The 72,089-nt window shown below is 40.2% G+C and overlaps 2 protein-coding genes across 4 annotated transcripts; both read right to left on the bottom strand.

Annotated features, from left to right (window-relative positions):
* Positions 1-26,387: 26,387 nt before the first annotated feature.
* LOC122656142 lies at positions 26,388-28,137 on the bottom strand. 3 transcript variants are annotated; one of them, XM_043850595.1, is made up of 5 exons: positions 28,115-28,137; positions 27,991-28,082; positions 27,230-27,355; positions 26,967-27,140; positions 26,388-26,551 (listed from the first exon to the last, which is right to left on the bottom strand). In XM_043850595.1, exons 2-5 carry the CDS (start codon positions 28,066-28,068, stop codon positions 26,456-26,458), a joined length of 474 nt encoding a protein of 157 aa, XP_043706530.1. In that variant the 5' UTR covers positions 28,069-28,082; positions 28,115-28,137; the 3' UTR covers positions 26,388-26,455. The 3 variants fall into 3 exon arrangements, with proteins under 3 accessions (XP_043706530.1, XP_043706529.1, XP_043706531.1); XM_043850594.1 differs by lacking the exon at positions 28,115-28,137 and having other exon boundaries at positions 27,991-28,094; XM_043850596.1 differs by lacking the exon at positions 28,115-28,137 and having other exon boundaries at positions 26,967-27,137.
* Positions 28,138-37,991: 9,854 nt separating this feature from the next.
* Positions 37,992-56,227, bottom strand: LOC122654006 (BTB/POZ domain-containing protein At3g56230). Its single transcript, XM_043847980.1, has 3 exons — positions 55,977-56,227; positions 55,693-55,866; positions 37,992-38,482 (listed from the first exon to the last, which is right to left on the bottom strand). Exons 1-3 carry the CDS (start codon positions 56,154-56,156, stop codon positions 38,021-38,023), a joined length of 816 nt encoding a protein of 271 aa, XP_043703915.1. The 5' UTR covers positions 56,157-56,227; the 3' UTR covers positions 37,992-38,020.
* Between the last annotated feature and the right edge of the window lie 15,862 nt (positions 56,228-72,089).

Below are 72,089 nucleotides of genomic sequence, written 5' to 3'. Positions count from 1 at the left end.
CTCTATTTTTTTTGTTAACATCGGTTTATTTTTTTGTTTCTGGGAATGAATCGGGACGAAAAAGTTACTGTCAGATTAATAATAACTCATGCATGGCAATAAGGGCCTGCATGATAACATTTTTGTTTCTCTATTTCTTTTGTTAACATCGGTTTATTTTTTTGTTTCTGGGAATGAATTGGGACGAAAAAGTTATTGGGAAATAGAAAAAAAAAACCTTTGGGAATGAATCGGGACAAAAAAATTACTGGGAAATAGAAAAAAAAAAAAAAAAAAGCTCCAATTTTTTGTTTTTTGACACAAAAACCCCGTAGAGGGGGAGACGGTTTATTCTTCCTCAACGGGGGAAAAAAATCTGGTTACAATAGACGCGAGAGACTCAGGATATGAGTTCTCCCACCAACCAAACTCAGGAAAACAAACAGCCCATTTAGCAATATTATGGGCACAAAAATTACACTTTCTTGGAATAAAGAAAAACTCACAACAGTGGATGCCTTGTTGAAGATGCCTAATATCTTGGACAACAGACGAGATCGACAAATTTGGCAGTCGATCAGAATGAACAATATCCTCAATTAATACCTGGCAATTTGAGAACAATGCGACCTTGTGATAGCCTTTTGACTTACCCAATACAAGACCAAGTCTCAAGGCAAGGGCCTCACCCACCAAAGCAGGAGCTGGGGCCAAATGATTTGAAGCTACCCAACAGATTTTTTTAGCTTCATTGATAGCAATGCACCCTATTCCCATTGCTTTTGGATTACTTGATAATCCCGCAGCAGTGAAGATAGAGATACAACGGGAAGGATGAATGAAAGAAGGCTCAACCAAATTACCTGTGATGTCTGGAGACACAATAGTCTGGTGATGTTGGATTTCCATGAAATAGAGAGAAAGCTCCAATTTGAAGCTTCTTTGTCCCAGAAATAGAAGGAAGAAATAAGGGGAGGGGGAGTTGCTCTTTAATGAGCACATGGTTAATTTGATGGGCAAAGCAGTAATTTCATATTCAAAAAAAAAAAACCACCTCCAATGCAAAAGGACATCTTCATCTCAGGAAGCGTGCCTTTAAAGCCTTCTCTGTCCATTTCAATGCTCGTAGTCCCCCTTTTGCTCGTTCTTTGAAACCTATGCTACTATTACCATATCCGTGATCTGGATCACCTAGATCCATCTTTCCTAAACCCATTTTTACCCCATACGCCTATATTTTTCCCATAAATCCCATCAATCCCATGTGACGACATTATTTTGTCTGAGAAACTAGCATTTAGTTCTCAAAACTCTCATGACGCCGTTACTCTGCCCGAAATCCGAGTAGCGAAAGCCCTATTTACAGCTGTTACTTTGCTCAAAATCAGAGTGACCCGAAGACTACCCTAGCTGCTACTCTATCTATCTAGATACAGGCAAGATAATCATCCGTCTCCACCAGAGCCTACATCTCATATTTTCAGCATTCGTCGGTTCTGCGTGCAGTATACATTGTCCTTTTCCTTTTATTTGGGCACAATGTAGATAATCAAAGTAATCTATTTTAGTGTACATAATAATTTAGGAATAACATGATTACTTTTGTTTCGTAATTATTGCATTCTATTTTTAGCCTTGCATGTTGGGTATAAGACTTATCATTCTGCAAAATATTCGACAACTAGCATCTAGTGGAAAGATCAGTATAATCGGGCGAGGTGGGGTGCAGACACCTTCCCATTCTCATAACCTGACTACTTACCCAGACCCTCTAACTAGACCATATAGAATCAAGTAGCCCTTTCCATTCCTGAGGGATTGGGCTACCACTTATTGGGTCCTAGGCCCAAACTCTAGGTGGTGACTCCTATTTCTTTAATGTATATGAAGTATGACCCTGTTTCCCCATTCTCAACAATAAATCTAAATAATGAATCCATTATCAACCATAAGGGTCGCAAAGGGACCACCTCTCGGAGACGAAGGACCTCTTTTCCCCCAGAGTAAGACCGCGGTACCCACAATGTCGACTCTGCTAGGGCCATGAAGTAATGGTCAAGCTTTCAACACTAGATGCTGCCGTTGAATGTAAGAATTATGATAATCTTCATGCATTGCATGTGTAATAACATTTTTGGTTAACCCATTTTTGTTGTATTATGGTTGTACTAACTATACCATGCATAATGTTCAAATTTAAATCAAATGACGATGGTACTCCATGTTGTGCCTCTACCACCGGGGAGGTGGGGCACATCATACTACGTACTCTGAGGTCAGATGATAGCCACTTCCTACACCACTTTCATGCACACACACGACATGGAAACTCTTAACTCTGTGGTTAGTTGTTGAACCCTATGTGTAGTCATGGGTAATTCACGGTGAAGCTACACCCTTTGATATTTACTTTACGGGTTTAGAATCACTGAGAAGGGTGATCACTAGTGTGTTGTGGGGTATGCTTAATGCTTAGAAAGAGAACTAGGTTGACTACTTTGAGATCGTGTGATTACTCTCCAGGTATATCAAAGGAACCACATGCCTGTATATACGGGTGATATTTATATCAGTTCTGTTAAGGATGACCTTTTGTGTCCTATAAGCCTACCTATTACATGCATCATGTAGGAAACTAGACCATATATAATTAGGATGCACCACAAACTTTGTAGAGAGTTAAAGAAAGATTCTCAGTGTTTTGCTCTTCCTAATGTAATGTGCCTATTAAATGAAAAGCTTTGTTTGTCCCTTCATGAAATGATGTGTCTATCTAGCACAGTGTATCAAAAAATGTAAAGCTCGGATTGTCCCTCGAAAAAGGGTACATTATCTAGAATAGCATGTCAATAAAAGAGCCCAAATTATCCTGCGAGAGATGGCACTTTACGTTAGTGTAGGGTTGACCACTGGGTAACTCTTGATTAAGCAATTATATTTGTTCTCATGCTGTGATTCATGTTTAACCCAAGAACCATCAAACGACGAAAGATTCATGGAATGATTACACCAATCATTTTGCGACTATCGGCCTCTGTGATTAGAAGGACATTTCCTACCTAGACATGGATCTCGATGATTCCATGATACGAGATGATAAAACCATACCGTCAATTGCCTGAGTAAGATGGAATTGAAAGGTTAATGATGGATCATCATGAACTAACCTTGTTTGTATATACTTGTGTGTATATGTATTATCAAAAAAAAGAAGGAAGATATTGTATATAATAGCTTTTTCGGGGTCTTAAAATAAGTTTTATTGATTACGCAATCAAAAAGGCTTCCCATTACCTGCATGGGCCCGTCATGCCAACCGGTTAGCCCAGTTCAGTCTACTCCGATCTCCACCCTTTCCACATATCCAAGGTTCTAGAATCTCTTTTTCTCCACTCAACCCACCAAGGTAAAGTCCAGTCAAGTTGTCATTTGACATAGACACCATGGATCTGTCAGATATTGATCCCCCGGAAGAATTGTGGGGTCAAGGAATGGATCAACTATAGAATGAGATGACAGAAATGAAGCAGTTGGTAACACAAATGCTACAAGCAATACATGGTCAGTCTTGAGTAGACACAACACCTACCTTTGGAAAACCTAGGATGGCCCCAAAAGCATCAAGGGCACCACCTAGGCTTCTTATAGAAGAAGAGGAAGACTCTATAGTCAGTGCATCTCAGGATTATCCTGAAATTGAGAGGGAACGAAAGATGAGGGAGAAAGTTGAGAAACTCAAAGTTCCAATGAAGGACGGGCCCATTGAGAAGCTTGAAGATGACCTAGTGTTCTTCCCAGAAGGAAAGATACCTAAATACTTCAACTGGAAGCTTGACAAGTTTAATGGGACTAGAGATCCTAAAGCACACCTCAAAATTTTTGCCACTTTGGCCAAGACCTGGAATCTTGCGGAGAACCAGATGGGTCAGACTTTTCTTTACTCACTAGTCGGGTCAGCTTTGCGAAGACTAACACAACTATACCAGACAAAACTTAGACGTGGTCGATATTGTGAAGGTTTCACTATGCAATATTCATACAATACTAAAGTGGATATTACCTGACGAGAGTTAGAGACCCCGAGGCAAGAGGCAAACGAAGGATTTTCTAACTTCATTATGAGGTTCAGAGAAAAGGTAGCAAAGATGTGGAATCGCCCAACTGAGTCAGAATAAGTGGATATGATTCTCAAAAACCTATATGGGGAGTACCATGACCGTCTCTACTGTCATCATATCAAGAATTTTGAAGTACTTGTGGCTATAGGCAAACGTATTGAAGATAAATTGTTCAAGGAGTAACAAGCCCAGAGTACCTTTAAAGAAGCTACCAGATCCTGTTCAGAAAGGGCTACCAAAGGAGGGAGCGGAAGGAATTAAGATGTGAATGCAATAGAGTCTAGCTAACAGGAGGGAATGCAAATTATTATAGCTTTGTCTCCTCCACTTGTGATTCAAGCTAGCCCTCCAGAACAACAACTTTCCAACAAATGGGTTTTCGACTTTGGGGTTTATGACACCAACTCTTCTTTCATTAAGTTGAAGAAAGAAGGGATGATAAGCACTATGCTACCTCATTATGTTGACATGGAAAACATACCACTATGGTATAAGCCAGATCTGTATTACCATTACCATGATCAAAAAGGTCACCAGACTGACAAGTGTATAGACCTCAAACATGCAATGCAAGACCTAATAGATGCGGGGAAGATCGAGCTCATGACCAGACAACAGCCCAATGTGACAACAATCTTCTTGCCAACACACAGGGTGAATATGTTGCAAGATGAAGCCCACAAGGAGATTCTACCTCCTTAATTAGGCCTGTGGGTCAAAAGAGAAAATTGATGAATGCTCAAATCTATAGAGCTACTCTCGTCGCTCGGATAGAGAAAAGCAAGAAGAAGGAGAAAAAAGGGCTCGATTCACCATTCTACCATCCCAGGTTACCCAACACTATATGGGTGGACTATGATGAAGGAAGCCAAAATATTCTTATTGGTCAAAGGGAGAAATCAAGGACGACAGAGTCTTACCCACCCGAGTCCTCAACATGATCTGTAAATATGTTGGAAGAGGAACAACCGAGTTTTGTTCAAAACTCATTAATTTGACCAGTCTTAATACCTCTGAAGAAATTAAAGAAGGTCTAGAGGGATAAAGCACGACTTATGTGGCTGGTGGACCTCCCCATTGAGGTAAGGGTTCATATTGGAGGAGGATTGGCCAATTGAGCTCATCATCAATGGCGCAAACCCGAAAGTGGTAGAAACCAGGAGCGGGAAAGGCTTTAAGTCGAAGAACTTGGTGGTTGAGAAGTCGACCACGCCAGTGAAGGAACGAGGCTAAAGCAACATTCCCATAGGCCTTGAGAACCAAGTATTGTGGCAGTTAAAGAAAGTAAAAGCTAACATATCCATCTGGGGGTTGTTAATGGCTTCCCCTGCACCATAGTGAAGGGATTTTGAAGTCTCTCGCCTAAGTACATGTAGATATGGACCCAATGCAATTATCACACATAGTGGGGGACACCTACGTAGTTCAGTCGCTCATGTTCTTAGAATTGGATTTTCCACCAGAAGGAATAAAGCATACCTGAGCCTTACATGTTACCATTGAATGCAACAAGAATCAGGTTCTCTAGGTTTTGATTGATAAAGGATCAACTTTGAATGTGCTACTTCTGAAAGCTATAACTGCATTGGGCTTGACCTAACCTAGTTGAAACCCTCTAACCAAACTATCAGGGCATATGATAATTCCAAGAGAGAGGTTCTTAGAATACTCACAGTAGACTTCCAGTTGGGACCCTCCAATTTCACTGCAGATTTACAGATAATCGATATTTTGGTTTCCTTCAACATGTTGTTAGGGCACCTGTGGCTGCACCACGAGGGAACCATAGCTTCTACCTTGCATTAGAAGCTCATGTTTATAAATGGAAACAATGTCATTACAATCTTTGGAAACTCCAAATTTGTTAACACCTTGGCAAATATAGAAGAAGGAAAAATCCAGGGACAACAAGTGCAGTTGGGCGGTTTTGATTTAGGAAACGTCTGCATGATTCACACCAAGGGAGAACAAATCATACCAGAGCGCTACTCAGGAGAGTGGAATGTGGTTGTGCTCAAGATGATGAGGGATATGAATTACTTCCCAAGCCTCGGTTTAGGGAAGAACCAATAGGGTATTCCCCAACTACTTGATTTCTCGAGCAATAAAGGTACCTCTGGAGTAGGGTACCAAGAGCAAAATTACAAGAGGACAATGTCCAAACAAGGTTTATAGCCCCAATACATGACACTGAATGGTTACTTCGTCAAAGAGGGAGAGGATTTCCCTACTATGGGAATATTGAACCGTGGTTTGAGAAAGCTGTGGAACAAATTAGGCTTGGGTTTGAGATTTTCTTCCAAGATGAAATTGACTGGGCTACACTCGAGCTAGGATAGATCCAACTCTATCTAGATGATGACTAAATCAACATCGGCAATATGTTCGAGATAGTTGTGGTCTTAACCAATGAGAGAGAGAGAGAGGGTCCAATGCCATAGTTGCTAATCGGCCCTGCCAATGAGCCTCCATTGAATTGGACAAGCAATGTCCTAAATTTTTATTCGGAGTCGGCGAATGTAACCAGTACCGAGTTTGTTAGCAATTCTATTTTCCCATGTTTGATAGTGTTGCGGTGAATTCTGACTCGGCCTTGATTCGACGGTTCAGGTCATTCCAGAATGGTCCTACACAGGCAAAACCACAAAAAGACAGAGAAGTGTCGGCCTGAGCCGGTTAGGACACTCCAATGCCTAAGTCAGAGCGTGCAATAGATAATTCTTAAGCTAAAGAGCTTTAATCTTAAAAAGTTCCTCTATACCTTAGCTTAGCATGGCTATTTATAGCTTTAAGTTACTGTACTGTACCCGATCTCTACCCGTTTATAGACGTTAGCTTCGGCTCCCTAGAGTCTTGTGTGGCAGTCTCCTTAACTGACACGTGTACGAGCTAGGGTCATGCATATTGTGTGGGTATAGATGCATGTGAAGTGCGTGACTTTATCTTGACCGGAGCCAAGGTTTGCAGTTTAAGATTATTTATCGGCGTTAATGAACTTTCCCGATGTCACATACTGACCCGAGCTTTAATGGGACCAAATCAGGTCCGATTAGTTCTTCCACGTGTCGGTCGTTGATTAGCTTTTCGTCATTCTTGGTCATCAGAGGCCCCCCACTCTTATTGGATGTACTCATCTGATAAGAGTAGGTCAGGTATTGCAACTTCGTCAGACCCGTGCTGATGGTATCGATACTATAAGGCTCATTAAATGCCGTATGTACCGTGTCAGTTATTCGGCACGGAACGCATGACGTGTCTCTTTGGGGCCTGACGCCTGTCGTCTGTCATCATTAGCCTCGGGCAGATGAACCGTTGTTCATTCCTGGCCGTTCGATCCTTGATTCTTGGCCATCGGATCTTTGGCTTTTCCCGCCCTTTTTTACTATAAATAGGCACCTTTGTTTTCATCATTTTTTGTCAACTTGGTCTTCGTGTGCTTATGCTCGGGTTTTCCTTACAATTCCTTGAGCGGTACAACCCTGACTCCTTCGGTCTCTCTTTTCAGTGTTAACAGTAAGTATGTCGTCCAATAGTGATTACCGACCTATTCCTGTTTAAGGGGATGTTAAGGGTTTTAGTGAGGATAGTGATCCGGAGGGTACATCCTCGGAAGATCTCTATGACTCGAGCGAGAACGAAGAGGTAACGTCCTGAATAATTTGGGACTCCCGGATGAGATTATTACCACTTCCCCCTGACCGTCATCGGGCAGAAACCTCGGGCAATGTTGAGAATGCTCATAACCCCGTGTTGGAAGGTTGTCCTGATCCTGAGGAAGGACAGGGATCGGTGGATCTCGATAACGAAGATTCTTCCGATCCCGATGATGCGAAGATGGCTGAGGTAGCATTCATGGTGCCTCAATAGCGGGTCTCTCAGAAGGTTGAGGATTACGCGTGCACCTATTCTGATGCCGCCGTCGCTGCCCTTAGGACGAAATACTATATCCCTCCTGAGGTAGTCACTCGTTGGCCAAATCGGCATGAGAGGGTGAACTCACCCCGTCCTTCTGAGGTTTGCCTCCACATGGATGCCCTTAAGGCCGGCCTCAGATTTCCCATCCATCCTGTTATTGTAGACGTTCTGGACCACTAGGGCTTGGCACCGGGTCAGGTCATGCCAAACTCCTGGAAGATAATTTTTGGTTTTTTTGTTTATTTGTCGGTTCGCGAACGCGTACCAACACTTCCCCTCTTTGCCTACTTCTACTGTTTGAAGAAATACAACGATGGTTGGTACTATTTCACTCATCGGGATCTGAGTGAAACATGGAAGCAGTTCAAAATTTTCACCGAAGTCCCGCCGTCCAACAAGTTTTGGAAAGGGAAATTTGTCTTCGTCGTTATCCCTGACAACCCATTAAGATCGGGGTGGCCAAAAATTGATCTTCGTGTTGGAAATCGGTTGGTTGGTCTGACCCAAGAGGAGCAAGAGTCGGTGAAAGCCACTCTCTTGGGCCCCAAGCTCGATGTGCGAAACCTTCATTCTAAAGTCTTCCTCGTCAGATGGGGTTTTAGTTCGGGTCAGTCCGACCGTCCTTTCTTACTTTGTCAACGTGTTTTTTTTTTATTCAGCTAGTGTACTTATGTTATCTCCATTTGTGTCCAGTGAAGCTTGATCCTTGCCGCCTTGCCGCCATGGCAAAAAAAAAAAAACCAGCCAAGGAGGCCAACAAAGCTGCCGAAGGTACTCTGAAGATCCGTCCTGAACAGACCGCTGGATCGGGTATTCAAAAGCAGAAGGGAAAGGATAGAGAGAGAGAGAGAGAGAGAGAGAACGAAATAAAGACAAATCCAAAGAACTGGTTGTGGTGAAGGGGTCAGGTCATACCCCTTCCCCAAGAAAAAATAAGAGAAAAGTAGGCGATGCAAGTCTTCCCGATGGTCGGGAGGGAAAGAAAAAGATAGAAGAAGGGAGCTAGTCACTCCCCCTTAGCCCAGATGATGTACCGGTTACAGATCGGCTCATCCAACAACGTCCAGATGTCTTCAACCCTCACTGGGTTCTCAGTCCCAGAGACTCGGCCATCGTCGATTGCGCGGAGGCTCGGGAACTATTAGTGAAAGGTCGCCTGCCCAAGGATGTGGCCTCCGTGAAATAGCTTGCTCATGGACGCTTCGTGGATGTTGCTTACAAGGAGCTTGCTAAGGTAACATCGTTTCGTGTGTGGTGGATGCTCTCTTCTTTCTTTTTATTTGTTTTATAATATTCCCGACCTTTCTCTTAGGGACTTATCTACTTTGTTGATGCGGTGAAACGGGTCGAGCACTTGATGGAGGCCAACCGCCAACTCACACATGAACTGAAGAATGAAAAGTCTTTTATTGCTGATAAGGTTCGGATGAATGACTTTAAATGCAAAATTTTTGCTAGCCAGTGGTACAGAAACAGCTTTAAAAAGAGTATCAGAAGTCCCCCCGATACCAAAACAGGGTTAACACTTGGTCTAAATTTCAAAATATTTTTGGAATAAAACATGGATCAAAACTTGAAACATTGGATAATTCTCATAAATATGAGTCCAACGGTATATTGCACACAAAAATCCAATGTTCGGGCGCGAAACGACACCCAAAATAGTGAAACTGGGTATCTTCGGGCAAAAAAAGAGGATATGTGGACCGTAATTTTAGGTCCTAAAAGATAATTTTTGGGTCCATTTAACTAAATATGTAAAAAAAAATATCTAAAAATATCCTAATTTTGAACTGATAAATACCCCTCCCCTATTGATTTAGGATCAGATTTTTAAGGTTCATAATCCAAATTTCTTGCCTCCAGATTTCTTTTTTGAGAGCTTTTTGCTTGTTTAGTGTTTATCTCGATGACTCAATGTCCATTTACTTTGCGGATAGTCCCTCGATATGCCCCTCGATGTCCTAAAATCCATAAAAATGGGAATTCTCCTGACTTGTTCTAGAAGTGCTTGCGTTATCCACTTCTAAACCGAACCCTTTTTAGGAGGTATAGTCCTTCAAGAGAGAGAAATATTTAATCCCCCTCCACTTATGCCGGGGTTCTGCTCGAAAGTGTAAGAACAACCTTACTCATCTAGAGTCAACCCAACTCAAGAATAAGAGAAAACAATTAATAAAAAGAAATAGAAAAGAAATGTTACCTAGGCAAGAAGTGTGCCAACTTACTTCTTGCAATGCAAATGAAGATATGCAAACATGAGTGTAACGATGCTTGACCTTTTTGGAGCTTCTTCTTGGAAGTTATACTTCATTAAGGCAAGGCCTTTGAGCAAGGAAGTTAACCTAAGATGACGAAGAATCTTCTTGACTTCAATGATGGCACATAGAGCTTTGCTTTGACTTTTTCACCTCACAATAAAGTATTCTTTTGGACTGTAGTGATGGTGAAAAGGTCTGACACATTTGGTATTTATACGCATAATTTAATGCTAAAAAATCATGTGTCAAAATATCTCTAACGGCTATAAAAAGGCTAGTTTTTGGGTCTACCGGTCGACCGCTAAGTTTTGCCTGTCAATCGTTGAATATGACCATTGGATATAATAGAGTTGTTGGGACATAAATTTGTCCAGGCGATTGATTTCCGGTTGACCGGTTGATCGACCATTGGTCAATGGACGACCAGTTGAAACCGGTTAGCTTCTGTTTCCAGCGGTAAAAAATGCACTGTGTGCCGATCGACCACTTGCCAGTTTTGGTCTTTTTGGCAATCTGTCTCTGATATACTTTTTCCTAACCTTTATCCATCCTATGTCCAAAGTTTCTAAGGTCTATAAAACACATGCTATGGTCTCTAAGTATGTATGCATGAATGATATATATTTTTTTTTCGTTAAACTCAGGATGCATGCTACTAACTATTACATACTCTTTAGCCTTGGGTCTTCAAATCTTCAATCTTCTCTTTCTTGTCTTCTTTGAACTAAGGTTGGCAGTTCCCATTTTTCTTTTGTTTGCTTTTGATTCTTCTTTGCTTTTTTCTTTTTGCTTTCAATGCTTCTTTGAGCTTTCTGTGAGATGTTAGTATACTTGTTTGTTCATTTTTGACATATATTTGTTATCATCAAAACTTATACAGAGGGATTAGGTAGATATGTATTTTCCAACAGGTTCTAGGCCCATAAAAACCTAGGTAGCAACTCTCGACACCCGACACCCATAAAGTGTCGTTGACCGCATTGAACCTTAATGGTGGTGATGTTGCTACTTCTATCTAAGCACCAAGAAGGTCTTACACCACTGCAATTTGGGGGCTGCCCTCCCAAACATTGAAGATCTGTTGGAACCAATCCATATTGGTAACAGTATCAGGATTGTGATCCCACACTATGAGGAGAATGGCCTTAAGGAGCGAGGGTCCATGGTTCCCTTAGGGAAGGGTTATTTCAATTTTCATCAGAAGCAAATATGTTGATGATATGGCGTAGAAGCCTTATTCATTTTAGAGGTCACTTCATTCGTTTTCAATGATGGAAGCTGGACTTCAACATTCATGAACAATAGGTCATTACAAAGCTTGTATGGATCAAATTTTTGTACCTCCCTTTAGAATATTGGTATGAAAGTATCCTGTTATCTATGGCCAAGGTAGTGGGCAGACTGGTGGCCTTGGATTGTCAGACTTGTCTTTCCTTAGTGGGGGGGTTTGCAAGAGCATTGGTGGGGATACCGATCTCAGGTCCCATATTGAAGGAAATATAGGTTGAGAGAGCTCAACCAGGGTCTTCGGAGCCATATATTTTCAAGCAAATGGTGGTCTATGAAGATTCTTTTGTGCACTATGGTTTCTGAAACAAGGCAAGGCATTATATCTTTAGTTGTAGAGACAAGAAGATGGCAAAGGCTAAAGAAAGGTTTGAAGTAGCAGCCACAGAAGTTCCTGGGGCTATCTTCGTGGAGGAGAGCAATGTAGAAGGTCCAACAATGGCAGGTAATGAAGAGTCCCATCCTAGACAGGCTTCTTCGATTTTTGGAATCAATTTAAAATCCAAGTATTTTACAAACTCTTACCTTGTGGGAGAATGTACCGGCTGATGAAGTTAGGGAAGAGTCCCACTCTAGAAAGGCTTTTACAAGAAAGGATAGCAAGAATATTTTGAAGATTGAACAACATGGAGGTGGAATAAGGGGAGTAGTAGTTGAGTCTAATAAGGGATCCCATTCCACGTCTCACCCAAATCCCTTGTTTTAGGTGGATGAGGAATCTCAAGATGTTGAAATTTCAGCTTGTCCAGCACATGTTGATGTGGAGGATGGCCTTCAAAGTGGTGAACTTATTACTGGATTCTGTGGGTCGGCCTCTAGAAGTGGGACTGGATCAGCTTCTAGGTCTGAAATTGGAGCGGATGCTGATCCAGAATCTAGAGATGGGTCATCTGAAGGTAAGTCTAAAAATGAAAACGATGGGAGGAGAATTGTAGTGATGATGTAAACCACTCGTCACATGGTAGCTCGGTTAACTTGGCAGTAAATAGAAATCAAGTGCAGTCAAACGAGTTGATTGACGTAGGTCCTCATCAAAGACAAAATGGTGCATCTCATGGGGCTGCCAGGGCTCCCAACTCCCAGGGGCGAGGTGGTATAGGTGTAGCGGTGTGTGCTGGTATTGTTCTGATGGGGGCTAGCTCTTCTCGGCCAAAAAGAAACCCTATGAAAACCAATGATAGGAAAGGGTTGGAGGTGGAATCTTTGGAGAAGACAATGGTGGAGATAGGAAATGGATTGGAACTTTATTCAGAGGTGGGTGAGGTTGATGCGTGGACATTTAAAAGAGAATAAGGGGAGTTGGTGAGCTCGGAAAACATCGAAACATCAAGCATGGTGTAGTAGGTCAGCCTAAATCATGAAGACCCATTTCTGGAATATTAGAGGAGTTGTGAAGGCCTCTGGTAGAAGGGCATTAAATTGTCTTTTGAAGGAGCACTCGCCGGATTTGGTGTGCTTGGCTGAGCCTAAATTGGAGGTTAGTAAGTTTTCGTCTCTGTTTATCAATAAAATAGGTTATGTAGCAGAGGTAATCACAAATGCTGAAGTTATAAGATACCTAACATTTAGGTTATCTGGAAGCTCCACTTGCAGCGTCCTAAGGTTGTATCGTCTTTTGAGCAACAAATTTCAATAAATGTAAGCTGGTTGGGACAAAGTTTGTAGGTGTCGGTAATTCATGTTAGTTGCTTTCGAGCTAAGACAAGTGAGCTATGGTTGGAACTTGCAGCAATCCCTCAAAACCCATTTCCCTGGACGGTAGTAGGTGATTTCAATGCCACATTGGCGTCTAGTGAGTAAAGAGGGCCTAGTAGATTTAACTTGGGTTTGGTAGCAGAATTTCAGAAGATGGTTGAATCTTGCTTCTTGATTGGTTTGCCAACACGGAAGAATATTTACTTGGTCAAACAATAGAAGACATGGCAATGTGGTCGCCCTTCTCAAATTTTTCTCCTCTCAGGTTCTTTGCCCGGTCAGGTTTGTAGGTTCCTCTTATAAGGAGGGCGGAAATGACGCCCTCACCCCACCCAGGTAGTGTGTTCGGGCAAAGGGTGAGGTCATCATTTCCGATCCCCTGTGAGAGGAACCTACGAACCTGACCAAGCAAGGAACCTGAGAGGAGTTAAGTTCTCGATAGGAGCCTTTATAATGATCCTTGGTATTCTATCTTTCAAGGAAGTGTGCAACAAGTCCTTCAGTGGATTGTCTCATATTATGCCCCTCTTTTGATTCAATCTGATTGCATCCCAAAGCCAAAAAATAGTCCATTTAGATTACATAAGTTCTGGATGCAGCACTCTAAGTTCCTGCACGTGGTATCATAATCGTGGCATGTTGAGGTGAGGGGTAATCCTATGTATTGTTTATTTCAAAAAACTAATACATGTTAAACCACTTCTCCGCTCTTGGGCGAGATTGGTGTTTCCAAACTTTGATGTAGCTCTTGAGGAAGCAAGGGAGAACTTGGAGCCTATTAATGAAAGGATTGAGAGGGAGGGCATGAATGATTTGATTTTTAGCCATGAAGCTGATGTGAAGGCATTAGAAAATCATGAGAAGTTGTGAGTGGAAAAGAAAATTTTCCATATCTCGACTAAAATAAAGAGACGGAAAAATACCATCAAATCACTCAAAAAGGAGGATGGTTCGGTTATATTTGATCAGGTCCAAATTGCTTCTCATGTAGTGAGTTTTTATGAAGAACTTCACAAAGCTTCTCCCTCAATATCTCATAATGAGATTCTTTCTTGTATTCCGAAGGAGATTGATGAGGTGGATATCTTAGGATTAGAGGCCTTACCCTCTAATGATGAAATTAAGAATGCAGTTTGGGATTTAGATCCGGGTAGTTCCTTGGGTCCGGATGGATATTTAGGTTCCTTTTCAGATATTGTCGGGAAACTGTGGCTGAAGACATTTGTAAGGAAATTAAATGTTTCTTCTCTTTTGGAAATCCAAGAGGGGTAAATAATTGTTTCACCACTTCGATTTCCAAGGTGGAAGGTGCGCGATCTCTAGACAAGTTCAGACCAATTTGCATAGGTAACTTCTTCTATAACACTATTTCCAAGGTGTTGGTGATGAGATCGGCTATATAACTTCCAAGACTGGTATCTGAGGAGTAGGACGCTTTTCAAAAGGGCAAGATAATTTCAGAGAATTGGATGTTTCTTGGTTACAACCCTTCTCATCATGGGTATCGGTGTCTTGACCTTGCTGCCAATCGTACCTACATCGGGTGGAGATGTTTTTCCATTTGCTTCCAAATTAACCCCAATATTCCTCCTCCGCTTAACCCACCTTCCATTCCATGGGTCTCAGTTCCTACTCGGTCCTCTCTCGCCTCTCTTCCCCCGGCCTAGTTTGGTACCGTCTTCCTCACCATGCCCTTTACCATCGCCTCCTACTCCCCCTCGAACCTCCTCTCTACTTGTTAGGTCCTCCTCACCCATACCCATGGCATCCCCTATTACTTCTCCCTTCTCGTTGTCCATCCCCTATGCACTCGGCCATCAATTAGCAGGATCTCCATCACCACCACCTCGTCCTAGTCGCCTTCATAGAATGCAACTACACCCTCACCCTAATCCTCATGCCTTAACAGCCACTACTCCCATGACAAAAGCCAAGTGTTTCAATCAAGACAACCGAGTTCCAGAATGGTGGCAGGTCATGGCAGAGGAGTTTAATGCATTGGTCAGAAATGGCACTTGGCCTCTAGTGCCTAAATATATTTGATTCTATGAACTTAATTGGGTGCAAGTGGGTCTATCGAATCAAGCGCAAGGTCGACAGTTCCTTAGAGTGCTAGAAGGCTTGTTTGGTTTCCAAAGGGTTCCACCAACAACCTGGGGTTTGTTACACTGAGACGTTCAGCCCTGTTCTTAACCCAAACCATTCACTCCATCCTCTCCATTGTGGTCTCTCGGGTTGGAAAGTCTGACAACTTGATGTACATAACACCTTCTTTCATGGCGTTCTTTTAGAAGAGGTTTGTATGTCCCAACTTCTAGGTTTTAAGGACCATAATCATCCCCATCATGTCTACAGGCTCCACTATTCTGTTTATGGTTTGAAACTGGCTCTTTGTGCTTGGTTCCATTACTTATCACAGTTCTTGATCCACCTGGGGGTTTCATGCATCTCCAATGTACCCATCCTTGTTTATTCACAACACTAGCAATCTCTCACTCATGTCCTGGTATATGTTAATGACATCCTGGTCACCCAACTGTTCTCCTTCACAGATTCAAAAGCTACTTGATCGGCTTTCCAATGAGTTTTCCATTAAGAATTTGGGGGACCTACATTTCTTCTTGGGGATTGAAGTTGTCTCTCATTCTAAGGGCCTTCTCCGTACCCAATCGAGGTATATCTCTGTCCTTCTCAATCGTGCAGGTATGGCTGATTGTAAACCAATCCTCACCCCCATGGCTACGACTAAGAAATCATCTGATTCAGGGGGGTGTCTTGTTGGCTGATCCCACCCAGTATTGGTCCATTGTGGATGCCCTGTAGTATATAACCCCATTCAGCCTGATGTCTCCTTTGCTATCAACAAGGCTTGTTGTAAGGTTCAATGTGGGCACGCGGACGCTTTGCGGGTATCGAGAGCACCTTCTTGAGGGTTGGTCCCCATTAGCGACTCAATGTAAAACATGATGGGGGGTACGAGATACACAATTTTAAAGTAAAAGGAGTCACCACCTAGGTTTTTATGGGCCTAAAACCCTGTATAGATAGCCCAAGTCCCGGTTAAAGGACAGAGCTACAATTGATTCCATATGATCTGGCCAAAGTATGGGTAAGAGCTCATGTTACAGAGATGGAATGTTTTATGCACCCCACTCTACTGGGATGAGTCGGTCTTTCCATTAGATGCTAAGATTCAAATATATTTTTTTGGTAGAAAGATTCAAATATTCGCTCGTAAAATATCTTATACCAACATGCAAGGCTAATATTTATACATGCGATCATGATATAAGTTCCAGGCTTTGTTGAGGAAATTCTGGCAAAATCCCGACTTATCAGGCACACTTTGTTGAGGAAATTCGGGCAGAACCTCAGCTAGAGGGGGATTGACTATTTCTCTCTCTCTCTTGAAGGACTATACCTCTTAAAAAGGTTGGACTTAGAAGCAAATCATGCACGCACTTCTAGGCTAAATCAGGTAGGTTCCCATTCTTACGGATTTGGGAAATCGAGGGGCTTATAGAAGGACTATCCGCAAGAGAAAGGGACATTGGGGCATCGAGATAACAGTAAAACAAGTGAAAAACTCTCAAAAACTGGCTTTGGGGCAAAGGAATTCGGATTTGAACTTCAAAAATCTGAAGCTAAATCAATAGGAGGGGGTATTTATAGAAATTTAAATGGACCCAAAAATGGGTTCCACAGTTCCGTGGAACCATAATATGATCCTGGATCCTCTTTTTTTGGCTCGAAAATGCTTTGTTTCATTGTTTTGGACACCGTGTCATGCCCGGACATCGGATGTTTTCATGCAATATATCGTTGGACTAGTCTTTTCAAGCACTATTCAATGGTCCAGCTGGTGGTCCATGTTTTGGTCTAAAAATATTTTGAAATTTTGAACAAGTGTTAACACTATTTTGTTGTCAGGGGACTTCTGACAACCTTTTTAAAGATGTTTCTGCACCACTGGCTAACGTCAAGTATTTGCACTTAAAGTCATTTATCTCAACCTTATCAGGATCACGATGGGGGTAAAGTAGGTGGTTGTGGGGGTGAGTCCTTCTTGAGAGAGGTACTACGTCAATCCACGTCCTGTTGTCGTCATTGCCAAGGATGACAAAATTCAACGTCTACACCTGTCAGTTCATGCATGCCCCTACTGATGTTCACTGGATGCTTGTCAAACGCATTTTTCGTTTCCTACAACACACTAAGACTCATGAACTTCTACTTGAAAGGTTTTCCACTTGCACTCTTCAGGAGTTTTCTAATGTGAACTGGGCTAATAGTAGTGATGATCGCAAATTGATAGGGGTTTATGCCATCTTCTTAGGTTTGAATCTAATTTCTTCGATCTCGAACAAATGATGCACTGTTGCCCAATCCTTGATAGAATCCGAGTAATCTTTGGCCGATACCTCGACCAAGTTGGTTTAGCTGGAATCTGCTGCAACCACAGGGTAGTGAAAGGATTGGCCAGGGGGAAGGGGAAGATTACACACCACAAAGAAGAAAAGAGCCCGTAGGTTCTTCAAGACTCCAATGGGGATCAAGCAAATATCATTCAAATCCATCCTCCTTATTACATTCTACTAATATATAGAGATCTCATTCAATCCCATGCTCACTAATAATGGAAAGCATAATGGAAAATGTAATCAAGTTTATTTAGGTATGTGAATATCCTAAAGATAATGCTTCAATTCACTAGCCACGTTTGGCTCTAATCCTCTCTGACCGCCTCAACACCTTTGGGTGGTTGAGATGGCTTTCCATATCAGCGTCCATACCTTCTACTGCCCCACGGCTGGCATCATTCCCTCCCGGATTAGAAGAATTCAGCCTCAAATTGGATACACAGTCGTCCGACAAGTCACCAAGGTAGGAGTGAAGTGGCGCACATTGAATACATCATGAGTGTGGATGTGAGATGGAAGCTTAACACGGTAGGCATTGGGATTTATACGCTCGATCACCTGTAGAGTGCCCACCTTGCGATCGTTGAGCTTGTGATACAATCTGGCTGGCCAAATGTTGTTGCACCTCATCATGGATAAGTTGCAGTTGTGAAACAATGTCTGTGACCATCGTGAGAGGTGTCCCAGGGAAAGGGATTGGAGCTAAATCAAGGGCGGTCGTGGGCTGCCGACCGTAGATGACCATGAAAGGGCTGTAACCTTTGGAACGGTTCACAGAGCAATTGTAGGTGAACTCACCCTTTGATAGATGACTTTCCCAAGAGCGAGGATGATCACCAATGAGACTGTGTAGTAGATTTCCCAACGAACAGTTCACCACCTTAGTCTGGCCGTCCGTTTGGGGGTGAAAGACCGTGCTAAATTGCAACGAAGTCTCCAAACACTTCCATAGTTGCCTCAAAAAATGGCTGAGAAATTTGGTGTCTCGGTCTGACGTGATTGTCTTGGGCAGGCTATGTAGCTTGAACACCTCCCGAAAAAATAACTCCGCAATGCGGGACGCATCCATGGTTGTTCGACAAGGGATAAAATGGGCCATTTTGGTAAACCGATCGAAGACCACAAATATGGAATCCATTCCCCGAGCAGTCTGTGGCAAACCCAGCACAAAATCCATTGAGATATCTTCCCATGGTGCGTGTGGAATGGGTAAAGGTAAATAGAGGCCGGCATTGGTAGCGTGGCCTTTACTTACTTGGCATACTGTACAGCGCATAACAAAGTGGTGTACGTCATGCTTCAGGTGTGGCCAAAAGTGCTTGGAGGATACTAGGTGTAGGGTCTTATCCCTCCCAAAATGCCCTTCACCATGCACTTCTGTAATTATCTTCAACCGAAGTGAGCAATCTGGGATACAGATCCGGTTGTCGTGGAAAAGAAAACCATCACAGAGAACAAATTTGGAGGTGCGATGAGCCTACACGTCCTCAAGAATGCGAGCAAAGTAGGAATCGTCAACGTACAAGTCACGAAAAGAATCGAACCCCAAAACAGTGGTGTGCATAGTGAAAAGCAAGCTACGTTTTGAGCTGAGCGAGACGGCCACTTGGTTTTGAGCACCTGCTTTATGGCAGATGAGAAAATTAAATTCTTGCAAATACTCGGCCCATTTAACACGCCGTGAACTCAACTTCTGCTGGCTAGAAATATACTTGAGCAATTCATGATCGGTGAATAAAATGAACTCCCGATGAATCAAATATTGAAGCCAATGCTCTAATGTGTGATACAGGGCGTAAAATTCCAAATCGTATGTGTTGTATCGTGACCGCGCCCCACTGAGTTTCTCACTAAAAAAATCCACTGGACGGCCTGCTTGACTGAGCATGGCACCAATGCCCGATCCCGATGCATCGCAATGCACTTCAAACACCAACAAAAAATCTGGAAATGCAAGAATCGGAGCAGTGCTTAACTTCAATTTGAGCGAATCAAAATTGATTTGAGCATCCTTAGACCACTCGAAAACCCCCTTTTTCATGTAGGCAATAAGAGGGGCCGCAATGGTCGAGAAATGAGCGATAAAACGTCAGTAGAAGGATGCCAGGCCGTGGAAGCTACGGACATCATGAATATTTTACGGGGTTGGCCAACCCTTGATGACTTCAATCTTTGACTCATCAACTTCTATTCCGTCCCCAAAAATAAAGAAACCCAAGAAGAGGATCCTTGTTACGCCCCTATTCCAGACAAAGAACAAAATACAATATAAAGGGTGACTAGGATGACACGTGTCATCCCATTAAGCTGCCAGGATCACTGATGCAGTGTCCCAACACACAGTCATAACCAATATTAAAGTAATATAATATCAGAATACGGAAAAGGAATATTACATTCCAAAGATCAGTAGTTGCGGGAGCATATAAAATCAAATAGTTACAAGATGTTCAAAGGCTAAATGATAAAATACTGTAATTAATACATTTCCCATGAGCATCTAATAATAATCAAAAGGGTATAACAGTAAATATTTATACATGGGCTTAAGCCCCAAAATAATCAAAAGGGACCAAGTCCTAAATATCCTCACGGCCCGCAGGCGCAATCGTCACAAGGACACCCGTCGCCATGTTCCTCTAACATAGCTTCTGGCTCCTCCGTACCAATATCATCATATCCTGAGGGCTGATCTTCGAGTCTCGCGAGATAACCACCATCTGCATCATAATCTAAAAAGTATGCGCACGAGGGGGTTAGCTCCACTGAGCCAGTGAGGGGATGGGGATGCACAAACACACAATTCACATATTGACCAATGATGCATGCACATGTTAATTCATTTTTCCACCTAGCATAATTTCTAAGTTAGAGGTATATGCTACTGTGACAACTCGGGAGACACTGTGGGTCACTTTGATTATCGCCACAATGAAACCTCAATTGTCACCCAGGGGCCTACGCCGGTCAAAGCCACCAAAACCACCCAGTGGCAGACCCCGATAACCATCACTATCATAACTGGCTCTCTCTCACACCACAGAATCCGGGCTCTGGTTATCCAACACCTAAACCCCTGTTGGTAAGGGTCGTAGCATAAGGGTACAAAAGTCCTAGCCGTAGATATACTACATGCAAGTCCTATCATCCCGAGACGTATTCCGGGTGCATCAACGTCCCATTCCATCTAGCACCCAAGTACCAGCACGACACTGCACATACAGTTCAATATGACATTCAATCAAAGGTATTATATATATTCTGAGGTTCCAGCACCGACACTCACCGACACCGTAACCCAATAAAAGAATGGAAAGCAATTACAACATCATTTATCATTCAAGTATTAAAAGTATGCAAGATGCACAATCATGCTTAATAAAGTATAGTAATAGCATGGTATATGTACAATTAATAATAGCAAGCCCAAACAACAACCAAACCCACTCATTATATATGTTATGCCCCTTTGTTACAAGTTTGTCGCCGCGATCGAGTAACACGTCACAAGATGGGAGTTTTAAACCTAGGCAAAGAGAGAGAATAAGGTTAAACAAGTAATGGAGAGGATCCCTACAAGGTATCCCATAAATCACCTAAGTATAAGGTTTCAGAGGCAAGGTGGTTTTATGGGTGGTCTGATGCCCAATTCCTGAAACCGTAGGTAAAACCTCTCTAACCAGGGGCTCTGAAGAGTCTCGATCAAGTGCAGTTTTATGGGTGGTTTTCTCAGAACATAAAATCGCATGTAAAACCTCTCTAACCAGAGGCTTACACAGGGAGGTGGTTTCAAGGGTGGTTTCTCGTAGCTCTTAAAATCACACGTAAAATCGTACACCTCCAGACCCAAGATTCAAGGGGTTTTTCACCAAGGGTTCCATTTCCAAGGAGTTTGGAGGCAAGGGAACACCAAAGGAGCTTCCCTCTAGGTCCATTAGGGTTCTAAGACCTCATTAGGTCCATACAACCCAAAGGATTCAAGAGGAGAATCCAAGGGGAACCTAATCTAAGGCACAACAGAGTAGAAATCCTAGGTTCTTCAAGTAGAATGAGATTGTGAGTCTTAGGGTTAACAATGGAGTATAACAACTCCACAATAGCATAGACTAAAGGTTCCAATCAATTCTTGGGTTCCAAGTAGAACCCTAGATCAAGGTTTTCCCATTTCCCAAACCCCAAAACCAAAAAATAGAAGAAGGGAAGAGAGTTTAATGGCTTACCTAACCAAGATAGGGGAGCTCCACGTTTAGGGTTCCAAGGGATGAGGTCTCAAGCTTCCAGCCAAGCCTTTCCATTCTCCTTCCTCCTTTTCTCCTTCCTTCTTGCTCTCTTCCACGTTTTAGGGTAGATGGGAGGAGTTATGAATAATGAATGCCCATTGGTGCTATTTATGGTAAGTGGGACTTAGGGTCTATTTGGTTGGGCAACAAATAGATCAAAACCCATATTGGGTCAAATAGATTAAATGGGTCACTTAAATTAAATGGGTCAACCCATTGGTCCTAATAGGAAAAGGAGTCTATTAAAGGGTGGGGTCCATATGACAATGGAACATAAGTCCCTCATACGTTTTCCGAGGTAAGTGGGACCCATAATAAAATATTCCACAAATGGCTAAAATAGCCCAGGCAATTCAAAACTTGATCCGCTCTTCGAGGACCTCGGAGGAAAGGGTAAATAAACAAGACAAGGGGCTACAACTTATTTTACAACTACCATGGTGTGTCCCCCAAGACCCCGAATAGTTTTCCCACAGCAATGCCAAGTTCATCACTGAACGAAGTGTCTAAGTGAGGCGACGCTCCGGGGTACTCTCTCCAAAATTCTTCGCTTCCCGGGCTGGTACTAGGAGGATAGTAGACAAAGTTGCCATTGACAAATTTCCCCGACTACCGGTTGAGGAATCTTTCCTCCACAGGCAAGCCCGTACAGTGGTCAATGATTTTGTAGCTGGGTTTGTCCACCAGTGAGAACAGCTCACCAGCATACATGACAGCGGTAACTACACGTCACGGGGAAGAAATAATAATTAATTATAATCTCGAGTGTGGGTATAACAATCCTAGATTCCATGAAATAACATTTTTTTGAGGCTGCAAAAAGACCCGCCTGGCGCAATACTGAGAGAACTTCACGAACATGCTGCAAATGGTCGTCAGGCATTTTGCTATAAATCAAAATATCGACAAAACAGACAACTGCAACCCGCCCCAAGAAAGGGTGAAGCACCTGCGTCATAAAGCGTATAAAAGTGGAGGGGGCGTTGGAGAGCCCAAACGGCATCACCAACCATTCAAATAGCCCATTGTGCATCTTGAAGGCCATTTTCCATTCATTGCCTGGTCTGATCCGAAGTTGGTGATACCCACTCTTCAAGTCTAGCTTGGAGAACACTGTGGCGCCCGCTAACTGATCTAATAAATCATCTAGCCTGGGGATGGGAAAATGGTATTTGACCATTATCTTATTGATGGCCCTGCTATCGATGCACATCCACCATGTGCCATTTTTTTTTGGAATCAAAAGTGTAGGGACGGCGCAAGGACTCAGGCTTTCGTGAACAAATCCCTTGTCCATCAGCTCAGCAACCTGTCACTGCAGCTCCTGGTGTTCTGTTGGGCTCATCCGATAATGTGGAAGGTTTGGTACTGTCGCCCCAGGTATTAAATCAATCTGATGTTGAATTTCTCTGAGGGGTGGAAGACCCTGTGGGTGTTCAGTAGGAAAGGCATCACGAAATTCGTGTAATAGGAGCTGGATCCGTTCAGGAATTACAGGGGTCACACGGTCCAAGGTACCTGTCTTATTCAACAAAATGTAGGCCACATCAGTATTTTCAAGAGCACTCCTCAGATCTCGTAAGGAGAGAAGACCAGGGGTGGTCGGATTGGGGACAGCCATCAGCTCTTTCGAAGGAGCTAGGGTGATTTTTTTTCCTTTATGAGTAAAGGTGTAGGTGTTGTAGTACCCATCATGTTTAGTCCTGCGATCAAACTGCCAGGACCGACCGAGAATAATGTGACTCGCATCCATTGGAAGAACATCGCACCAAACAGTATCATAGTATGTGGCAACAATGGAGAGGGAAATCAAACACCGTTTGGTTACTGTTACCTTAGTTCCCTTCTTAAGCCAAATCATCTTATAGGGTGAAGGATGGTCCTTAAGCTCCAAGTTAAGTTTGCGAGCCGCTTCCTCAGAGGCAATGTTCTCGCAACAACCCGAATCAATGATAAGTTGGCAAACCTTCTTGGAAACAGTGCAGGCGGAGTGAAATATATTCTTGAGAAGCCAACGATCTCCCACCTCCATTCACAGACTGAGAAAGACACGACGCATCATGAGCAGCTCCCCCGTGTCTGCATGCAATGTTTGACCCCCTTCATCCAGTTCAAGGCTATCATATACCGGGTCACCCACCAGCTCGGCCAAATACAGGTCCTCTTCATCTTCTACATCATTCTCGATCATTAAACCCTTACCACTGGATCTCCCTGCCACATTGCGACATGCATAGGAGCGATGTCCCAGTTCGCCACAAGCATAACAACGAACCTCTGCCACGGATCGCTGACTTTGATTGGGTGCTTGAGTGGAACGGTTTGGCTATGTAGCAGCAGTAATGGTCGAGGAAGGTTGACTAATCTTAGTCGTTCCAGAAGAAGTACGTGCAGCAGAGAAAGGTCGCTGTTGGTGACGTTGACGGGAACCTTCGATTTTTATGGCTCGTTGATGGGCATCGTTCAGATCCCAAATCTCTAGCACTTCAATCACCTCTTGGATATAGGACTGTAATCCCCCAATGTTTTTGTTTACCATCACCTCCTCTGGGTCATTGATGTTGTTGTGAATGAGCAACTCATTAAACTCAGCTGTGTATTGTGCAATAGTTTTTGTGCCCTGGTGCAAGTGTTGGAAACGATGATAGAGTTCTCGCTTGTATGTTCCCAACAGGAAATACTTGCGAATAAGTTCTTCCATCTTACGCCACTTAGTGATGGACCATCAACCATCATGCCGGCGGGTCTGCTTCTCTCGTCGCCACCACGCGATTGCTTTGCCACGCAATCGCATCACCATGATGCTAACTTGTTTGTCCTCCGGTACTGATCTGCCATTGAAAATTTCATTTACTAACGCCAACCAGTCGACGACTTCATCAAGGGTTTCATTCCCTGTGAATTTTGGGATATCCTCCTTCAGTTTTCTAAACCAATCAACCTCTCATTCTTCTTGCGCCAGGCTTTGAGGCGGTCTTTGAGCAGGTCGCTCCTCCTCCGACGAAGGTGATAGACTGCCCAAGGTGTTGCCCGACCCGCTGGAATGGTGGGAGGAGGTTCGCAAACGATCCAGCTCCACAGTCACCGCAGCAACCTGTTGGCGCAGCTGAGTGTTCTCGTCCCTCAACGAAACGTCTTCAATGTGACCCGTGTGTCCTCCTCTTCGCTTGGGGGGCATCCTCGCTAGACCCTGGTTAGCTCTGATACCAGAAATGGTGCAACCACAGGGTAGTGAAAGGATTGGCCAGGGGGAAGGGGAAGATTACACCCCACAAAGAAGAAAAGAGCCCGTAGGTTCTTCAAGACTCCAATGGAGATCAAGCAAATATCATTCAAATCCGTCTTCCTTATTACATTATACTAATATATAGAGATCTCATTCAATCCCATGCTCACTAATAATGGAAAGCTAAAAATGGAAAATGTAATCAAGTTTATTTAGGTATGTGAATATCCTTAAGATAATGCTTCAATTCACTAGCCACGTATGGCTCTAATCCTCTCTGACCACCTCAACACCTTTGGGTCGTTGAGATGGCTTTCCATACCAGCCTCCAAAGCTTCTACTGCCCCACGGCCTGCATCAGAATCTCTTCCTGGAACTGGGTTTCTCGTTATACAGTCCACCCATTCTTTGGTGTGATAATATCAGGGCTACCTACCTCTCAGCCAATCATGTCTTCCACACCTGTACTAAGCACATTGAAATTGATTTTCATTTTGTGCATGATCGTGTGACCAATCATCAACTCAGTGTTCAATTCATCTCTATTGTTGATCAGTTGGCCGATATTCTCACCAAACTGCTCTTCACCACCTGTTTTCAGTATCTCTAGGACAAGCTGAAGATTCGGCCTACCGATTCTCCACCTTGATAGGGCGTATTAGACTATTGAGTCACCGTCTTTAGTGGTCTACTCGATATTGTCCCCTTCTCTAAGTAGGAAACCTCATCACATGATCTTCTTATCTTAGGAATCAATATCGTATGTGTAACCTTATCACAGCAAGAGTTTGATGTAATCTTTACTTCCTTTATCAATTAACCGACTAGGGTTACCATACTTTGTATTTCTCTCCATTAAGAGACACAAGTGAAGGTATTACATCTGAATAAAGTGGTTTTAATCGATCTTCCTCTTCTTTTTTAATTTTGTTTTTTGTTTTCTTTTTTTTTTTTTTTTTTTTTTTTTTGGGGGTGTGGGGAGGAGGTGGGTGGGTTGGGGGGAGAAGCTCAAACTTCTGTATAATACTTTGCCAATATTAATTCGGGATGAATTTAACATATCTCTTCTTCTAGAGTTACATATATAAGCTGGTCGATATTTATCTTTAATGACACAAAGGCAATTCCTTACAACTGCATTGAATTGAATGCTCATCTACTGCTTGTTCAAACTTCGAATCGAATTTGTGAGCACAGATCCATAGGTAACTAAAATTTTGTAAAGAAGACTGATAAAAGGAAAGCTAGAGGAGAGGCAATAACAAGTGATTCTCTATTGTTCTTGTTCACTGCTTTCACTCCAGTTCTTGATAGCCTGTAATACAGCTTGTTTCACCACTTGAGCATCTATGCTCCCTTGTCCCTCATTCTGCAAACATTACAAAATTTTGATTCAATCAGATACTTAAAAAAACTAGACAAGAAATATACATATATACCCAAATACATAACAAATTATTTGAATGGATTCATTATCCATATACAAAGGCATCCATTTGCATATCCATTTATTAATTAGTCAGTATCAATCAAATTCCTTTTGTGTGGCTCGAACACTACCAGACTCCATGCATCACCTACCTCTAATGTGAAGGAAACCCCACTCAATGTTATGTTTGTTTTCTGTTGTACTGATATGTTTCACATGTCCAAGTACATGTACACCCACACACATAGGCAAGAGAGAGAGAGAGAGAGAGAGAGAGAGAGAGAGAGAGAGATGCATGTAGCCATGTAGAACTTTGTGTAAATATATAAAACATTGGAAGAGGTTTATTACTGACTTCTCCTCCAATTGCTTCAAGGCAAAAATTGTCTGTACAAGAAATTCTAGCATCAAGCACATTCAGTCCCAACTCCTCAAAAGCTTCCAATATGGAGACAAGCAAACCAGGGCAACTCTTTTCTGAGAACACATTAATCAGAAATCCTTTTTCCACTGTTTGTACTGTAACCTGCTGAAAAAAGATAGAACACAAAAAATCTATATATATTTATATTAAAAAAACAAAAATAGAATTAAAAAAAAAAAAGCTGCTGAGTATACCACTGGCAGTGGATGTGGTTCATTTGAGTTTTGTGAAGTTGCAATGTCTTGATTCAGTCTGTCTACCTTTTGCTTTAACTCTTCTATATATTTGGATGCATCAACTATAATAGAGGTTTTGTTTAGCTGCCAAACACATACAAAAAAAGTACTACTGTATTAGATATAATAGTTGTTGCATCATCAATATATATTAGCTTTGTGGGCTTAATATTTGTTTTGTTTTTTATTCTTCCCCTTTCATCTTTAGCTTCTTTTTTATTCATTCTGAACACAAAGTAAATTTAAAACTTATGGGTTTTCTATAACCCCCCCCCCCTCAAGAAATTCTTAAAAACAAATAATAAGGCTTAAAAGAAGTAAATTTTATTACAATCCCAATTGTTTGATCATCAGGTTGTATATTCTATCATTTCCTAAGCATATTTCACAGATATCATACAAGAAATGGGAATAAATTAAGACAATAGCATTTAGATAAGTTAGGGAGAGTGAGAGCTAGAGATCTTAAATATTTTGCTTAAATATATGGAAATATTAGATAATAAGGATATTAAAAAGGGAAGAACAAAAGAAAGAGTAAGGGAAGCTAGAGGCCAGAGAGTTAGAAAAGAGTTTGAGCAAAAAAAAAGGAAATAGGAAAGTAGAAACCAATGCAAAGAGTGTGAAAAATTCTACTTTGGCTCTATGCATAAGGTAGAGAGAATCACAGGAGATGAATGCCAATGAAATCAAGTGCTTCAGAAATTTAGGGAATTAACTGCATGAGAATTTGTAACTGAACGAAGAAGTTGCAACTTCTCATACAGAGCTGCTCTCTTATGCTCCCTAGAAACCATCTCTCTCTCTCTCTCTCACTCTCACAGAGGTACAATCACACAAAGCCTGCAATTCTTTGGGGCTATATAAAGAGGGGAAGAGCCCTCAAATCAATGTGAAAGCTTGTTTGCTTTCCACATGAGAGTCACAGCTTCTCAGCAACAAAATATATATAATGAATCTACTGAAATTACCAAATTGCCCTTGCTGTAGTAAGGACAGAATAATGGGAATCTTCTAATGCCACGGGAAAATAATTAGCTGAATTATTTTTGGAATAACAACTAGGGACATATAGACTCATATAAATTAAAACCTATAATGCATAACTTATCTTTACTGAGGTGGATGTGATAAATGATTTTTGTCCACATTTTGCTATTGTCAAATTCTAGTATAAGCTGTCTAATTGTTCAAAATTTTTCATCATTGAAGTTTGTGACTATAAATTGTTCAAAAAAAATTATTGCTAGTGGTTCAAGTAACTCAGCTAAACTAAGTAGACATATCCCAACTATTTGGAGATGGTACTGTTTTGCTTCAAAATATTCCTTTTAATTAGTAACAAATGAAAAGGCATGTGGATGACCATCTACCTAACCAGAATATTTGAGTTGTTAGATGCATGAAACATTAAGTAGGCAGTTTTTCTTCACCCTTTTTCAAGGGAGAGAATCGATGGGTTCGGATGGTGTGTAGAGGGTATCGGCAGGGAACAATGAGGGTGTTATCAACTTCGTACTATAACGGACAGAGCATTTATGACCATATATAGATATTGGTTACATTTTTTATTTCACAGTTCATTTGGCCATCATGTGTTGGACATTTTCCTTATATTAAGAAATGATTAATTGTTGTATTGGTTTTTTTTGGTAAAATATAGATTTATTCAGAAGAACGTGCAGAACTCATGGAAACCAAACATTGATCTTGGATCTATGGATCGAATAAAGGTCAAACTGTCCTACACGTTACGGACAGGGCCCTCCTTGCCAGGGAGTCCGTTATGCTATTAAGCTCTCTTGTTATATTGTTATATTGTTATATTGTTTAGTCCCAAGTTTCAGTCTTGGAATTCTTTAGCTAGCCTCTAGTACTATCAATAAACAGCCTTAAACCAATATTAAAGTGGCCTTAGGATGATATTATTTAAATGTAAGACAGTTAATTAATCATGTTATATTTATTAGATAATGAGTAGGGAAAGACATCAAAATTAATTAATAATTTCAATGCATATATAACCCAAGTCTTAATTTCCTTCATATATATTTGTTTCATTAACATCTACTAATCACTCTAAACTAATATTAATGTTGAATGGCATCAAACTTGAGATGATGATAGGAAGAAGAAATAAGAGTGATGAGAGAAGAAATGACCTTTATACCCTGAGGTTCGTTGACCTGTACGATTGTGCGATTCCTCTCATAGGGGGGCTGAAATGACCATTCCAACCCCTGACCGAACATACTGCCCGGGTGGGATCTACCCCCCTTTTATTAGAGGCACTAGGAAATCGTACCAGACAGGGGAACCACAGGTGATAAAAATTCGAGAAAAAGACCTTTTCTCTTCTTCTTTTTTTTTGGGTAAAGAATATCTTTTCTATATATATATATATATATATATATATATATAGGCTTTGAGAAGGATGAAGAAAATTTCTACCAAAAAAAAAATGAGAAGGATGAAGAAAATTATGACCATGAAAGGTATTATGGTAAATTAATTGGAATAGATGGTATTTAAGTGTTTTGTTTGGGGAGGAGGAGGGGGGGGGGGGGGAGAGAAGAGTTTTGGAGGGAGGAAAAGAGGAATAGGCTGTCAGAGAGAGAGAAGGGGTTAAGGCGAGTGAGGTTAACGCGAGGGATGGGTAGGAATCAGCTCGTGATCGATCAGGGCTCCATCGAAAGCAGCGAACGAAGCGTCAAAGGATGTTTAGCTGTGAATGCCTCCAAACACTCCTCACGGGGGAATGAGAGTCTCTCTCTCTCTTCCTACCATCGCCGTCACCCTTTTGTCCTCTTTCTTTCTATCCCTTACACGTCACGCCTTAACAATTCCCCCATTTTCTCAATTCTCCATCAGAATTAATCCCTCCATTTAAAATTGGATTTATAATTAGTTTTGGCCGAAGTTTCCCAGGGAGGATTGCATAATTAAACAGTAAAGTGAACAAACTTTAATCTTTTCTAAATCGATTTTCATTTTCAGTTTCAAATCCTAAACGATTTGGGGAAGATGAGGACAATTTGATCATTTTACTATTTAATTTTGATGGTTTTTTTTAACATAAAGACATTTTGATCATTAGATTTTCTGAAACTAACGTCTAATATCCCAAACTAATTGGATTAAAATGCTATAATGTTTTGAAAGTAACGGACAATTGGAAATTGTAAACTTGTAGGAGTGCAATTGTACAAATGGACATTTTGACCGAGGCATTTGGCAAAAACCCTAAAAAAGAAATGCAAGGGATTACTTGTTGGCCCGAAATTGCAATTTTGAGGGGGCATTTTGAACCCAAAATTACAATTTTTGAAGGTATTTTCAAACATTCATAAATGAGGGGAAATAAGAACAACTATTGTGTAAGAAGAATTTTTTTTTTTATTTTTTGCACAGTTACCATATAAAATTTTTCTCAAAAAAATAAAATATCAAATAACAATTTTTCCATTTTGTTGATAACAATTCTCAAACGTTAAAGTACCCATCCCTAAAAATGAGTACTGCTACACAGAGTGCTCCATAACCAATCTCTATAAAGCTTAGAAATGACATTATAGAGAGAGTTTTACATGCCTTGCCACATTCAGAGAGAGGGAGAACAATATAATGAGTCTCTTTTCCTAGTTAAAATTAAAAAAAAAAAAAATGAAAAGGAGTTAAATTTAACTTTTAAAAGAAAATAATTTTTTTTTTTGTTGTTAAGATTGTATAACTAGCTCGTCAAAAACAAAAAAAAGTAGTTTTCTGCCCAGGAGTGTGGCCTACGCCAGCACTCCCATATATTTATCTCTCTCCTCCTTAAAACAAGGGGGGAGCATAAATGTCTTTTCATATGAGGAGGAGATAGATAGATTCATAGGAGTGCTGGCCTAAGCCACACCAACACCTGGACAGGGTTCTTTTTTTCAAACAAAAATTTTTATAACCAACTTAAAATCTTATCAAATATGATAATTAAACTTTTCGAATAGATTTCTTTGTTCTATTGTGTATATTTCCTTATTCACAACTAAGTTGATTTAAAAGTGAAGTGAAATTTAATTGGGAGAAGTTTCTCTAGTAATTTTTTGAGTTTGTTGCACAATCATTATGGGAAATGAATAGAAATTTTTTTCTTTTTGTTTTGTTTTTCATTCTGATTATTTTACCTATCTATGGGTCGGATGTTCTGACCAGTATAATATTTAAACTTCCACTATTCAAAATGCTAGTTGATACTTTTTTCTGCTCATACAAGAATTATCATGGCATGCATGTTTCAGAGGATCCATTTATCACAGTGTAGATAATGGCATCTCAAAAGTAGTTTTATATTTGAAATGGTCTCTCTAGATGACCATGTAAAATCTGAAACCTATTCACGATTCAAAAAACGTAATAAATAGAAAAAAAGAAACAATCACACACAATCACAAAGCAAAGATTTATGTGGTTCGATAAGATGTCTATGTTTATGGGAGATATGAGACTAATTTTTACTAGCAATGGAGAAAGGGTAACAATTTTTTTTTCTCTCACCTTTTTGCATTTACCAAAAAAAAATCCCATTAACCGAAATAGCTAGCACTCAATCGCAACAATTTATAGGGATGCAGAGAGATACGGATTTCTAAAGCCCTCGAACCCTACAGGTTTTTAACGGCCCTTCAGAATCAACCCACTGATCCATGCGAAGATACAAGACATTCTACCCTCAACTGAGCACACCATGAAGATATCTATTGCCTTTGTGATGGGGGCAGGGAGACAAATTGCTTGATTAAATTGGATGATTAATTGATTCTTCTTGTTCTTCTTTTTTTTTGATTCCTCTCCTTTTCCAACTTTAATTTCTTTGCACTCTTAATCCAATTGAATTACTGATTTATCCTCTCTGATTTTGTGTGAATAATTCCACTAAACATTAGTCTTACACTTTGAACTGTATGAGATTTAAAACCTTAAACATTAAATGTTATAAGCTTGGAATTTATGAGACTTTTTTTATTTTTTTTTTCCATAAGGTCAGCATTAATGAATATATTAAGAAGAAAGAAAAAGTACAGGATTAATGTCCAGCATAGCCGGACGGGATACAAAACTTCGAAAATCTCCACCTTTATCAGCGGAGAGAAGGGAAGATCAGGATCAGGTTAGGGATCCATCTTCAGCATGGCCATCAGCAGAAAATCCAACCCAATAATAAATGGCATACAAATATCTAAAGAAAGTAGAATATATAGAGACATCCCGATTACCAAAGAGTAGAATTTTTATCCTCTCAAGTGCGGTGCACTGCCTAGTGCACCTTTAAAGTGCGTCTAATGGTGCACCTCACTCGTGCATTGAATTTTTATCCTCCCAAATGCAGTGGCCACTGTCCGATGCACTTTAAAAGTGCACTGAGTAGTGCACCACACTTGAGAGGATGAGCAAAGAGAGGAAATATATGTCAAGAGAGAGAGAGAGAGAGAGAGAGAGAGAGAGAGAGAGAGAGAGAGAGAGAGGGGCGGGATTGGTGAGATCAATGACAATTTAAAATGTAGAGTCCTCTTATTTTGGATTGATATGCTTCCTTTTTTTGCTTAAAGATCATTTATAGTAAAAAGAAGAAAAAAAATTTACAATCCAACAAAAATAAAAAACAAAAATGCTAAAACCCCTTAACTCCACCTACGACATTGCTATCAACAGGGAAGAGGGCAAGGAACAGAAACAAATTTACAGAGAACGAAATCGATATCTTGATCTACATTGAGCATCCACTAAGAGCTTGCTTTGCACCGAAGAAGGGAATTTCAGAGAAATACTTCTTTAAACACTTCATGTATGATATGCTTCTCTATGATCCTTTTGTTTGTGAAAAATACTTTTTCTTTCTTTTCCAAAAACAAAATGAACAAAAAAAAAAAAAAATTAGACCGCAAGAAATAAATTCTGAAATATCTAATGAAAATTAGTGATATTCTACTGTAGCCAAGTTTGATGGGTGGTCTTTTTGGACACCCCACTATAGGGCCCTACCTTGGCTCATATCTTGCTATGGTGGCCACAAACATGGCCTGCAAAGTACCAAATGGGTCTTCTGTATGAAACCTTCTGTTTGTGAAAAATACTTTGCGTTCTTTTTCAAAAAAAAAAAAGGAAAAAGAAAAAGAAAAAGTTAGACCACAAGAAATAAATTCTGAGATATCCATTGAAAATTAGTGACATCCTATTGTAGCCACGTTTATGATTGCTGGTATTTTAGGACAGCCCATTACAGACGGCCCTACCTAGGCTCATTTCTGGCTATGTTGGCCACAGACATGACCTGCAAAGTACCAAATGGGTCTTCAGTGGACCATTATGTAGACCTCACAGTGTCTTGGAAACCACCACCGCCCCCCCCCCCCCCCCAGGCCCCCAACACACACACACAATATTCCATTCACGTATACTGCCTCATCCTATTAATAATATTTCAGTTCTGATGGCTATAGTTTTTGTATGCATGGTAAAAGGTTTTTCCTTGTAATTCTTTCACCACAGCATTCATTCATTTATATAGTCAAGTTTTGCAAAGTTGGTATTTTATATTGTATTATTTAACACCATTCATTCAAGGGATGCGATTGTATAATTTAGAAACATAGGAAGTCACTCTATATTTAAGATAAATCGCAAAAAATCGCATTATAATTTTCCCATAAAATAACTATTAAAATAAAGGAAGTGAAGCTAAATTTTAACGAGAGGAGAGAATTAAAAGCACGAGAAATATATAAAGGTGGGATCTTGAAGAGTGAAGAGGTTTGATCACGAGATAGAGAGAGTAGTACTTTTGGAGCAACTCTATGTGGGAAATTTGAAATTGTTTGGTTGTCACATTGTTTCCAACATTGTCTCCATTCCACAAAGACAAATCACGTACCAACCTATTCACATGTGTGCCCATTAATCATTACAACACAACAATCTACCCATACACATATCTCTGCTAAGCCCCAGCATCCCTCTTGCCCTTATTCTTCACCTCTCTTCACTTCTCTTCACTTCACTTCACTTCCCTTCATTTCTCACACTAAATATTTATATAAAAAGTAATCATCTATTATCTAACTTAATCTCAATTTAACATATTAATTAATGTTAGAAAACAATACCCAAAATGACGATTTACTGAAGAAAATGCAAAGAGAAAGAGAAAAACACACGCACAAGACAATATTTACATGGTTCACCCCCAAGAAGGAAGGCTACATCTACGGTCGAGCGATAGTACGAATCCACTAATCTGTGAAACAAAATACAAAACCCTCTCACCCATCTCTCAAAGAGATAACAACATTATATAGGAAAACCCTTACTCCAGAAAGTACAAAACTGCCCCCTGTAAACCACTCGGTTCGGACCTGAACCGAAATAGGTCGAAATACATATCAAATCGAAGCTCTCGACGAGCTCTACAGGGCTCACCGCCTATGGCGCTGTTTATGCACTTTTTGGCCATTCTGACATGTTTTGAAGATGAAATGGTCCGCCGAAGAATCACCACAATATTTTCTGGACTGAGACCAGGCTTCACCAATAACAATAAATACATTGCTTTAGAGAAGGAAATGTTGCAAGAGATATTCTTGCAAAGAAAGGGGCAGTTACATGAGTTTCAAATTACTGGAACGATCACCCATCTTTTCAATCCTCCATTATTTCGAAGTGCTTGGTTTCTAACTCTAATCATCCAAAATTTATTCATCTTATCTGTGAATATTCAACCATAAAACTCAAACTATTGGGTAGAGGGACTCATAGGTATATGAGGGGTAACCGATATGAAACTATTCTCCCAACAGTATCTATCACATTTCGATCAAATCAAATATCACATAGTCACAATAATCCCATTCCAAGCTAGAAATGCCATTCACAAGCTTCTTGCATGAATCAAACTTGCTTTTTCCTATATATATATGAGCAAAATTTTGGTTGGTGGACCCCTTACCTGGGTGTATATTGTCATGATATGAAGCATGACAATATGTATGCTTGAGAACAACTGTAACATGATTGCACTGTTATTTATCTTAATTTAGTTGAAGGACTTCTGTTCATTCAATCAAACAATTTTGGCCTTAAAACACTTTTATTTGAAGGACATCTGTTACCAACGCGGTTTTCTTTTCTTTACTTTACAATTCACAAAATGTCAGTTTCCTTAAACTTTAGTGTTGTTTGTTCTATCCAAAGGAAAAATCACTTTCAACCATTGCGAAGTCGGTGGCACAATAAATTGTAATTACTGAATTTTATGTCTTTCACTGATTGAAGATGATTTGATGCATATCAATATGATGGTATTGAGAAATCATTGAAAGACATAAAATAAATAGACAAATTAAGTAGGCTCCCTTGTTCTTATAAATCCATTCTAGTATTCTCTTATCCTCTGAAATTCAATATCATTAATTTTTATTTTTATTTTTTAATTTTTTTTGTTGGTGAATGATCATTATTGAATTGAGCTCAGCTTGATCAGCAACATGGATTACATATATTTCCATTCCTAGTATTTATGATCGAGAAATTTATGGATTCTATTGTTCTCTTAATGATTGTTAGAACAGTAGAGAGACCGAGAGAGTGAGAGGAAGATAGAGATAAGAGACAGTAGTTAACGTGGTTAGGTTTAAGGTGGTATGGTCATATTCTTCGGAAGCCTAAGGACCCTTCAGTAAAGAGGAGTGATATGGTCACAATTGGCGCAGCTAAAAGAGCTAGGGGCAAGCCTAAAATGACCATAAGAGCAGTGGTGAGGAAGGACATGCATAGCCTAGGTCTTGTGCCAAGTATGACTTCGGATAGGGCCTATTGGAGGACAAGGATCCATGTAGCGGACCCCATTTAGCTGAGTTGAGTTCTTGGCAGGCTTGGTTTTGATTCCTTACTTTATTTGGCTGGAAAGGAACAAAAGAAGGCTTGATGATCACCGTGTTAGTGCTCGTGGCAGTGTTGTCATTGTTGGCAACAAGGTTTGGCAGTGGTGGTCATCAGCATATTGCGTTTTCTTACTATCAGTCCAGAGGGTATATTAGAAAGTATATATATTCACTTAGTATGACCGAAAATGCACTTTTGGAGCCCTAGAGAAGAAGGAATTGTTTTTTAATGTATTGGGTAGAACCTAGAGTGTGATTTGTTTTGGGTTGGGTTTGTGATTGAATCTATTTATTGGGTTGATTGATTGTAAGGCTGAGACCATTATTGTATTGGGATTGAGGTCCTTGCCCTCACTGAGGTGAGGGGTTGAAGCAGGGTAAAGGGTATCCTGGCCGTAGGGGCGGCTTATTGTATTTGAGTTGAGTATTGGGCATATACAAAACCCCAAGGGGTATTGCTCCGTGGATGTAGCCTTCACATACTGTGAGGTGAACCACGTATATCTTGTCTCGCTGCCTGCCTGTTTATTGTTGGAGACTAATCCCTGTTTTATAGAGTGGGTTTACAGTCTTGGAAGACCTGACCACATTCTGGTGGTGCAAGGTGGGACTGTAAGGGATCAGGTTGTTTACAGAAAACGTCAAAAAGGGGAAGCTGATTCACCCCTCTTTCTCAGTTTGATCCAGTGTTCACACGCCACATCAACCAGCTTCAAGATTGGGGTTTGGTTCGCAGGGAATTAGTCTTAAATCATAATGTGTTCTCTTGCCACGTTTTATCCATTCAGGATTTTGTTCTTTGGAGGAACTTGAAAATCAACCTTAGAAGTCGTGGAGCTTCTTGGATGTTGGAGATCTTTTAGGCTCAGCCCTCTCCAGGTTGGGTCAAGCTTAATGTAGATGGGTGTTCCCTTGGGAATCCAGAGAGATCAGGAGCTAGTGGTGTCATTTGTAACAGTGAAGCTCAAGTGATTTTTTCCTTCAGAAAATTTTTGGGAGTTGCGACAAACTTTGAAGCAGAAATCCAGGCTTTAGTGCTGGTTTTGGAATTTGCTAGAGATCAAGGCCTGACTAAAATCTGGATTGAGTATGTGTAATTCGGTGGCGGTGTTTTTGCTAATCTCTCGAAATAAAATTCCTTGGTGTGCTTGGCAACGTTAGTGTGTGTTCCAACCTTTCCTACAGGCAATTGAGTGAAAAATCTCCCACTGTTACTGTGAAGCTAACCCAATTGCAGAATTTTTGGCAAAATCAGCGGCTTCTCTACAAACTTCGTCGGTGATGGTTACGTTGCCTCATTTGGTTCAAGATGACCTACTTTTGGATGCGCAAGGTAGGCCGAGGTTTTGGCTGTTCTATCCCTGATTTTTTTTTTTTTTTTTTTTTTTTGAGTTTCTTTTGGCTCTTGGTTTTTCCCTGTTGATGGCCTCACCCAAGGTGGGGATTTCCTGTTGAGCTTTTTGTGGCTCGTGCCGGCCCTTTTGTAATTTTTCGTTCCTCTTTGTTGTTAATATACATGATCTTCTAGCAGAAAAAAAAAAACCAAAAACAAAAACAAAGATGGGATTTCTATCTTTCATGAGGGTGAGGCAGTCATTTCACACCCCTCTGTATTTGGGCGCATGCAGGTGGGGATTCTTTTTCCCATGCATTAAATGTTGTATTAAATAAAATACATGTTCTTTCAAAAAGAAAAAATAAAGTAAATGTTAAGATGGAACCAAAAGGGAACATATGGGATCTTCACATCCGGAGTATCTTAAAAATTAAATACAAGCTGAATGCCATTTTTTTGTCTACTCTCTCTCTCTCTCTCTCTCTCTCTCTCTCTCTCTCAAGTATTAATATGGCGTTTATTTTTCATATCCATCAATAATGCTCTTGTGATTTGTACAGTTAGATGTGGGTTCTTGTGGGAAAATGAATCAAATCTAGTTGAGAACACAATCTCCTCAGTGTGTTTAATTATAAAATCCATGGCAGCCTCCTTTAACTTTGTGTTGGAAGAAACATCTGAGATTTCTAGAACATTAAGGGCATTTGATGAATCAAAGGAGTCGAGCATCCGATTCTCACAAATTTTTTGCAAGAAAGGGATTTCATATTTGTCTGCTGCAACTGACAAGGAATAGACATGTTTGTCTAATTTATCTATTGGTAAACTCCCACTGTAGAGGAACTCCAGAAGTGATTCAAGCTCTTCATGGTTCAACTCTGGTAGACAGATTGTCTCATTTGCTGGAGCTTTGCATCCATCTGTTTCTAACATGTTCTTAAATATGTCTAACCTTGCTGCCTGCAATCCATATTAATTTCATATTTGTAATGTTAGAAAATGAGAGTGAGAGAGAGAGAGAGAGAGAGAGAGAGGGAGCGCAAAGGATTGGGCCTTAAGTCTAGGCCAGCAATGAGTCTTATGCTTAGGTAATCAAGGGCTTTCTCTTGAGGCCAAGACTGGGCCAAACCATATTTAAACCATGTCGGTTTCCAGTAAACCCCCCCCCCCCCCCCCTTTCCCCTCCCCTTTTCCATGTATGGGGTTTTTAATTATGAAACTTCACATCTAAGATGGGATCTTGACCCCTACCTACCCACAAACTATGGGTCCCATCCAATCTGTCAAGTGGCAAATATTAAGGCAGCGTTTGGTATGCAGTCTAAGTCAATTTTGTAAAAATAATTGTTTTATCTCCCAAGATTGCGAAATCGACCTAGAATGCACTCCAAGAATGCATACCAAACACAGCCAAAGACTGTAAGTGGAGGCCTTCATATGTAGTAAAGGGAGAAAAGCAAAGCCCGGAAAACATCAAGGTTGTGTTTGGTAAACATTCTCAGAATAAGTTATGGGCCTAAAATGCATTCTAGAGCATAATTCTTCTATATTTTCGCTTCAGAATGCATTCTAGACCCATAGTCCATTCCAAGAATGCATACCAAACAAAGCCCGGCCAAGTGTACGTCATCAGCTTCTTAGCTTCTTAAAATACAACATATAAAGTAGGCGAAAGTTTTCTTCTCTTCTACCATGGGTGGAGGAAACACCCACTTTTCTCCCAAGGGTCATTATTCCTCTCACCCCTTATTATTCCCCGATACCCCTTGCACGCCATCCAAACCCCTCAGACAAGAGATTCTCCCTTCACCATGGGTGATGGAAACCCAACCTATGTGATAGGAGATCCTTGGAATTAGGTTCAAAGGGTAAGAACAAAGTCATTGGATGACTTGACTAGTACGATCCTAGTTTGCCTATTCTGGTTAGATGGTAAGGTTGTACTCACCCCGATGAACGAAGGATGAATTAATAACTCTTAATCAACAAAACATATGAATTGTGGGGGTATGTTAACCGTGGTGCATACTAACGGGCTAACCTAGGTGAATATAGGGGGTGGCCGCCTCCGATGAAAGTTTTGTAGGCAAACTTTCTAAACATTCATGAGCCAAGATGGGGACAAGGACAGAATATCCACTCAAAGAAAGGGTATACTAAGGAGTCGAGTAGTTAAAGAATTTTGGCTTCACCCGTACTCTGTATTATGGCTTATCAGACCTAGTGCAGATTCAAATCCAAAAGACATCTATAACGAAGAGTCTTATCATTCTAATGAGTTTCAGACTATCATAAGTTTTATCGTTATCTTGAAACTTGTGGGGGAATGGTTGTATTTAAATGTTTTAAAATAGTAAGTTTCAAAATAAAACTTGTTTTGTTTTGTTTTGTTGGATATGTGGTTTGAGTGACTTGAACCCAGGATCCATTGGACAAGTAGTGCAAGGATAACTTTGAGCTTGAGTCCCACATGGAAAGTGAGAGGAAACAATTGCTTGCATATAAGTAGTTGTGGGGAATAGAGGGAATAAACTTCTTGAAGGAAACTCTCCATTCCCCCATGTGTCCGAGTTGGGTCTAGGGTGTTTTTCACACACGTGCACGAGCCGAGTCGAGTCGGTCGATCATGGCATGATGTGGTCAAGACCAAAGATTCTTTTTGGTTCTTGGTTGGGCCAGTTGTAGGCCTAATCTTATTTATTTTAACTGGACCATCAGGTATATTCGTTAGGTGTCTTTTTTGCGGCACAAGAAGAGAAAAAGGTGAAGTGTCAGTGTGAGGACAAAGGCAGAACTTTTATATAAAGCCATCTCTGCCAATAAAACTTTATCAAAAAAAAACTCTGCCAAAAAACTACATCGAAACTACAAATGATAAAATAGAACAGTGGAGACACGATGTGATAGGCCATGGGTCATTTTTCGATAGATATGGAAAAGATACGATGCGATCCTACCGTCTACTATGATGCCCTTTTGCATGTCTTCACCGTTGGATTGAGTCTATTGTAGAAATCTGCATTTATAGTAATAAATTTTTGTAAGAGTTGACCCGAATATTACTTGGGACCCAAGCTGGCCCCTAAGATTTTATTGAACCAAAATCATTAAAATCAAAGTACATGGGGGGGACGTAGCCCGCCTTACTCCAAACCCAAGAAGAAACCTTTCCAACATCTCAGCTCGAAATCCCTTACCCGAACAAACTGACCTGGGGAGCTTAACTCCCTATAGCCAAAATACTGGTAGCCCTGCCTTGTCCTCTCTAACAATGCTAAAGAGGCTAGACAACAGCTCCCCATGCGATCTAAAAATACTATTCACTTGAGTGGCACAAGCCCAATTAGCTAGAAAATCCACTGCTCGATTACTCTCCCTATAAGAGAACATAACATTTGCCTGCAGAGTCTCTACCAATTGAATAATCTCATCAAACCAGTACCTGCACTTCCACACCTCACACTTTTTTGCTGCAATGTATTGAACAATAGTCTTGGAGTCCGAATTTACCAGGCAACCTGCAAATCCCAATCTTTCACAGTGTCGCAATCCATCTAACAACGCCCTCATTTTCGCTTCCGTATTGGTGCATTGGCCATAAAAACTTGAGAAAGCCAGAATCAGTTCACCTTCATGGCCGTGAATAATTCCCCCTCCACCACTAATGCCCGGGTTGCCTTTACTGGCACCATCCACATTTACTTTCACGCCAATTAAAGGTTGGCACCAGTAAATTGGGCGGGGAACCCTGGGCTTTGGAAAGTGAGTGCTGATCCTCAGAACTTGAATCGCCATCCTCTCCCTCATACTCGTGATTGCAGATGGGAAGATAGGAAAATGAATCTCCTGCAACCACTTGAAAATTCTACCAATTCATACCAACCGCGACACTAATAAATTTTGAAAGAGTTATAAAAATGCTTTTCTGAAGACTTCATACCAACCGCGACCTAAGCTTTTATGTTGGGACTTCAAGCGTTTACCAAAAAAAAATTTGTTTGGACTTCAAGCCAAAGGGTTTAATCGTTTTCAACTTTTTCATATTTTGGTCGGAACTCGGGAGGTGTGAAAGGTGGAAGAACTGGAGATTGTAGAAAGAGAACTGTAGAGACTATAGAACGGTAGTGTTGTCATTATCTTGAAAATCCTAGACACAATGTAATAGGCCATGGGTCGTTTTTCCATAGATATGGAAAAGATACGATGCGATCCTACCGTCTACTATGATGCCCTTTTGCATATCTTCACCGTTGGATTGAGTCTATTGTAGAAATCCAACGGTTGAGACCTTAGGAAGGGACAAATCTGATCTGTGGATTGGTGCTTTAAAGGAGTGAATTGGACCAGATGGGCTTTAAAGTTCACCTGATCAAAAAAAAAGTTCACTTTCATGATTTAGGTTGACCTACTACACCATGCTTGATGTTTTGATGTTTACCAAGCTCACCAACTCCCCTTATTCTCTTTTAAATGCCCATGCATCTACTTCACCCACCTCTAAATAAAGTTCCAATCCATTTCCTATCTCCACCATTCTCTTCTCCGAAGATTCCACCTCCAACTCTTTCCTATCATTGGTCTTCATAGGGTTTCTTTTTGGCCAAGAAGAGCTAGCCCCCATCAGAACAATACCAGCACACACCGCTCCACCTATACCACCTCGCCCCTAGGAGTTGGGAGCCCTGGCAGCCCCATGAGATGCACCATTTTGTCTTCGATGAGGACCTACTTCAATTAACTCGTTTGACTCCACTTGATTTCTATTTACTGCCAAGTTAACCGAGCTACCATGTGACGAGTGGTTTACATCATCACTACAATTCTCCTCCCCTTCATTTTCATTTTTAAACTTACCTTCAGATGACCCATCTCTAGATTCCAGATCAGCATCTGCTCCAATTTCAGACCTAGAAGCTGATCCAGTCCCACTTCTAGAGGCCGACCCACATAATACAATAAAAGGTTACACCGCTTTGAAGGCCATCCTCCACATCAACATGTGCTGGACAAGTCAAAATTTTGACATCTTAAGAGTCCTCATCCGCCTAAAACAAGGGATTTAGGTGAGACGTGGAATGGGATCCCTTATTAGACTCAACTACTACTCCCCTTATTCCACCTCTTGGTTGTTCAATCTCCAGAATATTCTTATCATCCTTTCTTGTAGAAGCCTTTCTAGAGTGGGACTCTTCCCTAACTTCAAAAGCCGATACATTCTCCCGCAAGGTAAGAGTTTGTCAAATACTTGGATTTTGAATTGATTCCAAAATCGATGAAGCCTGTCTAGGATGGGACTCTCCATTACCTGCCATTGTTGGACCAGCTACATTGCTCTCCTCCACGAAAATAGCACCAGGAACTTTTGTGGTTGCAACTTCAGCCCTTTCTTTAGCATTTGCCACCTTCTTGTCTCTACAACTAAAGATATGATGTGTTGCCTTGTTTCAAAAACCACAGTGCACAAAAGAATCTTCATAGACCACCATCTGCTTGAAAATATATGGCTCCGAAGACCCTGGTTGAGCTCTCTCAACCTATATTTCCTTCAATATGGGACTTGAGATCGAGATCCCCACCAATACTCTTGCAAACCCCCCACCGAGGAAAGACAAGTCTGACGATCCAAGGCCACCAGTTTGCCCACCGCCTTAGCCATAGATAACAGGATACTTTCATGCCAATATTCTAATGGGAGGAACAAAAATTTGATCCATACAAGCTTTGTAACGACCTATTGTTAATGAATGTTGAAGTTCAGCTTTCATTGTTGAAAACGAATGAAGTGACCTCCAAAATGAATAAGGCTTCTACGCCATATCATCAACATATTCACTTCTGAAGAAAATTGAAATAACCCTTCCCTAAGGGAACTATGGACCCTCGCTCCTTAAGATTCCATGAATTCCTTGCCATATTTCAAAGATCATTGAGAGAGGCCAACCGAAAATTCACAAGACCTATAAGAGAAAATCAAAACTTGAGGAGATTTACCTCATAGTCCTTCTGTGGGATCACAATCCTGGTACTATTACCAATATGGATTAGATCCAATAGATCTTCAATGTTTGGGAGGTGGCCCCCCAACTACAGTGGTGTAAGACCTTCTTGGTGGTTATATAGAAGTAGCATCATCACCACCATTAAGGTTCAACGCGGTCAGCGACACTTTATGGGTGTCGGGTGTCGGGAGTCACTACCTAGGTTTTTATGGGCCTAGAACCTATTGGAAAATACATATCTACCTAATTCCTCTTTATAAGTTTTGATGATAACAAATATATGTCAAAAAAGAACAAACAAATATACTAACATCTTGCAGAAAGCTCAAAGAAGCATTGAAAGCAAAAAAAGAAGAAAGCAAAGAAGAATAAAAAAGCAAACAAAAGAAAAATGGGAACTGCCAACCTTCGTTCAAAGAAGACAAGAAAGAGAAGATTGAAGATTTGAAGACTCAAGGCTGAAGACTATGTAATAGTTAGAGTAGCATACATCCTAAGTTTAATGAAAAAAATATATAGAACATTCATACATATATACTTAGAGACCATAGCATGTGTTTTATAGACCTTAGAAACTTTAGACATAGGATGGATAAAGGTTAGGAAAAAGTATATCAAAGGCAGACAGCCAAAAAGACCAAAACTGGCAAGTGATCGATCCACCGGTCGATCGGCAGACAGTGCATTTTTACCATTGGAAACAAAAGCCAACTGGTTTAAACCGGTCACCCATCGACCAACGGTCGATCGGCAATCGACCGCTTGGACAAATTTATGTCCCAATGACTCTATTATATCCAACGGTCATATTCAGCGGTTGACCAGTAAAACTTAGCGGTCGATCGGTAGACCCAAAAACTAGCCACTTTATAGCCGTCAGAGCTATTTTGATACATAGTTTTTTAGCATTAAATACCAGACATGTCAAACCTTTTCACCATCACTACAGTCCAGAAGAATACTTTATTGTGAGGTGAAAAAATCAATGCAAAGCTCTATGTGCCATCATTGAAATCAAGAAGATTCTTCATCATCTTAGATTGACGTCCTTGCTCAAAGACCTTGCCTTAGTGAAGTATAACTTCCAAGAAGAAGCTCCAAAAAGGTCAAGCATCATTACACTCATGTTTGCATATCTTCATTTGCATTACAAGAAGTAAGTTGACACATTTCTTGCCTAGGTAACATTTCTTTTCTATTTTCTTTTATTAATTGTTTTCTTACTTTTGAGTTGGATTGACTCTAAATGAGTAAGGTTGTTCTTACACTTTCCTAGACTGCACTTAGGTGGTGTAAGATATTCTCTTATACTCAAAAGATTGAAGGATCCTCTTATCCTGGTAAAAGGATTTGTAAAGGTGTTTTTTCCCACCTATTGTACTAAAAGTGAAAAGATTAGTTGAATTCTCTCAAGGTTGAGAGGAATGGATATAGACTCAAGGTTGAGTCGAACCACTATAAATGCTTGTGTCTCTCTTATTTGTTTTTGTATTATTTTATATATCTTGTTAATTTGAGAAAAGATAGTAAAAAAACAAAAGGCACATATTCTACTAAGATAACCTATTCACTCCCTCTAAGTTAGCCAACAGAACCCTATATAGGTAGCCCAAATCCTGATTAAAAGATAGGGCTACGATTGAGTTCATATTGTCAGTCCAGAGTATGGGTAAGAAGTTAGGTTACGAAGATGGAAAGGTCTTACCCCACTCCACCCGGGTGAGCCGGTCTTTCTATTAGATGCTAAGGTCAAAGATTCTCTCAAAATAAAATATCCTATAACAACATGCAAGGCTAATATTTATACATGTGATCATGAAACAAGTCCTACATTAATTAGATGCAAATGCACTAATATTTACACAACAAATCACTTTAAAGACCTAAATTATGCCAAATTTGAAATAAAACGAGTGGTGAACATACCTTAATACAACCCTCAATAAGGATCAAAAAGGGAAGATTTCTTGCTTTTTTGGTGAACTTTCGCACGGAAGTTTCGATGAAACTTCGGCTCTATTAGCTGAGCTTTATCAACGGAATTTTGATAGAACCCAACTTACCAAATGAAATTTTGTTGACAAAATTCAGGTAGAACCCCAACTTATCAAGACAACTTTGTTGAAATTCTGGCAGAACTCCGACTTATCGGGCACACTTGGTTGGTGAAATTTGGACAGAACCCCAACGTAGGTGGAGGGGGATTAACTATTTCTCTCTCTCTTGAAGGACTATACCTCCTGAAAAGGATTAGGTTTAGAAGTGGATCACGCATGCACTTCTAGAACAAGTCAAGAGAATTCCCATTTTTGTGGATTTTGGAACATTGAGGGGCATATCGAGGGACTATCCGCAAAGGAAATGGACATCGAGGCACCGAGATAAACACTAAAACAAGCAAAAAGCTCTCAAACAAGGGATTTGGAGGCAAGAAATTCGGATTATGAACCTTCAAAATTTGATCCTAAATCAATAGGGGAGGGGTATTTATAGGTTCGAAATTAGGATACTTTTAGATATTTTTTTACATATTTAGTTAAATGGACCCAAAAAATTATCTTTTAGGACCCAAAAATAGGGTTCCACGGATCAATAATCCTTGGATCACTTTATGGTCCATAGATCCTTGTTTTTTGCCCAAAAATACCCAATTTCACTGTTTTGGGTGTTGTTTCGTGCCTAGACATCGGATTTTTTGTGCAATATACCGTTGGACTCATATTTCTGAGAATTATCCAATGTTTTAGGTTTCGTTCCATGTTTTATTCCAAAAATATATTGAAATTTAGAACAAGTGTTAACCTTGTTTTGGTACCAGGGGGACATTTGACACTCTTTTTAAAGCTGCTTCTGTACCACTATCTAGCATAAAAAAAATTGCATTTAAAGTCATTCATCCGAACTTTATCAGTGTCATTATGGGGTAGGTTAGGTGTTGGTGGGCGTGAGTACTTCTTGAGAGAGGTAGTACCTCAATCCACGTCCTATTGTCGTCATTACCGGGGGTGACAAAATTCAATGTCTATAGAATGCCCCTCTTTGGTCGAGGCCTATGTGTTGACTGAAGGGAAAAGATGAAAGAGCATATGATTTTGTCACTCAGAGTATGTACTATCAGAACCCTGCTCAGGGGTGACGAAGGTACAATGCAAAATTACAAACGATAAAACTAACCAAGTAAAATTGATCGGTTAACTCGTGGCCCAATGAAGGACCGAAAAACATGCATGTAGCCCTTCCTAAGGCTAAAAACATGTAGATTGCCTTCCATAAGGCTTTAAGAAATATGTAGGTTGCCTTCTACAAAGCTGAAAACCATACAGACTGCCTTCCTTAATGCTTTTTATCAAAAAAGTACAAAGCGATGCAGAGTTATGATAACTATCTTAATGACCAAATGGATTCAGGGAAGGGTCAAAATAGACACAAACTTTAAAAACTGTTAAATAATCAAAACTGGACGCAAAACCATGCATCGGGAAATGGTTATGATGATCTCTTAAGCTAGCAAACTAAGTCTAGAAAATGGTCAAAACAGACACAACAACTTGGAGAACGATTGAAAAGGATTGAAACAGATGCAAAACCATGCACTGTGATACGAGACCATGATAATTTGGAAAATGCTCGAGAAATGGTCAAAAATCAAGAATCTAGGAAAAAACGAGGCTCACAGTCCAACCGAAGCTCCAAGGGACTAGAAGAAAGCATCACGGATCCACGACTTAGCCTAGGCCTTTCCATGGATCCATGGAATGTTCCACGGATTTGTGAATGTCCTAGGCTCTCCACTATATAAGAAATGGAGGGGGGTTTTCTTGCCTTGACTTTCCACAGCAAAGCCCTGCTGAATCCAAGTGATCACATTCCCTATTTTGGTTTTGCAAGTCCTTCATATGGATGCTCTTGGCAGACCGCAGTTTCGCAGTTGCTAATTTTTTGTTTCATCTTTTCTGATGTAGCAGCCTAGTCCCCCTTGATGATGGCATTGCCAAAGGTGGGAGAGGCTAGTTGGGTTGGTTATTTTAGTTTTTAATTCTTTGGTTTGATCCTGGTTTCCTTGTCACCAGCTTCTTGGTTTTTTTCTTTTGTTCATTCTTTCCTTTCTTTTTAATACATATGATCCTTTTAGCCACACAAAAAAAAAAAAAAGAATCCACCCCTTGACTATTTTTCTTCTTTTTTCATTTTTTTTCAAATTTTCGTGTTTGACACATGAGGTAATCCAAACACCCTCACCCTGGGAAATGGAAGTATAGGATGGGAAACTTGAAGTTCCACGAGGACAAAGTGGAGTGGTACCACGGGAGCATTCTTTGGCATTCCGACCGTCATAGTTGCGGCCAGATAGTGGAGGATAAGGTAAGTCTTTGTTTCTTTTCCTTCAAAATTATCATGTTTTATTTTCGAAAAGTTGCATGCGCTTGTGGGCTTTCTATGATGGCCCCATGACCATATTTTTTTTTACTTCCTTTTAGTACCCCCCCCCCCCCCCGGGCGCTAAGTACAAAAGGTACAGGTTCCATCGATTGGAACAGAGTTGGTACAAAACCCTTTGTGGTGTAGTCTTGAACCGAATTGACAGAGCCGGCTTTGAGCATATTGCCACCCAAGATGCTAGTGATATAAACCCTATGGTCACATGCCTTCTTTCTGAGTGCTGGAGGCTAGGTATCCATACTTTTCACCGGGTAGTGGGGGACATGACTCTTACTCCCAAGTGCTTTAATACCCTAACTAGGCTTGATTTTCAGGCTACTCCACCCATTTTGGGAGAGTAGAGTTTCCTTCTGATTCTAGGAATCTCGAGGAACTTTTGGGAGTACTAGTCATAGACGGCCTCATTGAAAGAAATATTGGGATGGTCGAATCGGAGGGTGACTGATGCTCTCCTTTAATAGTGCTTGATCAACTCACCCGGAGTTTCTTACTTTACATGGTAGGCCAATTGTTCTTCCATAACCAAAAGGAAGAGATGCCAGCTACATTCATCTGCTTCTTCACTTCTTTTGCTAAGGTCCAAGAGTATGACTAGGTCGGAGCTACTTATGCTCACTTCCTGAGGATGGTGGACCTTTTACCCATTGGTTCCCTCAACTTATATGGTCCGGATTTTGTTGTTCAAGTAGGTTCTTCTTCACTTCAACTTTCTTTTCTTTTTTTTGTGATTTTGCCCTGATATTTGTCCTTTTTGAACATGCATGAGCCTATGAGCATCTGCGAGTATTAACCCCTGAATTGAAGGATGAGGATTGGACTTTCTTCCCCCAGACTAGTAGGTGGGGAATTGATAACTCAGAGAAGTGCGCTGACCAGGTTCCCATTGCTTTAGAATGGAAGTAGTTGAATGAGCTCGGCCACTTCACAGTAAGCATCTCCTACCTCCTTTTTTCTTTGGTACACTTATTTCTCTTGAACACACACACACACACACACACACATATATATATATTTTTAATGATAGGTCAAAGGAAACCTTTTGCCAATGCTATGCTGATAGGGGTGCAGAAGAGAGGGCTCTACAATTGACTCGCCAACGAGTTCTCTTCCTGGGCCCTAATGGATATGCTTGGTACTTAGGGGAGCGTGTCTATAAGCAGTGGCCATGATCTTAGGTTTGAATAGTCCCTCACCATCCTCTTGAGCTTATGCACGAGCCAAAGAGCCTTTCTAAGGAGGAAAAGGCCATCCAGATGGAGGGACTTGATGCTCAGGGAATTCTTGGATCGCCTTGCGTGCGAACTATTAGGATTTCCTTATAAGGGAGACCGTGTGCATGCCTCTGACTGGTGTGGATCCTCAGGTGAGTTTTAAACTGTGCATATCCAGGCTTTGATCACATTGAAATTTTCATGTATTTCCTCGCAATATGTCGGACAAAGCCTTACTCCCCACACAAATCCTTTGCCTGGCCCTAGCATTAGCATAGCGAGTAGTAATGCGCCTGTTTATCCTTCTTATTATGCTTCCCATCCTGGAAGTGAGGCCCTCTGTCTTCATCTGGGTATCGGCTAGCCCATGTTGGGGACCACATTTCTAGTTTCCTTGGCTGGACCATTGCTAATGCTTGAATAGAAAGTATGACTGCTATGCTCCTCTCCTCATGTCAGTGACGAGGAACTCACAGTGCTGATTCCTTATGACTTTGTGAGTATCTATGCTTCCATTCATTCAGGTACTTCTCTTTTGAATTTCTTTGTTCAAAATATTGCTTCTTTGCCAGTTCATGCCACTCATTACCATGAGATGCGGCGAATGATCAGTAGTTGTAATTCTTTCATTTTTGTTCATACCCAGGCTTTATAGACACATGTATTCAACTTTTCCTATACAGACTTGACATTTTTAAGATGAAAACAATTAGTAGCAATAAAATCCTCTACAGGGTCTAGAGAATGCTGAGTTGAGGCAACTCATTGGGGGTCTCACTATAAGGACGGGGAACCTAATCTGACCAATCATATTTTCAATTGGAAAACATGGGTCTCCGGGAAGAGAATGACGGACTATTGCACCATCTAAGTTAGTCCTTAGGGGGGTGCAGAGACTAGTGCCATGGGGGAGCAGCCTTTTCCAGCCTCTGACATTCAGATAAAAGGTTTCAATGGTCAGGTTCTCCATGGACCTGAAGAGCAGTAGGCCTTGTGTTCGCCTCTCTTTTTTTTTTAAACTTTTCATTTCCTCTTTTTTTTTTTTTTTGTTGTTTGATGATGCAAACCAATGACATGTGAATTTTAATTTCAGAGGTTTGTTTATATATGACACAATTCCACAATGATGATTTTCTTTATTTTCATTTTTAATTTTCTGTCATGGGTGGATCAAAACGAAGAGTGAATAGAATACCAAATGAAAAGAAAACTTTGTTAAGATGAGGGTTTGTGAACATAGTATAAAAAGGGGTTTGCAGAATCGATGCAAGAACATTACAGATATATTAACCATAGTTCTTCTAGCTAGAAGGCCTACCACTTTGCGTGTCAGTTCTTCAGGTGGCCTAAATTTTGCCACTTCCATTGACTCAACTTGAGGTAGTTGATACTATCAAAGCACTCGGAGAGGTAAGTAGAATGTCGTGCGAGTTAAACGCATCAGTCTTACATAATTGCATCCTTGAGTCTCCATCAATGGCCTATCCAACTTCCATCAATGACATTCCCACTAAATCTTCTTTACTGTTTTCTCTCGAATATACTTCTACCAATCTTGGATTTCACAGAATTCCTCCATCTCTCTTCTTTTCTGAAAATGCATGAGTTAAAGCTCACTGCATGGTATTGGCTTAAACAGCTGTAACCTTTCCATCACCTACATTTGAAATATTGTTGGAGACCCCATGCAATAATTTGTCCCGTAATTCTGAGAGGCTCGCATTATGTCCAATCCTCTGAAAGCCTTGGCTAGGATAGTTGGTACAGTGTCACAAACTTCTTTGAGTTGTTTGACTATGTCATCTATGATGGGAAGAACCCCTTTCTTTGGATTCCTCAACACATATCTCTCGATCATGTAGAAGAGATAAGCTCTGCCTCGGTGTTCACGTTGTAGTCCCTCTGTTTTTCTTTGTCCCATGAAAGCTCTGACTATCTTCAGTTTGTCCACCCTATCATAGCTCATAACATGGTTCATCTCTTCCTTGTCCCATCCAAAGAATTCTTGCAAAACTTTTGAGTAATTCTCTCGGAGTGCCGGACGAAATAGTCTCCCTTAAGGGAGGTTTGAGCAGACAAGCTCTAAATTCTTTGATAGTTGGAGTTGTAACATTTAAATTTAGATCCCAGCATCGATGCACTTGTTGAAGTAATCCATGATGGAGTTCAAGACATCTGACTCTTCCAAGCACTAGAAGGAGAACAACTTCGAGAATAGTTGGATCCTCTGTATACATGTTGAGAGTCAAACTTTGCAATATTTCATCCAAAATTTCTTGCTGGGGTCAATCCATGGTAGAACCTATATCCAATCAAGATTCTCATTAGTGATTTGGATAATTTTTTCTTTTGTCTTTAAGTTTTAGAATGTAACCAACTCCTAATACCTAAGGGAGGATGACATCCTCAAAGACACTCCTAATACCTAAAAGGGAATGGCATTTTTAATGACTGATAATTGAAAACAGACTTGGTTCCAAATGGCAGAATTGATCATGAGGATACCCTAACCATCAATCATGTTTTTTGGTTTTTTTAGTCAATGACCCCTTATGCTGATAAAGAGAATACACCACGCTCAAATTAACCAAGTTGCCTACATACGCCTCACGAGAAATCAGGTCGAACGTAGTTCCAAAACAAAAAGCACGCTCTACATAAAATATTTCTTCAATTGGTTCATATTAACGAAACTAAATAATTCTTCACCATCTAAATCCACTAATTGAACAACACTTCCTAGCAAGATCTCTTTGACAGTGAAAAAATAACTTCAACTGGATCAAAATTTGCCTCGAGGATCGTGTATAGGGGCCTTTGTTCTCTGAGAACCAAGTCTCCCACCTCGATGTGATAGTGGCAGACTCCTTTGTTGAATGACCTTGCAACCTTTTACAGTGATAATTCTTCAAAACTGTCCACTGCTTTTACCCTTCTTTCGTCTAGTAGATTGAGTTCATCATACCTGGTTTGCACTTTCTCTCCTTCTTGGAGTTTTGTATCGAGGAGAACTCTTAGGGATGTGATTTGTAATTTGACAGGCAAAACAGCCTTAACACCGTATACCAGAGAATAAGGGGTTGTCCCTATTGAAGTGTGGATAGATGTCTGGTATGCCCACAAGGCGTATGGGAGTTTATTTGCCCAATCCCAATGGCTTTCCACCATTTTTCGTAAGATGACCTTCACATTCTTGTTGGCTGATCTACCGCTCCATTGGTCTACGACATACAGGTAGTGGAACTATGCCTTCTGATGCCAAACTTGATATAGATTTTGTCCGCCTTCCCCCAGAAATGGGTGCCTTGATCAAATATGAATTCCTGTGGTACCCCATATCTACAAATGATGTTTCCCTTGATGAAATTAGCAACCATGGCCGCAGTGAGAATTGTGTATGATTGTGCTTCAACCAATTACGTGAAGTAATCAATTGCAACCTAAAAAAACTTGTGTCCATTAGAAGCCTTTTGGGTGATCTTTCCAATCACGTCGATGTCCCAAGTAGAAAATAGCCACGGAGAACTTAGTGAATATAGTTCTATTGGCGACATGTGTATGTACCTCCATAGTTGCCCAATAGAACCCCAACCTGAGTATCTTCTTGGCCAGCATTTTTGCATTCATGTGGGGCTATAGATCCCCTAATATATATCTTCAATTATGGCTTAGCCTTGATCATCGTCGACAAACAAACGTTGTATGCCATCGTATGACCTGTTGTATAAGATGTTGCCCTGGAGAATAAACTAAGTGGCATACTTCCTCAGGAATTTCTTTTCTCTTGGAATAGCTTCATTTGGATACCTTCCATCCCTTATAAAGTCTGCAATGTTGGCGAACCATGGCCTACCATCTTCTATCAGAGCATTCACCGTATTGTGATATGCAGGCTTAGTCTTCTTTCTATATAAAATGGCTTTATTTGATACGCAAGGTCATATTCAACCAGGGATGCTTAAGTAGTCAAAGCATCCGTGAACTGATTGTTGTCTCTAGGGAAATAATAGAAGGATATTTTTCAAAATGCTTGATATTCTTTCAAAATATTCCTTATATGGCTTCAACTTTTCATCTTTGGTCTTCCACTTCCCTTGTGTTTGACAGATCATGATAGAAGAGTCGCCATAGACTTTGATCTTCTTCACACCAATAATTAATGTTGTCTCAAGGCCAATCACACGCCTCATACTCAACAATGTGGTTGGTACAATGAAAGTTGAGTCAGAAAGCTAATGGTAGATGGAGACCTTCAGGTGTTATCAATAACACCCCCGCTCCAAAACCCTTTCGGTTTGCCACTCCATGAAAGTACAACTGCCATGTATCTTCATGTTCTTCACTTTCCAGAATAGCCAACTGCAAACTTCGTCGGTGATGGTTACGTTGCCCCATTTGGTTCAGGATGACCTACTTTTGGATGCGCAGGGTAGGCCGAGGTTTCGGCTGTTCTATCCCTGGTTTTTCTTTTCTTTTTTTTCTTTTTTTTTTTGGAGTTTCTTTTGGCTCTTGGTTTTTCCCTATAGATGGCCTCCTCGAAGGTGGGGATTTCCTGTTGAGCTTTTTACGGCTCGTGCCGGCCCTTTTGTTCTTTGCGCTTTTGTAATTTTCCGTTCCTCTTTTTTGTTAATATACATGATCTTCTAGCGGAAAAAAAAAAAACAAAGATGGGATTTCTATCTTTCATGGGGGTGAGGTAGTCATTTCACACCCCTCTATGTCTGGGCGCATGCAGGTGGGGATTCTTTTTCCCATGCATTAAATGTTGTATTAAATAAAATAAATGTTCTTTCAAAAAGAAAAAATAAAGTAAATGTAAAGATGGAACCAAAAGGGAACATATGGGATCTTCACATTGGGAGTATCTTAAAAATTAAATACAAGCTGAATGCCATTTTTTGTCTACTCTCTCTCTCTCTCTCTCTCAAGTATTAATATGGCGTTTATTCTTCATATCCATCAATAATGCCCTTGTGATTTGTACAGTTAGATGTGGGTTCTTGTGGGAAAATGAATCAAATCTAGTTGAGAACACAATCTCCTCAGTGTGTTTAATTATAAAATCCATGGCAGCCTCCTTTAACTTTGTGTTGGAAGAAACATCTGAGATTTCTAGAACATTAAGGGCATTTGATGAATCAAAGGAGTCGAGCATCCGATTCTCACAAATTTTTCGCAAGAAAGGGATTTCATATTTGTCTGCTGCAACTGACAAGGAATAGACATGTTTGTCTAATTTATCTATTGGTAAACTCCCACTGTAGAGGAACTCCAGAAGTGATTCAAGCTCTTCATGGTTCAACTCTGGTAGACAGATTGCCTCATTTGCTGGAGCTTTGCATCCATCTGTTTCTAACATGTTCTTAAATATGTCTGACCTTGCTGCCTGCAATCCATATTAATTTCATATTTATAATGTTAGAAAATGAGAGTGAGAGAGAGAGAGAGAGAGCGCAAAGGATTGGGCCTTAAGTCTAGCCCAACAATGAGTCTTATGCTTAGGTAATCAAGGGCTTTCTCTTGAGGCCAAGACTGGGCCAAACCATATTTAAACCATGTGGGCTTCCAGTAAACCCCCCCCCTTCCCCTCCCCTCCCCTCCCCTCCCCTTTTTCATGTATGGGGTTTTTTATTATGAAACGTCACATCTAAGATGGGACCTTGACACCTACCTATCCTCAAAATACGGGTCCCATCCAATATGCCAAGGGGAAAATATTAAGGCAGCGTTTGGTATGCATTCTTGGAATGTATTCTAAGTCAATTTTGTAAAAATAGTTGTTTTTATCACCCCAGATTGCAAAATCAACATAGAATGCACTCCAAAAATGCATACCAAGCACAGCCTAAGACTGTAGATGGAGGGCCTTCATATGTAGTAAAGGGAGAAAACCAAAGCCCGGAAAATATCAAGGTTGTGTTTGGTAAACATTCTTATCAGAATAAATTATGGGCCTAAAATGCATTTGAGAACACGATTCTTCTATATTTTAGCTTCAGAATGCGTTCTGCTAGACCCATAGTCTATTCCAAGAATGCATACCAAACAAAGCCCAAGTGTACTTCATCAGCTTCTTGGCTTCTTAAAATACAACATATAAAGTAGGCGAAAGTTTTCTTCTCTTCTACCATGGGTGGACGAAACACCCACTTTTCTCCCTAGGGTCATTATTACTCTCAGCCGTTATTATTTCCCGATACCCCTTGCACACCATCCGAACCCCTCAGACAAGAGATTCTCCCTACACCGTGGGTGAAGGAAAACTCGATCTTATATATCAACCACAGGTCTATGAACAACTCAAAATGACTTTTAGCCTTTTAAGGGCCCAATTAAAAATTCGGACAAGCCTCATAATTTTCCTTCTTTTCTTATAGTTGAAAAAGAAGAAATTAAAGAAACTAGTTTGGGCGTGAAACCTAATTATATAATTATGACTTAGTGCTTCTCTAGCTTCAAACTTGAATTTTATAATGTGCTGACAACTAGATGTTACTAAAGAAGAATAATAGAAACTCACCAGAAGAGCTCTATGTGCAAGTATAGAAGATCCATTGCCTGGCTTGACTTTAATGTCAGCATGAGTTCCATCTTTAAACACACCCACTAATCCACCAAGGAAGCTCAACTTTTCATTTAATCCTTCTTCTCTCTCTTTGATTTCCTTCACCCACTTCAAAGCATTACCAATCCCCTGAAAATCCAATAGAAAAACAAAAAGATAACAAGAACTAAGCAAAAGATAGAAATAGAAACAGAAATAAGAAATAAATTATGGGGAGATATGAAGACAGTAGTACTAACCTTGGAAGAATTGGATTGAGAGAGATCAGAAAAATTAGACTTATCCCCAACATCTCTATTGTGTTCCTGCTTGTTTAAGAAAGCAATTATGCTTTTGGCTCCATCATAACATCCCTGACATATTGAATTCCTTGGAGGCCTCAGAATATGAGATACAGGACTGCAAATAGAACAATCCATCTCTGTTCTTCCCCCTATACAGAGCAGAACCAGAACACGATAGTTGAAGGAAGGAGAGAACGAAGACGAGAGGAAGAGAGAGAGAGAGAGAGTCTTCCTATTTTTCTACTTAATTGATCTCTACCCAACATATAAGCAAGCCTTGTAAGTTCTTAATATAAATATCTTGTTCGAATTCATTAAATAATCGCATAAAATTTTTTAATCTTTTCCATAATGGAAACCGCCCAAGTATAATTGCATTATAAAGCCCATGCTTATATACTTTAATTAGACTTAACATGACTAGACTACCCTTATTATCCACTATCCTATGGTCCTATATAAGTATAGGGTCCGAGTTCTCTGTGGGGGACTGTGGCCTTTATGTGCGCATGGGGGTCAATGACAACGGACATTGACATCATGGGGGCGGGGCGGGGCGGTTATTTTGCCCCCCCCCCCCCCCTCCCCCTCCCTGTTTGGGCATGAATGGTGCATTCTCCCAAAGAGAACTTTTTTCCATAAATATATTTCCCTAATCTTTTTAACTTTAATTTTCCAAAAGACCCTTCTGAGTTCAAAGTATATATACTGTCTAAATCTGGTTATAGGAAAAAGGAATCCTTCAAGGTCTCGTGCACCAAGCACCCAGACACAGCTCCCTGAAATGACTTCCTTCCCTCTCTACAAAATTAAAAAATTCCCCCTAGTCGATGCCCCTACATGTCCTTTCATTGGTTTCTGCACTGGTGCATTGGCCACATGCCCAGGCAGCACTCTTCCTCCCATGTTTATATTAATGATAGGGGTAGGGGTGTAAATGATCGAATAGCCGAAATCCGTGTCAGTATCCGTTTAGCACTATCCGAATCCGTCCTAAAGCTAAACGGATGCGGATACGGATAGGCTATAGCTATCCGAAAAGCTATATTTACATGTAAACGGGTAAAATATCTGATCCATATCCGTTTAGCACTATCCGAATCCGTCCGATAGCTAATCGGATGCGGATGCGGATATAGCACTATCCGAACCGAATCCGATCCGTTTACAGCCCTAGATAGGGGAAACGAACGCTGCCAGGCTGATAGCTTATGCTAGTGCCTCCCTGTGACTATCTCTCTCCAACCTCATATGAAATATCTGCCCGTGTAGTGGGAAGAAAGAGACAGACAGGGAGACACTAACGTATGCTACATAGTCGGACACGGAACACAATCCCTTAATGATAATATATCTCCGTTTAGCTCTTATAAGCCAGGAGGAGTGAGACTAGAGGAAAGGGTAGAATCGTCAGTTTGGAGAAAGTGGTGGAATTTTTGAATTCCTTAAGTTCCCCAAACCTGGAGAGGATAAAAATAGTTTCTTGATTAAGAAGAATCAGAAAAAGTTAGGAGGGGAAAGGGACTTTCCAACCCCGGAACAGCAAATATGTAAGAGGCAAGCACGTCTAAAACAACTCAACCACCACTTCCTTTCCAACAAAAGGGTTGGTATCTTAGTTAAGGGTCTTTGACATAGTGTCTCCATTATAATAATTAAGCAAGCAATGAATCCTTTTCTAAGCATTTCTTTTAATTATATTCTAATATGATTGCCAAGTGGTGGTTGAGACTTTGTTTAAGCTTTAAGGCTTATTCCCTTTAATAAACATTCTTAACGGCATTACTCTAAGAGTGTGTTTGGTAACGTTCATAACAGAACAGTTCTTTTGTTCAAAAAGAACAAAAAAACATGAAAAAATGTTTGGCTTTGTGGTTCGTTTTTTCATTCTTTTAGAACGAACCGGAGGTCTTGAGCACCAAAAACAAAGAACGACGCGAGCGACAGACAAATCACAAAACCCGTGATTTTTTTGAGAAAAATCACGACACTCGTCTCTCTCGCTCTGCTAGCACTAGGAGACGATGAAGGAAGGACTCCCTCTGCAACCCTAGGTGAGATCTCTCACTCTCGCTCTCTCTCCCTCTCTCTCCCTCTCTATCTCTCGCATGCTCTAGTAACGTTGTTTCCCTCTCTCTGTTGCTCTCTCTCCCTCTCTATCTCTCGCACTCTCTACACCTCTCTCTCGCTCTTTCCCTTTCTCTGTCTCTCTCTCTCCTTCTCATACTCTCTGTGTCATTTTTTTGGTTCTTTTCCTCTCTGTCTCTCTCTCTCTCCCTCTCATACTCTCCCTCTCACCGTCTCTGTGTGGAGATTATGGAAGATTGATCCAATTTGTTTCCGATTTTGTCTCAGAAAGTGGATCAGCACCCTACAACCAAAAACATACACAGAGAAGCACCCCTTTGTTTCCCATTTTGTCTCAGGTAATATTATATCTCAGATCTAGTGTAGTCTAGTTTAGTCTGTGATTTTTACTGTAATATAGAATATCGGTTCTGATTATCTTTCCTTCAATCTTGAACCCTGTATATTCTTTCTCAAATCTTTGTTTACATTTTGATTGAGATGTAAAATCAGATTGTGGGATATATTCAGAAAGATTTGTTCCGATTAATATATCGTGCATCTCTAGTGACGCAGTGATGCATACACAATAGACTTTTTTTTTCTTTTAAATTTTTTTCCTGTAACGTCTCTGGCAAAGTTGTTGGTTCGTGTGAGGTATGTTTCGTTTTTTGGGTTTTGTTTTTTTCTCAAATTGTACCAGAGGATCTGGTTTATTACTAGTGTTGAAATTGTGATTTTGCTTTGAATACTTTATTCCTGTAATTTGGTAAGTTATAGAAAGTCTTTGTTCCAACAAGTGATCGATCTAATCTCAAAAATTAGCTATGGGAACCCTCTTGAGGGACAATGTTTCTCTTTATAGTATCACTAGCAACCATAAGAGATGCTCACAAGGAAATGAACATGAAGAAATACCTAGTCATAAAAGGCAATTTGCCCTATAGCTTGGCAATCTATGTGCATTCCCAAGTCAATGGAAGGTTTAGGTCTTGGAAGTTTGCACGACCATAACCTGGTTTTGTTGGAAGGATCTAAGTAGAGCAATAAAGGTGTTAAAAGAAAATGGGATTGCCCATGGCAGTTTTGTTCTCTGTTTCAGATCGACATCGATCTAATTATTGTAGAGAGCCATGAGAAAACTGGCATAGAAAGAACCGTAATCAATTAAGCTCTTTTAAAAGCATGTCTATTATATTTTCATATGATATCAAAATCTTTGCTGAACTATTGAATTAGATGCAGCACAATACATTTGACTATTGGATGGATAACATAGTTTATGTATAATTCATGTATGATATTCAAATAACCAACTAGGATCTGAACAGTATTCTACTCAAAAAAGTTTTTGTTGAATAGATTCCTTAAGATGCCAATTGTCTCTCTAGCAAGTAGGTGGGCATGATTGTTCCACATTGATGCTACCTATTCTTTTTTGTATTAGATTTCTGACTGGATGAGCATTGCAGTCATTATGGTTTATCCACTCAGACATGAGTTCCCCAACTCAATACTCTGTTTTCTTAACTCTATATTTCAACAACTTCTATTGTGGTCCTATTATGATCATAGAAGTAGGAGCCATTTTATCAAGCTCTGTAATTCTGTAAGATGAGGAGGGAATGGATAGTCAACACCAAGTCTCTTAGCAATAGGTTCACCGATGGATAAAGTGTTGGCCAAACCATGGTTCCCTAGGGAGACCAAGATATTTATCTTTAGGCTTTTGCACGCCCTGGGTTAGCCCATGGTGTCCCATGGGTGCCCCATTTTAATTTTAGGGTTTCCCATGGGCGTGGTCGCCCATGGGAACCCTGGTGCATCCCTATTAGGGTTTCTCCTTCCCTATTGCATTCCATAAAATTAATTATCACAATAGGGACGGAGAAACTCGTCTCTAGTCCATCACATGGCAAGAGGGATCCATCCCATACTCGAATGCGTAGCGGAAAATAATCGATTCGAGTTTCTTTCGCATCCCATAAATATTAATAATCAATGAATAGAAGGAATTAATAAAGAACTGCTAACCTGGTGAGCCTCAAGTGTTGCTCCTCCAATAGATAGTGGTTCTTCCTCCAATGAGCGCTCCAAGCAAACAGATCTGAACCTCCAATGGTGCTACCAAGGTTCTACACGCCAATCCCAGATGCCCCCAAACTCCTCAGCACAGATCAAGGGTTTCACAAACCCTAACTCTCAAACATAGGTGAGAGAAGCAAGAAGAAGGAGAGAGATCACAAGATTGAGAGAGAGAAACCAAAAACGCAGGAGAGAGAGTGTCTGCTCCAAAAACGTGGAGAGCTCCTCTTCTGCGTATTTTTGGTCCCTTATTTATAATAATAGAGTTTAATTAAATCCTAGATAGATTTAATAGAGCCCTAGTGAGAGTCTGACTCTCTCTCTCTCAGTCTGGCAGTTCTGTTTAAACTCAAAGTGCTACACAGGTGAAGAAGCAGAATCTAATAGGGAAAGTATTAATTAGATTCTTTATTTAATTATTAATGGATAATTACAATTAGCACCAAATCCATTAATTAAATAAAGAGCCAATTAAATTAGCAAATTCCAAATAACTCCCTATATGATAACAATTTATCATATACAACCCCCCCACTAATCAACACCATCATTATGGAATCTAGGGCATGTACACATGTACTGCCAAACCCCAATCCATAGTACATGTCCATATAAGAATGTCTGTGCATCCGATCGGGTCCCGCAAAACTCGATAAAACACTTTATTTGAAATAACTATAAATAATGTATCATTTTATGTAAAATAAATTTTGCAAAACCATTTCCAAAGCGATCTGGATCCGATTCGATCCGACCATGCACGAGCAGTCTCTATCTTGGTGTTCCCCAATCGGGCAGTGGTGACCGTGTTGGATAACTCCTTCACTCACAAAGTGTTCACGCATTCCCAAAACACCGGCTTTGACTCGCTTGAGTCTCAGTCATTGATGAACCAAAGAATGCGATCACACTTTGCAGTGACAGGGTTCCCTCAGGTACAGGGTGTCGGTGACACATGTCTATCCCTTCCTACATTTGGCAGTAATACATGAGGGAATCGACAAAGTAGATTCTTCGCCAATGCACACATCAAACATGTGAGCACTCGCATTCGTACCCTGACATCACATGTCTAGGCATACCCAATGCGACGACCATATGACAAGGGTGCCCAGCCCAAACCCTAGTCGTGACTACCATTTTAAGTATAGCTTACGGACACATAATGCTCAAAAATTTTATATCGCATGTGACAATATTAAACTAAAATGTATAAATGTTCAATACAAAGGTGAACCGGGTTGAACCGGACCGAACCGGGTTTGATGGACACACACTTGTCCAACATAAAGAGTTTGCATTGGCTCCTCTAGGAAATTTGTAGGTGGGATGGGCTTCGTTTGGTTAATTTGGTATACTATAGGTACATCGTAGCATATAATTTATGGTTGAGTATTGGTGTTTCACTTGATGGTATATTCTGCATGATGGAAAAATAAGTCTAAAGTTGAATGAAATCTATATAAAAGTGGTGTTACTGTCTGGTTAGGAAACAGTATGTTGATAAACAAAATCCTTATCAACTTCCTTTTCTCTTTATGACTACAGAAAACACCAAGCTAGTTTTGGTCAAGGCAACCCTAAGGAAAGTTCAGATTCCAATCCAATAGGCAGAATCGCATATGGACACAACCAGCAAAGTAAACTGGTGATATCTCCCAAACAAGAAATCTGATCGATTCCAACACTATTTACTTGGATCTGTCCATCAGATTTGAGCCAAAATTTGGGAAACCATTCTTCTCCATATAATTGACCTTTGACCAGCTTTTGGACCATATCTGAAACTTTGATTTGCTGTTATTAAATTTATTTTTAAATCTGGTTTCCAAATCTGTCACTGTGAAAACCATCCAAGAGAATTTGAAACAGGTCAGATTTTAATAAGATATTGATCATGAGATGTGATCTTCAGCCCAGAAGGACTTGATTGGATGATATTGATCTAGGTATGACAAGGGAGAATGATTCAAACTTGAACTTTTGATTTCTGATCTGGATACTCTAGGGGGGGGGACTATCATATGATTGCCCTTTAAATTATAAGTTGATTCGTACCCAAAAAATATACATATATATATATATATATAAGTTGATTCAGCTTTCATATCCATACCTTTTCTTCCTTTACTTTTTTCCACTCACATAGGAGAAAGGGGATTGGGGAAGACAAAGAAATTACTGAGAAAGGAAGCAATGAATGGCAGGTAAGAGCAGGGCCCATCTATGTTATCTCTTAGGACCAATTTCAAAAGGTTCTGGCATTGGCACCACCATTTTTCTGTTTGTACTAATTGCCGTGTCTTTGAAAAACAAAAAATTTCTTTACTTCTCATGTCCAAAATAGCCAAGTGCTTCAATTAGTTAAGATCATTCAGTCTATGGAATCTCTTGGCTTTCTAGAATCCAAAAGAATGGAGAATATAATTTGGTTTAATCTGTTGTGTTAATTCATTGACAACTTGATGGACCTTTAGTTCAAATTGGTAGAGCACTTGGAACATGAGCATGTTCCAAGAGGATGGTGGTTCGAATCCACCAAGGCCCTCTTTATTCAACTGTTCATAGCATAGTACTTACCAAAAAAAAAAAAAACTGTTCATAGCATAGTTAGTTATGCCACTAATCCACTTAAGAACCCAATTTTAATGGCATCTTTGAAATTTGACATCTTTTTATACTTACTTTGGTTATGTTAATGAGATATTTTAATTTTATGCTAAGGTTAGTAAGAGAAAAGGATTTTACAAGTCTTTTTTGGGTATAATTGACAAAAAAATGACATTATTGTAATTAATATCAAATAAGAAAGAACAGATTTTACCAAACACCATTTTCGTTCTGAACAGCATTCTTGAGAACGTTACCAAACGGTCATTTTCGGTCTCAGAACGCCGTTCTAGACCAAGAACGCAAAAGAACGTTTCTAGTCAAGAACAGACGTTCTTTGTTTAGACCGTTGCCAAACGCAGCCTAAGTCTTCTAAAATGCATCTTCTACAACCAAATGATCTACCTTGTAGAACATTATGGGACAAAACTTGCCAGCCTATCAGGGGAAAAGAGGAAACGCCAAATGCAATTTGATTCCTAAAATTATCCATAGGATCTAGTGAGCGTACGTGAGCATACGTGAACGACTCACAGCCATTCAGATGGAATATTCTCATAGATTGGATTCCATTTGAATGGTTGAGTCGTGTACGTGAAGATTCCCCGCTCACATTTTCTTTCACTCACCACCATTATTGCTGTTAGATGGGCTTGAGCAGTGTGGACTTAGTGAGGGGAGAGGATTTAATTATGACCATCAATTATAAGAGAATCTTCACTCTGGGAGAAGAAAACTTCCTCCTCATTTACACAACTATTATCTTTTTAAGTTATTACTTTGTTGGGGGTACAATGTCTTTTTGTATTCTGGCATTTGCGTTTATAGGTTGATTCCGAAGGGCCGTTATAAAGATTGTATATATGTATTTTTTTTTAAGGGTTATATGGGTATTTCAGTAAAGTGTAGCTGTATAATGTTTCTATGAAATAAGCAATACGCATGTTTTTGCCTTTTTTGCGCGTTTAAAGTTTCAAATTTTGAATTTTGAATTCCGAATTTTGCTTTCTTCTTCTATAAGCAAACCTCTCTATATTAGGGTTGCTAATGCTCCTTCATAATGAGTCTGCATTTTGAATAGAAGAAAGTTCTCCCTTTTCCCTACTTGTGGATTCAAGTTCGTCGGTGTTAGAATGAGATTTACCCCCCCCCCAAGTTTCCTTCTGCACCAAGTGGTATTAGAGCCTTTTGACGATCTGGTATGTTGAACGACGGAATTGAAACACCTAGTGATGCTACACGAGGGATTGAAGCCCTATGTGAGGCACAAAGAGCTCAGCAACAATCCATGGAATGTGGGTTTCAGCAAATTCGAGATTCTATTGCTGAACTGAGACTCCACACTCCCAACAATGACCAGGGGAATGGTGGGACTAATCGCGATGGAGGTTTTCACCAACACCGGCCCAACAATCGTAACTGGATACTTGCATATGATGATTCTAATGAAGAAGATGGTGGATATGGTGCATACAGAGGTCCACCAAGGCGGAATCTTGATGTTGACGAATATCGCCTCAAAATGGATATCCCCAACTTCTCTTGAAACCTGGACATCGAATCCTTCCTCGACAGGATCTATGAGGTGGAGAAGTTCTTTGATATGATGGAGGTGTCGGAGGAGAAGCAGATCAAAATTATAACCTACAAGCTACATGGCGGAGCTGTTGCCTGGTGGGATCAGCTATAGAATACTCGACGGCATCAAGGTAAGGGCCCAATTCGTACCTAGTACCGGATGAAACAACTTTACAAGGTCGTTTTTTGCCGCCTAACTATCAATAGTACATGTTCCAACGATATCAAAATTGTACTCAAGGGCCTAATCTTATTTGTTTTTTGGGCTTAAAACTTGGCAGGGTGTATGATGGGCTTGGATTTGGACCCATGTGTTATGTACCTATAGGTAAATGGACATGTCTCTCTTAAGAGACATATCCATTAGAACAGGTGCATTCCTTGTGGTTAGATTGAAATCTTCCAATCCTAACCTTTGGACCAAAGGGACACATCCCTGCCACCGTAGACCATGGGGCACCTTGTAGGTTTGCATTCTTCTCTATAAATAGAGGTGAAATGGACAGCCCAAAGCTTGCCATTGTCGACTACCAATGCAGAAACCGTATTCTGAATTCTTTGTCAAATGATTTGTACAATGTGTATGCCCCTTTGGATTATGCAAATCTGATTTGGACTGCACTTGAGAAGAAGTATTCTTTTGAAGATGTTGATAGCAAGAAGTACTTTATTGCTAATTTTCTTGAGTTTTCCATTTCGGATGACAAGAGCATATCCGGTCAAATAGATCAATTTCAAATTTGGTTGGAAAGCTTGCCAAAGAGGGAATGGTCCTCCCTGATGGCTTCATTGCTAGTTTAATCATTGAAAAGTTGCCTTCTACATGGGGTGACTTCAAGTTAAGCATGAAGTATAAAAGAAGGACTTATCACTGAACCAAGTTATTATCCGGATTAAGGTTCATGAAAAGAACCGAGTGAAGGACAAAATGGAGAAGGCTAAAGAGTATAAATCTAAGACCAACTTGGTTGAAACAGAGAAGCGGGACAAGTCAAAGAAATTTTTGAAAGCTAAGAAAGATATTTCTTTTAAAAAGAAGAAAGAAAACAAGGCTAGTGTCAATATGACAGAAGCGAACATCTATACGGTCATGGTGACTAAAGTGAATTTGGTTGAGAAACCAAAGGATTGGATCCTAGATACAGGTGTGACTAAACATTTGTAGGGATCGAAATGCATATGCCGACTATTCAATAGTTGATCATGGTGAACAAGTATTCATGGGAAATTCACTTACTTCTTTGGTGATTGAAAAATGGATAGTGAAACTGAAGTTGTCTTCAGGAAAAATGCTTTTCCTAAAAGATGTGCTCCATGTTCCCGACATAAGGCGTAATCTCATTTCCAAGGCTCTTTTGAACAAGGTAGGATTTCGTTTGTCCTTTGAAGTGGATAAGGTTGTTGTAACCAAGAATAATGTGTATGTCGGAAAGGGTTATAATTCTGACGGATTGTTTGTACTGAATGTTGACCATGTTATAGTTTATAATAAACAATTACTTCTATTTATATTTTTGACTCTTATGATGTTAGGCATGGTAGATTAGGACATTGCAATGCTCCCTATATTAAACTTCTTTGCAAGCATGGTTAATTGAAGGAAACAGAGAACCTACTTCAAAATGGCAAATCTGTGTAGAGGCTAAATTTACTAAGAAGCCCCACATGTCCGTTCAAAGGAAAAGTGAACTCTTGGAGTTAGTCCATTGTGACTTACGTGACCTCAAGTCACTTGAATCAAGAGGTGATAAAAGGTGCTTTGTTACCTTTATTGAAGATTTGTCAAGATATGCTAAAGTGTATCTTTTGAGGATTAAGGATGAAGCAAGTAATGCATTCATATCCAATAAAATTGAGGTTGAAAATCAGTTGGGAAAGAAAATAAAGAGGTTTAGAACGGATAGGGGGCACAATATGATATATCTCAATTCTGTGAAGAAAATGGATAATACATGAAACTATGGCCCCATATCAACCTCAATCCAACGAGATTGTGGAGAGAACGAATCGAGCTCTAAAAGAGACAATGAATGCTCTGGTGATAAGTTTGGGTTTACCCCTAAACTTGTTGGGGGGGGGGGGGAAGCAATTTTATCTGCAGGTTTTGTTTTAAATAGAATACCACATAGAATGACAGATTCTATACCTTTTGATCTTTGGCATGGTAGGAAGCATAACCTTAAATATTTACAGGTTTGGGGTTGTTTGGCAAAAGTAGGGATTCCAGATCCTACGAAAAGGAACCTTGGACCTAGGACATGTGATTGTGTTTTTATTAGATATGCCCATCATAGTGCTGCTTATAGGTTTTTAGTTTTGAAATCTATGGATAGTACATTTGATGCTAATACTATAATTGGATCTAGTGATGCTACTTTCTTTGAATGTTTCCCATGAGAAAAGATTTACATATTGAATCACTCGAAGAGGTGGAAAATGATCTCTCAAGATTGAGTAAAGGAAAAATGAGTAATGACCAAACTGATTTGGATCATGGTGAACCTAGTGGTGGAATTGAATTTAAGAAAATTAAGAGGCAAAGGAAAGAAATCAACTTGGGTGATGGTATGTTCACATACTTTGTTAATGCTGACCCGATGACATACCAAGAAGTCATTACTTCACCAGATTCCATTTTCTGGAAAGAAGTGATAAAGAGTGAACTAGACTCTATTATTGCTAACCATACATGGGAATTAGTTAATCTTTCAGCAGGGACTAAGGTTCTTGACACTAACTGTATTTCCAAGAAGAAAATAAAGCTTGATGGATCACTTGATAAGTTTAAGGCCAGATTAGTAGTCAAAGTTTCAAACAGAAAAATGATATATACTATTTTGATACATTTTTTCGGTTTCTAGAATTGCAACGATCTGATTAACGATCGCAATTGCGTCAATAAATAAACTCATCATACATCAAATGGGTATGAAGACGGCTTTTCTAAACGGAGATTTAGAAGAAGGATCTATATTAAACCTAAAGGTTGTGAAGTTTCAGGTCAAGAACATAAAGTTTGTAAACTTGTACATTCTTTATATGGGTTAAAACAAACACCAAAATAGTGGTATGGAAATTTTGACAACGTATTGATTGCAAATGGTTTTCATGTGAATAATTCTGATAGGTGCTTGTATAGTAAGTTTCTTGACAATAAAAGTATGGGGCGTTGTTCTCTATGCCGCAGGCTGCGCTCAAGCACATAGGGGTGGACGCAATGACCACTCTGCCCCCCTGCACAGGCCGTCCATGTGCTTGGGCACAGCCTGCGCTGTAGAACAGAGAACATTTTCCCTAAAAGTATCTTGTATAGTAAGTTTCACGACAATAAATGTGTATTTATTATATTATATGTGGATGTCATGTTTATAATGGGGACAAGTCTTGATATCATTAAATCAACTAAGACTTTCCTTATGTCTAAGTTTGACACTAAAGACATGGGGGAAGTTGACTTTATTTTAGGCATCAAAATTATAAAGAGACACAATGAAAATATTCTGTCTCAAGCCCATTATGTGGAGAATTTACTCTGAAAATATGGTCATTTTGATGCCAAGCCACTCAATATATCTTTGGATGTTAGGGTTCATCTACAAAAGCATGAAGAAGAACCAATTTCTCAAAAGACTTAATAAAAAATTATTGGTTCAGTTTCTTATCTCATGAATTGTACCTAATCTAACATTGCCCTCGTTGTGGGGAAGTTGAGCCAATTTACTATAAACCCAGGACAAGAACATTGGGATCCCTTAGTGAGATTATTAAGGTATCTGAAGGGTACAATGAATTATGGCTTAAACTATTATGGTAACCCAGCAGTGTTTGAAGGATTTAGTAACGCAAATTAAATTTTCGATTCAATGGAAACATTAGCTACTAGTGGTTATATATTGACATTGGATGGTGGTACGATGGTAGTACGAATTCTTGGAAATCGGTAAAACAGTCCTATAGGACAGGATCCACCATGGAAGTTGAATCTGTGGCTTTGGAAAAAGCCGGTTCTGAAGCCAAATATCTCAGAAATCTAGTAGCGGATCTACCATTATGGCCAAAGCCGGTGCCATCGATCTATCTACATTGTGATAGTTAAGCAGCTATTGCTGAGGCTAAAAGTGAGTATATAATGGTAAAAAGAGGCATATATGCCTAAGACACAACTTGGTGAGACAATATATGGAAAATGGTACCATTGCAATAGACTTTGTTATGTTGGAGGCAAATGTAATAGATATGCTAACAAAGCCACGGACCACCAAGATTATTTGTGAAACATCTAAATGAATAGGTTTAAGGCCCGTGATTCACGAATTAAAGTGATGGAAACCCAACCTACCTGATAGGAGATCCCTAGAATTAGGTTCAAAGGGTAAGAACGAAGTCATCGGATGACTCGACTAGTACAATCATAGTTTGCCTATTCTGGTTAGATGGTAAGGTTGTACTCATCCCGATGAATGGAGGATGAATTAATAACTCTTAATCAACAAAACACATGAATTGTGGGGGTATGTTAACCGTGGTGCATACTAATGGGCAGACCTAAGTAAATGTAGTGGGTGGCCGCCTCCGATGAAAGTTTTATAGGCAAACTTTTTAAACATTCATGAGCCAAGATGGGGACAAGGCTAGAATGTCCACTCAAAGAAAGGGTATACTAAGGAGTCGAAGAGTTAAAGATGTCTGACTTCACCCATACTCTGTAGTATGGTTTATTAGACCTAGTGCAAATTCAAGTCCGACAGACATCTATAATGAAGTGTCTTATCATTCTAATGAATTTTAGACTATCAAGCGTGTTATCGGTATTTTGAAACTTGTGGGGGAATGGTTGTATTTAAATGTTTTAAAATAGTAAGTTTCAAAATAAAACTTGTTTTGTTTTGTTTTGTTTTGTTGGATATGTGGTTTGAGTGACTTGAACCCAAGACCTATTGGACAAGTAGTGCAAGGATAGCTTTGAGCTTTAGTCCCACATGGAAAGTGAGAGGAAACATTTGCTTGCATATATGTAGTTGTGGGGAACAGAGGAAATGAACTTCCTGAAGGAAACTCTCCATTCTCCCATGTGTCTGGGTTGGGTCCGCGGTGATTTTCACACACGTGCACTTGCCGAGTCGAGTCGATCGATCATGGCATGATGTGGTGAGGAGATGTGGTCAAGACCAGAGATTCTTTTTGGTTCTTGGTTGGGCCAGCTGTAGGCCTAATCTTATTTATTTTTTGAGCTTAATACTTGGCAGGGTGTGTGATGGGCTTGGACTTGGGCCCATGTGTTATGTACCTACATGTAATATGGTGAGGAGATGTGGTCAAGACCAAAGATTCTTTTTGGCTCTTGGTTGAGCCAGTTGTAAGGCCTAATCTTATTTATTTTTTGAGCTTTAATACTTAGCAAGGTGTATGATGGGCTTGGACTTGGACCCATGTATTATGTACCTATATGTAAATGAACATGTCTCTCTTAAGAGACATATCCATTTAAACAGGTGCATTCCTAGTGGTTAGATTGAAATCTTTCAATCCTAACCATTGGATCAAAGGGACATATCCCTTCCACCTTAGACCATGGGGCACCCTGTAGGGGTGCATTCTCCTCTATAAATAGAGGTAAAATGGACAGTCCAAAGCATGTCATTCGTGGTTCCTCTCTCTCTCTCTTTTACATACTCTTTCCTTCCCATATTTTCAAGAGGTTTTTTGTACCGTATGCATTGCATATTAGTGGTCTGAAACTCAACCCCGAAGAACTAGAAGGGGTGCATCAGACTAGTGCAAGTTGGAAGTCATCGTTTATTATATCTTGGAGTCAGTATTTGCATATCTACCTGATAGCATCAAAAGGGGCAAATACTGTCTTTAGGACAATGTCAACAGATACTTCTCAACCACTGTTATTATCTTGGATACATCGTTTCTCTATTGCAGAATCATTAACAACAGATAAGTGTTCTTAAACAGTTCTTCCTTATTCATTTTTCACATATAATACATACATGAACATAGTCAACTACAGACTACAGGGGAGGGACTAACACATAGAGTAATTAAAAACTGAAAAGCAAACCGGAAGGAGAAGAAAGAAAGGAAAAGAAGAACACTAGTCACTGTCTCATATGATCATTATCCTGAGATAAGATTTCGCATCTAACGAATCAATGGAAACTTGGATTCTCTCTGTCTCTCTCGCCCATCCTCACCTGAACACAGCTTGGTATCATCAAAGTGGTGAAGGATTGCTGCCCCAGAGAGCACTGCCAAGGTCAAGGCTTGTGCATGCATTCTGCAAAACCCAACCATTTTAAGTCATTCACTTCCCCTTAAATTCTCATTCATAACTTGGTGCCCACAAAGTTAAGTTAAGTTGGGTCTTTACCTTGCATGGATAAGCCTCAGGCTTGGCTTAAGGGGCAACCTTGTACGCGTATAGGCTAGTGATGCTCCAATTCCAGTTGCCCACAAAGTTCCTGTGAACATAAGTAATCAACAAACACTTTCAGGAATTACAGAAAATTAGAATCAAATATCAAATGGGTATCTCCCATTTATCTCAAAAATTACTGTGAAAGAGAGAGAGAAAGAGATGAGTTCTCTTACCAATGCTAGTGAGCTTGTTTTCAGAGACCCAGGATCTTAATGAATCCATCTTCTTGTGGGTAGAGTGTAGCGAAGGAGAGAAATCGAATAATTGATTTAAGTGTATGCAAAGAGGAGATGAGGAAAGTGTGAATTGTGAGAGAAAGGAGGCGAAGATCAGCTCTTTTAAAGAGTCTTGGCCGCATGGTTGGTGGCCCCTTGGTTTGCTTCTCTTTTGTTTCAAAACCTTGGGAAAATGTGTAATAGTGGAACTGTTAACTTTTTTCAAAACTATAGAGGTTGAAAACCACAGGCACTCCTTCCCCTGTTTCTTATACTCTATTTATTTATGAGGTTCAGTTGATTTTCTTGAAGTGGGGTTGCCACTTGGCAGTGTATTGGGCATGTTCCTTAAAAAGCACCAATACAAAGGGGGCAGAAAGAATCTGAGTCTGACGGTAACCCAGAAAAAATAATTAAGAAAGAATATGAGTCTCTCAGATACAAATTAAAATAAAGTGACTCAGTCTACCATGTTACATTGTTACCACTCCTCTTACACTAACCCAAAAAAAGGAAAAATGATGGCATGCTTTTAAGCTTCTAGTTTTAACTACCCTCAAAAAAAAAAAATTTTTTGGTAGAACCCTCAAGAAAATGATGGGATTTTGAAAAACTCAGAATTGGATCGGTTGGATATGACTGTTTCAGATCGGAATTGGTTGAGGCCAATCTTGATTCCTTCTCGTTGATTTAGATCGGTTAATTAATGTTGGATTTGTGGGATTGGGGCATAACTGATTTAGACCAAGTCTGAACTGATCCGGATCAAAATCAATCAGAACGAAGCCAGATCCCGAATCCCGAATCAGATCTTTTAAACCCTGGTCCAAAGTCCAAACCATTGTATTTGGTTTTGTTGGCTGCCCACTGGGCACAATCCAACCCAATTTTGTGGACCCCTTCTCACAACCACTAATTAGAAGTGGGGAACTTTTTTTTTTTTTGGTCTATCCTACTCAAGTCCCAACAATCTACAATTATGGGTGCAGTAGGAGACAGAGTAAGGTTGTCAGCCGGTTCGGTTTGGTTTTGGTTCGGTTCCATGCCTTGTGGGCGTGATCCAAAATCAAACCGAAATCAAGTCAA

Source organism: Telopea speciosissima, chromosome 3 (assembly GCF_018873765.1).
Source record: "Telopea speciosissima isolate NSW1024214 ecotype Mountain lineage chromosome 3, Tspe_v1, whole genome shotgun sequence".
Classification (NCBI taxonomy): domain Eukaryota; kingdom Viridiplantae; phylum Streptophyta; class Magnoliopsida; order Proteales; family Proteaceae; genus Telopea; species Telopea speciosissima.
This window is presented reverse-complemented; position numbering and strand designations above follow the sequence as displayed.

Coding starts and splice junctions, on each gene's coding strand:
- LOC122656142 (XM_043850595.1), bottom strand. CDS start 28,068: ATGGTTTCTAGGGAGCATAAGAGAGCAGCTCTGTATGAGAAGTTGCAA. Junction 27,356..27,990: donor CAGTTACAAATTCTCATGCA/GTTAATTCCCTA, acceptor TGTGTTTGGCAG/CTAAACAAAACCTCTATTAT. Junction 26,552..26,966: donor TTGAAGCAATTGGAGGAGAA/GTCAGTAATAAA, acceptor TAATGTTTGCAG/AATGAGGGACAAGGGAGCAT.
- LOC122654006 (XM_043847980.1), bottom strand. CDS start 56,156: ATGGATTGTTCTATTTGCAGTCCTGTATCTCATATTCTGAGGCCTCCA. Junction 55,867..55,976: donor CTCAATCCAATTCTTCCAAG/GTTAGTACTACT, acceptor TTGGATTTTCAG/GGGATTGGTAATGCTTTGAA. Junction 38,483..55,692: donor TTGCACATAGAGCTCTTCTG/GTGAGTTTCTAT, acceptor TATGGATTGCAG/GCAGCAAGGTTAGACATATT.